The sequence below is a fragment of the Loxodonta africana genome, chromosome 22 (genome assembly GCF_030014295.1).
Source record: "Loxodonta africana isolate mLoxAfr1 chromosome 22, mLoxAfr1.hap2, whole genome shotgun sequence".
NCBI lineage: Eukaryota > Metazoa > Chordata > Mammalia > Proboscidea > Elephantidae > Loxodonta > Loxodonta africana.
This window is the reverse complement of record NC_087363.1, coordinates 27094358-27156833: the sequence shown is the minus strand read 5'-3', so window position 1 is coordinate 27156833 and position 62476 is coordinate 27094358. Positions and strand designations below refer to the sequence as shown.

The 62476-nt window shown below is 46.1% G+C and overlaps 1 protein-coding gene across 3 annotated transcripts; it reads right to left on the bottom strand.

The window, feature by feature from the left end:
• Positions 1-8313: 8313 nt before the first annotated feature.
• On the bottom strand, positions 8314-50846 carry SLC6A20 (solute carrier family 6 member 20). 3 transcript variants are annotated; one of them, XM_010589868.3, is made up of 11 exons: positions 50717-50846; positions 33936-34076; positions 31855-31946; positions 28636-28863; positions 25067-25177; positions 22259-22500; positions 21217-21379; positions 16738-16942; positions 14594-14753; positions 10865-11030; positions 8314-8527 (listed from the first exon to the last, which is right to left on the bottom strand). In XM_010589868.3, exons 1-11 carry the CDS (start codon positions 50835-50837, stop codon positions 8381-8383), a joined length of 1776 nt encoding a protein of 591 aa, XP_010588170.1. In that variant the 5' UTR covers positions 50838-50846; the 3' UTR covers positions 8314-8380. The 3 variants fall into 3 exon arrangements, with proteins under 3 accessions (XP_010588170.1, XP_003409748.1, XP_064130746.1); XM_003409700.3 differs by lacking the exon at positions 25067-25177 and having other exon boundaries at positions 50717-50837; XM_064274676.1 differs by lacking the exon at positions 33936-34076 and having other exon boundaries at positions 50717-50837.
• Positions 50847-62476: the final 11630 nt, after the last annotated feature.

Here is a 62476-nt window from a genome sequence, read left to right as displayed (position 1 = left end):
TCAAATATACATGCTGCACAGAATTTTTGGTGGTATTACATCACTCTCCGTCCCCTACACACCGTATGCTTCAGTATCCTCAGTGAGTTAGTGGAGCATTGACTCTATTCGGCAGCAAAATGATCCTGCTTTTCCCTCCTGTTCCCAAATTTTTACTGTACAATTAAATATTTTTCTTTAGCATAGTTTCTCATTCTTTAAATAATATTTGATAGTAGCACTTAACAATATAGAGGCTATAGAGAAGATAACGAGGTAAATTTGATGTTTTTAGCTTCGACAGAAGTAAATAGTGTATTGGAAGTAAAAGAATATGTCGGCAGTTTTCTGTGAGAATTCAGAGAAAAGGAGTGATTATTTCTGACTAAGTCATCAGGGAAGGCTTCCTGGAGTTGGTGGCCGTTGCTTGGCATATGATAGGTATGGAATGGAACTTGAAATCTGAAGACTGAGTTGGAATCCTGGCTTTACAACCTAGTAATGGTCTCATCTTGGCAAATCTATCACATCTTGGGGTCAATCAGTTCTTGATTGGAACTACATGTTTGCATTCACGAGCCTTGCCCCTAGACCTGGGGTTCTGCTTGAGCAAGTCTGAGGTGAGGCCTAGCACACACACGTTTCCCTACTCTTACCTAAGGAAGAGAGCCGCTGAGGAACTCCTTGAAATGGTTTCTCTTATTTGTGAAAAGGAGATAGCTATTCATACCTCAGAGTTTGTAGGCTTTAAATAAGGTAACATGAAACAGTTCTCTAGAATGTGGGCATCGGCTCAGTTTCTACACAGAACAGAGGTGAGTGTCAGACTCCCGGACGTCTTTATTTCATGGCCAACAGGGGCCGTCAAGGCAGTGGAGAGGAGTCTAATAGTAGAACATAAAGTAGGGGCTCCCAAGGAGGCAGTGTCAGACCCCCCGGGGGCTGTAGAAGCCCCTTCTGGAAGATTCTATTGGAGAGACCAGATCATCTCCACATTTTCTGGTTGTTTACTATTTATTGTATGAGGTGCTGCTACAAGCATTCTTCAAAGCATTTCTCCATGGTGTTACCCATGGTGGAACTGTAAGCCTGAAATAGACATGATAACATGAAATTGATTTCTAAATTGGTTGTGCCCGTTTAAATTCCTCCCAGTTCCACGTTACCACCAATGCTTGGTATTGTCAGACTTCTGGTTTTTGACCCAGTAGGTATAAAATAGTATCTCATTCTGGTCTTCATTTGATTACTGTCATAATCACTAATGAGGCTGAGCATCTTTTCCTAGTCTTCTCCCAGCCCGCCTATTCTGGTTCTATGCCTGCTGAGGTCTTTTCCCTGTCTCTGTCAGATTGTTTGTCCTTACGGATTTCTTGAAATTCACCATATTCTGGAGACTAATTCTTTGGTGGTTAGCTGTACTACAAATGTTTTCTCCTAGCTCGTGGCTTGTCTTTTCATTTTCTTTGTGATGACTTTTGGTGGAAGAAATGTATACTTTCAATGGCGTTAAATTTACAGATATTTTTAATGATTTTTACAATAAATGATTAGCACTTCTGGTGCCTGTGTAAGATCATATGACTCAGCTCCAGGGGGCACTTTTTCACATTGCTTTTCCCTTAAAAAAAAAAAAAAAAAAAACCCATTGCTGTCGAGTTGATTTCGACTCATAGCGACCCCATAGGACAGAGTAGAACTGCCCCATACGGTTTCCAAGGAGCGCCTGGTAGATTCGAACTGCCGACCTTTTGGTTAGTAGCAGTAGGTCTTAACCACTATGCTACCAGGGTTTCCAGTGCTTTTCCCTTATAGGTCTTTATTCCATCCGAGATTGACTTTGGGGTGTGAACTGAGGGAAGGGTCTGTCTCAATCAAGCCCATTTACTATTCTAGCTGTACAAGGCTGAAGTGTCATCCGTTAAAGCATGGGTCAAAGCATAAAATCAATACTGATTATGCAGTGGAAACAAGTCATCCTCAAAATAGCAAGGCTGTAAGTCCTTGAAAGGTTGCCTGCATCTCTGCTAATGGCATCTTCGTTCTGGGACCCTGAGTGATGGAACTGCGTCTGTGTGGAACGCTGCCAGCTGCCTTTGCAGAGGGACAAAGGAAAAAATGTCCACTTAAAAGTGACACGGTCTCTTCTGCTCACATTCCATTGGCCAAAGCAAGTCACATGGCCAAACCTGAAGTTATTGGGGCAGGGGACAGACTCCTCTCCTTGGGAGGAGGCGGGCCGGGGTTGCAGCATGTGGTACAGTGTGACATGGAGTCCATTGTTACCTTTGCCCGCATGGCCTACCAGTTGCCGAGAGCTTGACTGTCCTCCCTCCTGATGTGCAGTGTCATCACTGTCATCCACCAAGTTCCCCTCTGTCGATCTGTTTGGGGACTTTCCGTTCTGTCCCACTGGCTTGTTGGTTTTCACTGCTGAGAGCTATTCCTCATGAAGCCACGTCTTACAGGAAGGCCTGGCTCTGGCATGAGCGTTGGGCTCCCCTCTCCGCAGTCTGTTAGGCAAAGAGCCTGATGTAGCGCATTTGCCTGAGTGTTTTATATAGTAAATGGAGTTCTCCTGTGTATTCATAGTTGTTTTTTGAAAACAGGGATCTGTGGTGAGAAAGGTTTGGAAAGACAGGACTAAACAAAGGTAAAGAGTTGTCTAAACTGCGGGAGTTGTCAGGCTTTAAAAAGTGACTGAGAGGGAGTGTATGCGAAGCAGCTGCACCCAAACGTTTTGGCCCATGGAACCTTTTATTCATAGAGCACCTCATTGGACCAGTCTTCTGTGGAATACATTTTGGGTCACGCAACCAGAAGCATGGGGGTGAGCACTTCAGCCTCAAAATTGGAAGACATGGACCTTACTTTATTTGCACTTCAGTTGAGTGTTGAATCTGATGGTCTCTTAACTGTAAATTCTATGGTTGTCATCTACACGGTGCTTCCCTAAGATCCATGCACAGACGTGTACGCACACACACCTGCTGAGAGGCCCAGGTAGATCTGCAGGTGGGGAGCTCTTCCTTGGTGTCCAGCTCTCGTCCTTCCCAGCCTCCAGCCTCATTCCTCTGTGCTGGACACCCGTATGCAGAGGCTCCATGAATGTGACTTCACTGGGAGGGGCCAACTAGGAGCTGTGCCAGGTTTAATTATTACAATCAATGCCCTGGTCCCAGGCGAACTGGTTATATGGTCTGTTTATTCTTAGCACTTCCTTTTGTAGATTATTTTGAACATGAATTTGTTTCTGCCAAAGCCCTGGGTATTCATCTTTCTACGTTCACCATTTTCAGTGATGTATGCCTATTGCCCGTTTATTATTGTAGCTGTACAAGGGTAAAGTGTCCCCCATTAAGGTACTGTGTTACATTTTATGTCCTAAATTAAGCTCCTGTTAGTGTTGGGTACAAATGTGGACTCTGGCATTTAAGTAGAAAGTGCGGGCTGTGAGTCATATTTAGAATTCAAGAAGCTCTCCTCTGAACTCTGGAACCACACATCCTCCTGGATTTTGTTCAGCTGTATTCACTGCTCCAACCCCCCACTGACATCTGGTCTCAACTTCTCCCTTGTTCCAGTTATTTCTAGAAAGTAATCTCACAATGCTTACCTGATATTTCCACGTGATTTACAGACATCTCAAATCCAACATGGTCAAACAGAGCTCATGATTTACACCCTCCAGACTGGTTCCATTCCTAGCCTTTCCATCTCAGAAAATGCCGCCAGCAGTCACCCAGGACTTCCATTCCTCACCTCCCTCCAATCATGCATCCAATCCACCAAGTCTTGGCAACTCTCAAAAATACAACTCAAACCTCCTTTCCATATTCATGTCCAAATTCATCTCTTTCATAGACTTACTAAAGTAGTTCCTGGAGTGATTTTTCCAGCTTCCACTCCCTTGCCCCTCTCCAATCCATTATCCATAGCAGCCCATGATCTTTTAAGTGTAAATCACATCATGTCATGCCCACACTAAACCCTCAGAACCCAAGCTCCTTCCCATGGCCTGTTGTAAGGCCCTGCACACTCTTCCAAGCTCCCCTCCAATCCCCCTTCTCCCATTCCAACCAGACTTCCTTTCTGTGCTTTCCTACCTCAGGCCTTTTGCACTTGCCGTCACCCCTGCCGATACAGACCTTCCAGGAATTCCAATGACGAGTGCATTGAGAAAGAAATAACGTATTGCATTGGACAAATCTGCAAATGACCTCTTTAAAGTGTTGAAAAGCAAAGATGTCATTTTGAGGACTAAGGTATGCCCGACCCAAGTCATGGTATTTTCAGTTGCCTCGTATGCATGCAAAAGCTGGACAGTGAATAAGGAAGATCTAAGAAGAATTGATGCATTAGAATTACGGTGTTGACAAAGAATATTGAATATACCGTGGACTGCCAGATGAACGAACAGGTCTGTCTTGGAAGAAGTATAGCCAGGGTGCTCCTTGGGAGCAAAGATGGCGAGACTTTATCTCAGGTACTTTGGACATGTTATCAGGAGGGACCAGTCCCTGGAGAAGGACACCGTGCTTGGTAGAGGGTCAGGAAAAGAGAGGAAGACCCTCGATGAGATGGATGGACACAGTGGCTGCAACAATGGGCTCAAATATACCAACGATTGTGAGAATGGCACAGAACTGGGCAGTGTTTTGTTCTGTTGTACATAGAGTTGTTACGAGTGAGAACCAACTCGACAGGACTTAACAACAGTTCATTCTTCAACTTTCAGTTCACAAAGCACCTCCTTGACTACACAAAGTATTGTCCTCCTTATGTCATCACATTGGCCTATTTATCTCCTTCTTAGAAATGATCAGTCTGTAATCATCTCATTTATTCGTTGTTATTGTCTGTATCCCCTTCCAGAATGTCAGTGCCACAAAAGCTAGAGACCATATCTGTCCTGCTCATTGTTATCCCTGGTGCCTACCCAGGGACTAGATTGTGATACACAACTTGGGTGACTTTCAAAAAGGCTGATACTGTGCAGGTGGGTGATAGTGAGAGGGAAAAATGATGCACATATGAAAGACTGGTCAAGCAATTCTGGGCAAGAATTTCGTATTCGTAGATGCACTTTGTGCTTTACAAAACCAAAAAACCAAACCCATTGCCGTCAAGTCGATTACGACTCATAGCAACCCTAAAGGACAGACTATAGCTGCTTAATAGGGTTTCCAAGGAGCACCTGGTGGATTTGAACTGCCAGCCTTTTGGTTAGCAGCTATAGCCTTTAACCACTATGCCACCAGGGCTTTTCTTTGCAAAGCGGTGTCCAAATCTGTATTTTTTTCTTCCTCCCCTGACTGGCTTAGGGTGGAAAGTCATGGGTGAGTTAGTTAGTTCTCTGCCCCAGCTTTTCTATCTGTAAAGGGTCAGTAGCCATACATTTGTTATTCCATGTAAAGTAACTCATACAAAAGAAGTCTAGTGTCATCATTTGCACTTTCTTTCCCTTAGGCGGGGTTCTAAGGTGACGCCCAAACCTTTTGTGGGTACACATGGGGATGCTGACTGAGAGACGGGCAGAGCGCCCAGGACACTCTCAGAGGGCTGGAAAAATCCTCAGCAATCCACAGGAGCTCATATTGTCTTAAAATCAAAAACCAAACTCGCTGCCATTTAGTTGACTCCTGCTCATAGCGACCCTACAGCACAGAGTAGAACTGCCCATAGGGTTTCCAAGACTGTAATCTTTACAGGCCACGTCTGTCTCCCATGGAGTTCAAACAGCTAACCTTTCGGTTAGTAGCCCAGTGTTTAACCGCTGTGCTACCAGGGCCCCTTCTATAATTCTGTCTTAAATTCAGCAAATTAGCATCTTTTTTTTTTTTTCTTATGGAATCTAACCCTTGCGAATCTCAACCCTGTGGGCTCTCTGGTGTGACACTTTCCATACCCTGGGTTGGTGTGGTTTCTCTAGTTACATGAGGTAAACACAGAGAAAGATGTTTGGAAAAGATGACTAGATGGATTCTCCCCTTTATTTTCCTCTTTTTTCAGAATTAACGTGTATGTTTACATAATGAGAGCAAACATTGGGTTAACAGGAAGTTCTTAAAACCGTAACCTGTAAATGACAACAAAATGAAAACCCCCCCCAAATTTTCTTTGTTTAGGGTTATATTTATGATAACAGTTGTTTAAAAACAAACAAATATTGCTGTACTTGAGTTTTTAGAGCTAAGCCAAGGGTCTTTAAGTTTCCTGCATAAATACAAAGCTTTCTAGAGCCCACATCTGTCCATAACATGATGGCTACAGTTAAAAACATTTTTATCTTGAGCATATTATTCAATAATAGTGGTACTTCTGTCCCCCCTTGGTTAGCAAAGATGACTCTGCAGAAATGACTCTTCTGTACAATTGGAAATGATCAAAAATGCTTAAAAACTGTTAAAAAGTCATTTTTGATGTCAATAGCCCTATATATACCACACATTTCCCTTTCTTAATTCGGGCATTGCTTCTCAATTTCGTCTGCACATAAAAATTACTGAGGCCTGGGTCTCACCCCCAGAGTCTGATGGCCTGATGTGGGGGGCAAGGCCTGGGCATCGGGTGTTAAATGATACCAGGTGGCTCTAATGGACACTCGAGGTCGAGAGCCACTGCAGTAGAGAAACTTTGAAAAAAGGAACAATTTAGGACAGGAGACACCTTTTCACTCCTAAGGATACCTGGTGCTCAGGGCTGAGCCACCGTGACTGGGGACCAACCTCAGGGAGGGTGTGGCCCCATGCTGTAAGACGGTGAACCGTGATCGTGATCGCTGGAGGAGAGGAGGGACTGATCCGTGGAGATTCAGAAACCGACTCTGTGCTGTGTATTTGCTACTGAGCATGTCCACTCTTCAAACCTGATAGCTGAGATTTTTTTGACACTAATGAACCATATGATAAGAAATCAGAGGGCTGAAGATTTGGGGTAAAAATTGCTGATTCCTACACTGTATCTGCGAGTGATCTTTTTATAATGACATCAGGTGAGGCTGGAAGTGCAGAACGGCAGCTTTTAAGATAGCGGAGGCCCTTTCTAATGCTTACTTCTGCTGTTGGGAAATTTGTAGCATGAAAAACAAGTTTAAAAAAAAAAGACATCTCTGGTTCAACATCTCAAACAACTCAAAGAAACGTTCCAGAATATTCCATGATTGCAATGAAGCACAGAATATTAAAGCTGGAAGGGGACCTCTCATTTATTGGGGACAAATTCTCATGGTAGACTGATGCTATGTCATAAAGAAGATGGTGTTCAGTGACAAGATGCTCTCTTTGAATTACATACATTTTAGAAAACTTTCTTATGTACAGATAAAGTTGATTATAGGTGATGTTGGTGGTCTTTCCTGTGAAGAGTTGGCCATCATGTTCAAATATAGCATTAAGTCAGTGGAAATGTTAGGTTCGTCTTCATCCTCACAGTGGCTTCTGACCTTTTTTCTAAGCAATAAGACAGCCTGGGAGCCCTGGTGGCACAGTGGTTAAGAACTCAGCTGCTAACCAAAAGGTGGGCAGTTCAAATCCACCAGCCACTCCTTGGAAACCTTATGGGGCAGTTCTCTGTCCTATAGGGTAGCTATGAGTCAGAACCAACTCTATAACAATGAGTTTTATTAAGACACCCCAGGTCATGTGACCGCACCAAAGGAGGATTGGGGCTGCAAACCATAGTTTGGGCAGTTTTTGTAGGAAGGCCTGGCCCTGGATCCCTGTAAGAGACCTCAGATTAGAGAAAGGCGACTCCCTTTAGGGTCCCCGTCTCTTTATGGCCAGTCAATCTTATTAGTATTCAATGGGTGGAGGGAGAACACAGAAATTGTATATTCACCATGACTAAAACAGAGAATTAATTTCACACCACAGAAATTGTATATTCACCATGACTAAAACAGAGAATTAATTTCACACCACTGACATTCAAATATGTCATCTCAGGCACTTAATTCCTCAAACTGATGTAAAACGATTGCCCTCTATTATTTTAGGTTTGTTTCAACAACAAAACAATAATAAATGCTTAGATTTGATTCCATAAAAATTATAGTCAAATTTCAACTCACAGTGTGCCTTAATTCTAGAACTTTCCTAGAATCAAGAAAGCAATAATCTCCAAGACTGGCTTGACAAACCTGCCTTCCCTGATGACAAGGGGGCGGCACAGTGCAGCCCTGGGAGAGAAGGTAGGGAGGACAGGGCCACATCTCGGTGATGTGTGGGTGCTCTGAAGGGGGTCTTTTTCCTCCTGTTCCTAATTCTTCTTTAAAGACGCAGGAAGTTGATGGACTGCGGACTTCTGGCTTCAGTTTTTTAAAAAGCAGCCAAGGAGGTGCCTCTGTAGTTAGTAGCTGTGACAGTGAGCGGCTGACAATGGTCTCCGGGGAGTCCAGTTCTCAGGCCAAGGGGGCTGTGTCTCCCCGCTGGTGGCGCATGACAAAAGTCCCCAGGGCCACCAGGGGGATGCACATGGTAGAAGAGGCCACGAGCAGCCCAATGAAGACCAGCACATACGTAGGGTAGTCCTTGGTCACGAGCTGGCCCTGAAAGGAGAATTCAGGGTCAACAGATGAATCCTTCCAAGCCGAACGTTCTGAGAGCCCTGGCTCCCTCTAGGCTTCAGGCTCCCCAGCATGGTGGAGAGGCACTAGGGGGTGGGCAGAGAGCTCGTGGGGCTGGGAGTCAGTGTACCTAGGGCTGCCCCCTGGCTCTGCAGGCTACTAGCAAGTACGGTGAGTGGGCTGCCTGACTCCCCTCATCTTTTCCTTTTCCCTAGACTAGGAATAATAGAACCTGCTTCAACCTGTGTGTGTAGAGCTATTGTTTGGAGCTATGGCCACCAGGGCTGCAACCAATAAACAGTAACCACAATGAATAATCTAGGGGCTTATATTTGAGGCTACCAATCCAAAAAACCAAAAACCAAACCAGGTGCCATCGAGTCGATTCCAACTCATGGCAACCCCATGTGTGTCAGAGTAGAACTGTGCTCCACAGGGTTTTCAAGGCTGTAACCTTTCAGAAGCAGATTGTCAGGCCTTTCTTCCAAGGGGCCTCTGGGTGGACCTGAACTGCCAACTTTTCCTTTTAGTTAGAAGTCAAGTGCATAACCATTTGCACTACCCAGGGACTCCTAGAGGCCACTGTTCAGGGTACCTCAATGTAGGGGGCACCCCCAAACTCTGATCACCATCACTACCATCTAGTGCTATTTTCAACCTAAAACTCACTATAAAGGTGCCATGGTGGTGCAGTGCTTAAGTGCTCCGCTGCTAACTGGAAGGTCGGCAGTTTGAACACGCCAGCTGCTCCTCGGAGAAAGTCTTCTCCGTAAAGATTACAGCCTCGGAAAGCCTAGGGGGCAGCTCTGTTCTGTCTTGTGGAAATGATCTATTCTGTGCTGTCCAATGCAGTAGCCACCAGACACATGTAGCTACCGGGCACTTGAAATGTGGCCAGTGGGATACAGGAACTGAATTTTAAAATTTTATTTAATTTTAACTAATTTAAGTTTAAATAGCCACATGTGGCTAGTGGCTACCATATTGGACAGTATAGCCCTAAACTTAAAAGAAGCCTTGGTGGACCTTTGGATTTAGCTGGTGGAATGGTGAGTCTTTTCCTAAATGCAAATACATTCAGATTGATGATAAACCTCAAATGAGGCCACCAAGCCATTAAATGCTGGCCTGGCTAAGTGCCGCCTTGTCAGGAAGGAACCCCAGAACAGCTACACCCAATGGGAGGAGGTGCTTGCCGTAAACCCAAGTGTGATTTATAAACCCAGAAGCCACTCAAAGTGTGGTGTGTGAACCTGCCCACAGCTGTCTCTATCTGCAATCACGCAAGTACAGAAACTGTGATGATGCCTGTAGGAATTATTTTAGCAAGCTGACAGTTATCTTGCATCTGTTGAATCTAATTTAAAAAAAAAAAATGGAGCTTGTATTTTGTATATCTTCTTTTTCAACTTATTTTCCAAGTAATTCGTTTTTACTGCATTTTATAAAAGTATCAGTCTGCTAGGGATTAGAGGAAAACAAAACAAAACAAAAACTGGTCTTTCACCATGATGCTGCTGCTTGATCCAAACCTGTGTCAGCTCCATGCATGTGTGGAGTGGTGTAAGCTGGCCCATGGGGGCCTGGACACCCCTCTGCGCATACCTCACACACTATTAGATGAAAGAACAGCATCTTTTACCCACAGGAAAAGAAATCCAAATTGGTCAGTAGGTATTACTCTTCTCAAAAAATAAATTTTCTCTTGAACAGGCCAGGCTGACACTCAGACCAAAGGCACAGATACGGCTGTCCTGGTTGTTATATGCTGAAATACTGCCCTTCTGGCTGGTGAACAGCCGCTGCCCAGCTCCCCGTGTGAGCCGTTCTGTCCCAGCCATGCCGGGGGCCAGCCCAGACCCTCCCAGGATCCAGCAACTCAAGCACCCAGGACCTTGCTCTACCCGGGCCTCAGCAGGGTCCCTTCCAGGGATCAGGGGTCAGGGGCCATGCCCTCCAGCTTGACTGGCCTTTCCTAAGGAACGTTAGGTGGAAGGAGGTCAGAGGGCCTGCTGGCCAAGGAAATAGACAGGAAATTGCACCTTTACAGGGAGACTGTTCCTCGGTTCCCAAGAAAAAGTCCACCAGGGAGCTTCGATGAGGACACTCACTCACGGTGGCACGTGTTTAGAAACTCAAAGCCCACTCTGCTATCCAGGGCTAAGTGTTCTTAAGTACCTCAGTGATGTTTCCATGCTGGGGCAAATAACCTAGTCAAATCACTGGAAGCAAGTGTTTCTTTGGTTTCAGAAAACTAAAGACCTGTGCTCGTGAGCAGCTCTGGGGGCCCAGCCCAGCCCTACAGGGCAGGGAAGATACCTGAGAGGCATCCCAGGCTTGGTACTGCAGGGTCCCCATGAGGAAGTAGTCACTCAGGTAGAAGATAAAGAGGCTGACGATGAGCAGTGGGCTCACGCCGGCCCACATGACCTTCCAGTACCAGTTCAGACTGCGGCCGGTCATGGACTGAAGGTCACTTTCAAATCTATTTGAAAACAGGGGAGAGAAAGTCTGATTATCCATGCTGCTGGACCCTATGGGTCTCAAAGATTCTGTTCTGGGCACCACTGATGTTTGTGCAGGGCCACTGGGCCCTTTCTAGTACCTTCTGGGGAGAGTAGTGTTGGGGGTGAGCAGGGAAGAAGGGCCAAGGCCACTACAGAGGGGCAGCAAAGCAACCACCCCACAGATACGGGGACATTAGAAGATACCTTCCAGGTGTCAGCCTTCTGGTGAAGGCTCCTTGTTGCAGAGCAGAAGGGCAATTCTCAGGAACGGCGGGAACAGAGAGCAAGAAGGATGTCTGTCAAGCCAAGTCTCAATGACAGGGCGGCTTTGCCTCACACCGCCTCTTCCTGCTGCCCTTTGCCAACAGTGACTCTACTGCCCATTAGAAATGTCCCCAGGGCAAAATCTCTTTTGTTCCTTGAATCTGGAGCAGGTTCGCTGAGTGCTATGGATTGAATTGTGCCCCCTGATGTCCTATACCTATAGATGTGACCCTGTTTGTGAATAAGGATTTTCTTTTGTCATTTTAATGAGGCCATACCATGGTAGGGTGGGTTCTAAACCTAATCACTTCTGAGTGATTAGATCAGAATAGAAACAGAGACACACACTGGGGTATAAGACAGACACCATGTGTGAGGACCTGTTTACAAGCAAAGGAAAGCCAAGCATTACCAGTCACCAGAAAGTGGGAGAGTGCCCACAGAAGGAATCAGTATGGCCGACACTCTGATTTAGACTGTGAGAAAATACATTTCTGTTCTTTAAAGCTACTCACTTGTGGTGTTTGTGTTACTGCAGCACTAGGTAACCAAGACAGTGAGGCAGAGGGAAAGCCAAACCCTGGGTAAAAAGGACTTTGGCCTGCAGGAGCTGACCCAGAGACAAGCTGAGCGGTGCTTCAAACACTCACCTAGTCCACCATCTTGATTTCTGCCATGTCCACAGGCTACCTCTGTTTTCTTTAAATTGACTCTTCCCTAACTTTAGCAACAGTGTCTGTTTCATTGTGAATTTGATAGGCTAATCATGCCTTTTTCTAACACAAATAAATATGAAAGTTATTTTCAGCACTTTGGGGAATGGTGATCAGCCCAGTCTCCCCACTGCGAGGGAAAGGGGGGGACCACAGTCGGACTGTGAAGTGACTTGCCCGAGGACACCCAGCTAGCCGGGGCAGGACTAGCCAGAAACCTGGGTGGGTCTCCTGCTTCCTGCCCAGGACCTTTAAAATTGATCCCCACAGTGAAAAAGGCAGCCACGCAGGAGGGGCTGAGTGGGGTGGGGTGTGGCTGTCACCAGTTGCAACCACAGCCACCTGTTCCTTGTACCTGTTTCATGTCCTGAGTATCTATGCCTTGAGTGTAAGACTTTGTTTAGAAACCATTACCTGCCCCCGAGATGCTGCTGACCTAGCCTGACTCTAGGTCGTGAATACTCAGGTATATAACATGAACAGCTGGGACTTTCAAAACTGCACAGGTCAAAGGTGTTGGGGGGTCCTTTGTCCCTTTACCCCTACCACAACCCCCACTTTTCCTGCATAGAGACAGGTGGGACTAGCTGGCTGCAGAGGCAGCAGGATGCTGTCAACAAGGGGTCACTAGATGGCGCTGTGCCCTAAGCAAGCAGGACTGTGCACCCGCCACTCAGGCTGCTTACAAAGTCTCCAGGGCCCCTCTTGTTTCTCCCTCTTCCTATCACTTACCACTCCCTTTTGATGGAACTATGCCCCTTCTCTCCAGTGGGCCCCCGTTCCTATCTGTCCCTAACCGTTTCTCTTTACCCCAAAACATCCACTCCCTCAGGTGACCAACCTCTTTCTCCCTCTAGACTGGCATTCCCTAGGGGACCAACTCATCCCAGTTTGTCTGAGACTATCCCTATTTTAGCACTGAAAGTTTCACATCGCGGACAACCCCTCAATCCCAGGCAAACGGGGACAGTTCACAGGAACACTAGTGTCTTTGAGATGTTAACAGCTGGGGGGACAACAAAGCATTTCTTGATCAGATAAGTTTTGGAAATACGAACCATAGCCCCCTTCTCTGAGATTCACAGTGCTCTTCAGGGCTCTGAGGGTTCTACACAAAGAAGTCTATCCGGCTTTGTTTGACTTGCAATGTTCTAAAATTTTTGAACATGGAAATCCCTCAGCATTGGCGTGGGACCCAGCGCTCCCTGGGACATGGCGAGGACACTGCTGTAGGGGCTGCCTGTCTCCCAGAGTGTCTGCCACACCCTCCCCCCTGCAAATGAGCCTGGGAGTCAGAAGAGACTGGGAAAGGAAAACAACTTGACACAGCCCCTGACTCAGTGCTGGAAGGTAGGTTCTTGTTCAGTGGCTCCGGGGTGGGGCCTGAGAGTCGTCATTTCTAACAAGCTTCCTGGTGGAGCCCATGCTGCTGGTCTGGGGACCCGCTTGGTGGAGAAAGGCTACTGTTGTTGTTAGGTGCTGTCAAGTCGATTCCAACTCAGTGACCCCAAGTGACAGCATAGAACTGCCCCATAGGATTTCCTAGGTTTTAATCTTTATGGAAGCAGATCGCCAGGTCTTTTTCCCACAGAGCCGCTGGCTGGGTTCAAACCACCAACTTTTCACTTAACAGATGAGTGCTTAACTACTGTGCCACCAGGACTCTTTGCGAGGCTACTAGTGGTTCTCAAAGTGTGGTCCCCAGACCCGCAGCATCAGCATCACCCGGACCCCACCCCAGGCCTCCGGAATCAGAACTTTCGGGAGCGAGCCCAGCAGTCTGTGTTTTGACACACTCCCCGGCGGTTCTGATGCAGCTTCTGAAAGCTGCTCCAGGCCTGAGCTCTCAGGCGGAGCTGCACCTTCCATCACCTGGGGTGGGGGCAGGGAGATTTCCAGCATTCCAGCTGAGCTGGGCACCGGGGTGCAGAACTGATGACGTTCTGAATTTGCCAAATTTTTTAGGGCATAAATTATCAGCTGGACTTTGGTCAGGGTTCTTGAAAAATGCCGATGTGCTGAGGTTCGGAATATCTAGTGCCTGGAGGCGTACTTCCCCATCTCCAGTAAGCTGCTGGGGTCCAGCAGCCCCTACTGACCAACATCCCACAATAAAAAGTAAAAATATGGGAAATAGCAGATATTGGTTGAAGGCAAAGTGAGGGTAGAAGTGAGACAGAAAATTAGGTGAAATCTGGAGCAAAGTAAAAAACTTTCAGAACAACCAACCAACCAACCAGTTGCCATGGAGTCAATTTGACTCACGGCGACCCCATGTGTGTCAGAGTAGAACTCTGCTCCGCAGGGTTTTCAATGGCTGGTTTTTTGGAAGTAGATCACCAGGTCTTTCTTCCAAGGCACCTCCGGGTAGACTGAATACCGACATTTTGGTCAGTAGCTGAGCACATTAATTGTATCCCCCAGGGACTCTTTCAAAACCAACGTCAAGTTTAAAGAAAACAGTGTGAAGCGCACATTGGGAAATGGTTATTTTCCTTGTGGGGCATGGCCTTTGCGGATTAGGTTTCCTCCCAGCAGTTGCCCAGGGAGATGGGGCACCTCACCTCCTCAGCCCGTACACGTAGCAGATGGCAATCGTCTCCACCAGGACGATGAGCAGCAGGGACAGGGTGGCTGCGTAGTCATTGAATATGTCAAACCAGTAGTTCCCAGAGTCCATGGTGAACACCAAGCCGACGGCGCAGCTGATGAGGCACAACAGACCTGTGGGTCACAAGACCACCTGCTCACCTGCCCAAAGTGCCTTTGCCCTGCAGGGCCCCTGCAGTGGACAGCTGCAGGCAGACCCCCCAGCTCCTGCCTGCTCATCTAGTTTTCTGTGGGACAGCAGGAGCCATAGACCGTCAGGAGGATGTTGGCCGACTGGACCATCCACATGGGTTGGAACAGCTGTCATGGTTTTGTTTCTCGGAATGTGTATGCGGGGGGTGTGTGTGTGGTAGGAGGAGGGCAAAGGTGTCCCAAAGAGTGTCAGCCAGTGTCACTGATGCTGATTCACGGAGCTGTCCTGCAGGGGGACGTTGAGCTCAATGGGAAATCAAAAGTTGTGGGCATTGCTACAGGGGAATCTCACTCAGGTGGCTGGGTTTGGTGATGATATCTATCCTGACTGCTCAGTCCCCATGCTCATGGGAGGTAAAGCGAAGGCAGAAACTTAAGCTGTGGGGCACCCCGTCAGTATTTCTAAAGAGGACTCGTATCCACCAGAAGGGAGTGGCGTGGGAGGAGAAAAAACTAATGTCTGCCCAGCTCCTATTATGCACTGGGCACGTGGCATGCATTGGGTCCTTGAGCCTCTGGGGCAGATATCAGACACCCCTCTTCACAGATGGAGAAGCTGAGGCTCAGAGATGTTAAGTAACTCATGCCCAAGGCCCCATGGCAGGTAAGTCGTGAGTGAGGACTCAGACACAGGCCTTTTTGCTTCCAGAACCTGAGTTCTTGTCCCAGTTCCCTTGAAGCTGCCTCCTTTGGACACCCCATAAAGTGTTTGACTCTAAGGGTCCCACTTGCCCTTTCCACTGCCATACCAAATACTACCAGCATACTACCGCCTTAAGAAGGAAAGGGCTAAGGAGGATACCTAAGGAGAAGGAGTTATGCGCTGGCCAGGGAGCTAAAGGCACAACAATGTCGGCTACGGAGACCAGGTCTGAGGAGGAATGCTAAGTGTTAGAGAGCTCTGATGAAGAGTGGGCAGCTCTAACAGGGGTGGTCAGGACTTCAAGGGCAAAGGGGTAGGAGCTTGGTTTGGTTCAGACTGAGAGGAGGTCCTGAATATGGAAGAATGGTGTCATCAGTGGAAACCCTGTTGGTGTAGTGGTTAAGTGCTACAGCTGCTAACCAAAAGGTTGGCAGTTGAAATCCAGCAGGAGCTCCTTGGAAACTCTATGGGGCAGTTCTGCTCTGTCCTACAGGGTCGCTATAAGTTGGAATTGACTTGGTGGCAATAGGGGTGTCATCAAAGGCAGAGGGTTGGGTACATGGTAAATTGTGGTACGTGATCTCACAACAGATTAGTACTCAGGCAAGAAAAGGTGCAGGCTATTTCTACTTGCAACCACGTGGATAAGCATCACAGACAGATTATGAGTGAAGAAAACAGACACAAAGAATGCATAGTGTATAATTTCATTTACGTGAAGTTCAAGAACAGAAAAAACTAATCCAAAACGGTAGAAGTCAGAATAGAGGTTTCCTCTGGGGGGCATATTGACTGGAGAGGGGAGTGAAGGAGCTCGCTGGGGTGCAGGAAACGTTCTATATCTTGACCTACTTGGTGGTTAATTGGGTGGTTTCATATGCAAAATTAATTGAGCTGTGCCCTTAAGAAACGTGCATTTTACAACTGCTTTACCTCAATTAAAACAAACACAGACAAAAACAAGTTCCCTTCTAGCCTGGAAAGCTTTGTGCTATGGTGGGGAGTTTGTTCGTTTCCCAAGGTTGGGACAGCCATTTTACTTCCTCACGATGTGGAGAGCCAAATGCATGGGGTAAATCACATCCACCCAGTCCCTGAATTGCCCAAGATGAGGAAAAGACACTGGCAGGAAGGCTATGAGGTTGTTGACGACCCCTTGCCACCTCAACAAGCACAGCATTCCTGAGGAATCTTATCCATTCACTTGCCCTCCACCCCATCTCAGCCCTCCCTGCCCCCACTTCCTACGGCTGACCTGCCGACCTGAGATGGCCTCCTTGGGCAGGTGGCTGGAGATGACCTTGCTGTCAGTCAGAGGGGTGAGGATGGCCGCCGTGTTCCCTAGCATGCTCCCAATGCCCAGCATCAGCAGCATGAAGAAGTAGAGCACCGACCACAGCTGGGACACCTCCATGTTTTTAATGGCCTCGGTGTAGACGATGAAAGCCAGGCCAGTGCCCTGGACTGCCTGCCCGTGGGGAGAAGACACCAGTTACACACCAAGGGACTTACACTCTGCTTAAACACACTCAATGATGAGCAATGCTGGGGACCTTGGAACTGGACTCCCATTTCTGTGGCCATGAGAAACCACATTTTGAGGTTTGATTTTCCATCATCAAATCAGCCCCCTCAGGCTCAGTGGGGCTGAAGAGAAATGTGAGCTGTCAGGAGTTCATATTTACAGAGTAGGCAGAGGACTTTCTGTCAGCTTGGAATGCTGAGTCCCTCTCTTCCACCCCAACTCATATAAATGCTGAATAAAATATAATAAAACAGTGTTTGGATAAATTTCTGCTTCCAATATCATGACTGACTATGTATTTTAAGACCTTGGTGGCTGGAAGCTGAAGTGGGATGGTGGGGCCAGAGCAGCAGGAGCCAGGATTGCGGGGAGCTGACTTGGCCAGCAGGCAACCAGGAGGGGCAGGGTTACTTGTGGCTGTAGTTCTTTGGTAATGCTGAGGGGATATTAAACTGTGGAACAGTGGTGACGTGGGGAACTCCTGTTTAAAGATAAATTCCCTGAGGCAGTCAAAAGGAATCATGGTTTCGGGGTGCCTCCTGGCTATGAGCAGAAGCAGAAGCAAACTGTCTCTGGGGGAAAACGTCCCTAATTTAGGACTCCCAGAGATTAAGATCAACAATAAACTCAGAAACAGATATACAAACCCACATGAAGACAAGCAACTATGAATCAGCTGAAATAAGAAATAACAGATTTAGAACACTTCTCCCCGAGGGTTGGGTTGCCATATACAGACTATAGGATAGCTCAGTGGCATACCAGTGGGGGACAGTAGAAATAGTCTACCCCAGGTGCAAACAATAAGTGGTGGGGGGGATGCATCACCTGCAGAGAACATAAAAAATAAAATAAAATAAAAAGCCTACCAAAAATTGATCTTTTTATTATTATCATGAGCTTGCAATTCTATACAGTGTCAGTGAAAATACACCTACCACTAGAGCAGAGTGGTATCACTCTCCTGAAAACAGCCACTAATGAAACAGCTATGTATGGAGTATTTAAAGAAACAACAAATAAAATACAAAGATAAACATATAACACTAAAGTATTGGAATGAACAAGTAAATTTTAAAAAAATGTGTCTAAAAATAAAAATATATATAATTATTGAATTAAAAGGCTCAATTAGTGGTTAAATACAAGATTAGATGCAGCTGAAGAGAGAATTAATGAACTGGAAGACACCCCAGGAATCAATTCATAATGAAACAAGTAAAGATAAGAAGATGGGAAAATGAAAGAAGGGTTAAGAGACATATAGAACAGGATAAGAAGGTCTAACATTGGTCTAACTGAGATTCTAGAAGGAAAAAAAAGAGAAGAGAGGCAATAATAAATAGATAATGGCAATAAATTTTTCCAAAATTGATCAAAAACATGAATCCATAGACACAATAAACCCAACATCACCAAAATAGGATAAATAAAAATGCATTCATGCCTAGATTGCAGAAGCCAAAGACAAAAAGAAAATCATCAGAGAAAGAACTGGTCATTACAAACGAATGAAAGACTAACATTACAACAGCAACAATGGAAGCCAGATACACAAGATAAATATCTTCAAAGTGTTGAGAGGAAATAACTATAGATCTGGAATTTTCTACAGAGGGGAAAACACTTTTAAAAAAGGGGGTTAAATACAGACTTTTACATACAAACAGAACCTGAGAAAATCCGTCACCCAGAAACCTGCTCTAAAAGAATTCATAAAGAATGTATCTTAAGGGGAAAGGGGAGCAGAAGCCAGCTGGGATATAAGAAGGAATGGTGAAGAAATAAAATGCCAAACATATAAGTAAGTACAAACACTACTTGTATAAAATAATAATGGTGTCCAATTTATGGGTTAAAAAAGACAGAACTGGAAAAAGTGGCATTTAAAGCAGGAGGGATAATATTAAAGTATTCTAAAGTCCTTATATATTTTGGAAAAGAATTCAAGATATTGTTTAACTCTAGACTTTGAACTATAAAAATTTCAAACAAGTATAAGGTAGAATTAAAAAAAATGACAGAAAAAAGTCTAAATAAATCAATAATCACATAATTCTTATACATATAGTCAAGCTCAAAGTTAAGTGAGAGAAACTCCCAAGTGCCAAAAACAAAGAGGAAACTTGAAGTGAGAGCTTTGAACAGGAGCCAAGGGGGCTTATGTATCATCTGAACTGGATCTAGGCCTGAGGCTGAGGGTTAGGGGCTAAGGATCTGATGCCACAGGCTGGTGGCTGGATGAAGAAGGGAGCTAGGGCTGAACAAGCTACATAAAACCAGGAGATAGAAAGGGGTGCCTCACCCAAGAAATGACCTAGAATGGCTCCATCCTTGAAAAAGAGTACAACTCCTCCCCACCACCCCCCCCCCCCGCCAAACAAAACAAAACAAAAAAATTCCAAGGAAGTTACTGGCAACTAAACCATGGGTGGAAAGAGCCACGGGTCTTCACTATTCTCTATTCTTAAGCACTCTTTAGACACATTCTCTAGAAGTATTCTCTGGAAGTATTTCCATTAATTACAAAAATTAGGCAAATATGCTCACTATCACCTCCACTTCCATTGTGCTGGAAGTCCTAGCCAATGCAATATGATAAGAAAAAGGAATTAGATAAAAGGATTGGAAAGAAAAAATGCAAAATTGCTATTATCTACAGATGATAAGATTGTTTACACAGAAAACAGGCAACTCTACAGACAAACATGAAAAATAAGAGAATTCATCAAAGATGATAGATACAAGGTCAACTTACAAAAACCCTTCGCTTTCTTTTGCAACAGAAACAGTAATAGAAATAAAGACATCATTCACAATAGCAACAAAACAAAAAGGTGCCTAGATATAAACCTAATAAAAGATGTGACAAAAATTCATGGAGAAAACTAATTGAAGGATGAAAGAAGACCTGAGTAGATGCTGAGATAAAGTATGTTCCTGAATCAAAAGTTACATTCATAAAGATATTACTTCTCCCCAAATTAAACTATAAAATCTATACTATTTTTTAAAAAATACCCAAAGGGATATTTTCCAACACAGCTGATCTTAAAGTTCACGTGGAAAAAAATAAAAAAAGGTCCCAGCAGAGCAAAGATAATTTTGAAAAAATATAAAGAAAGGTATTTTTTGTAGCAAAAATTTGAAAACAAGCTAAATATCTAATACGAAGGGAATGGGTAAATGCATTGCAGTATATGTGTGTGATGGAATAAAATGAAGCACTTGAATGAATGAGATTCCATATGTATCGTTATGGGCAGATCTCAAAAATAAAATGTTGAATAAGTAAAGTAACTCTCAGGACCACTTATGTCCACTTAATAGTAACACAACATTAGTATTATTTAGGGATACATATATGGGTCCGTGGATGGTGCAAGAGGTTTACGCTTGACTACTAACCTAAAGGTTGGTGGTTCAAACCTACCCAGTGGTGTTGCAGAAGAAAATACTGGCTATCTGCTTCTGTAAAGATTGCAGCCAAGAAAACCCTATGGAGCAGCTCCATTCTGTAACACATGGGGTCACCAGCGTTGGAATGGACTTGTCTCAGTGGGCTTGTTTGTTTGTTGTTTATGGGTAATAAAAATGTTAAAATGAATGTTCTTGATTCTGGTGAACAGAGAATAGCTTGGGGTGGGTAACGAAGGGGACTTCAAGTTTGTCCCTATAGCTTTTTTTCCCCCCATTTTTATATATACTAAAAAGCTGAACTCCAAATGACAAAGTGTTTATAATTGTTTATTCTGATGGTAGATTTATGGGTGTTTGTTATCTTGTCTGTACTTTCCTATATTTTTTAAACTAAAAAGAGAAAAGAAAAAGGAAGAAAGGAGATAGAGACCCCAAAGGAACTTTATAATAGCTAGGATTCTTATTCAGCACCTGAGAAGTGTGATGGTCAAGATTCTCTTCCCTAAGAATGGACAGGGGAAATGATTTAGTTTGCTAACCAAAAGGTCAGCAGTTCGAATCCACCAGCTGCTTTTTGAGAACTCTTATGGGGGCAGTTTTAGTCTGTCCTATAAGGTCGCTATGAGTTGGAAGTGACTTGACGGCAATGGGCTTTTTTTTTTTTTTTTTTTCTCCCATGGACAGCACATTTCCACCAAGCCCCATACTCCGCCTCCACTCCACTTTCTTACTGGCGGCCTTCAAAGGAGTTGGATTTGTTATGAAGCTGTGGCGTGCTGCTTCCACAGGGCACTTACTGTGTTTAGCTCCGATTCCAAGCTGCAGTTTTTAATTTGTGGGAACACCTCGCTGTATTTGCTCGGGTAGGTGGATGCTAGGTAGGTCTTCACTTGTTCCAAGTTGCTGGCTGTCAAAAAGCCATCTTCAAGGTCAAAAGAATTGGTCAGCAGCAGAATCACCCTGCGGAGCAGACCATCAGATTGGCCTTCACTGACTAGAAAAGCCACAGTCTCCAACTCTTTCAGAAGCCTGGGGCTCTGAGTGGGGCTGCCCATCCCCTCGGCCTCTTCTTTTCTCACTAAATGAGGTCACAGCGGACTCCTCTCCCCTTCAACAAGGGGGATCTGTTGACTGGTGACCCTTTTAAAAGGGCAGGGTGATTCTGAATGACTGATGAAGCTTCAGATAAGATCAGCGATGACAATAGAACCAAACCCACACAGCTAGGCCATCTTTACCTCTGGGCCAGAGCCGTCCAGTAGCGCTTTCTGTGATAACGGACATACTCTATATCTGTGCGGCCCAATATGGCAGCCACTAGCCATATGTGGAGATTGAGCAGTTGCAATGTGGCTAGTGTGACTGAGGAGCTGAATTTTCAGTTTTATCTGATTTAAATTTAAGTTTATAAACGGTTACTCCTTGCTAGTGACCACTATATTGGACAGCGTACCTTCTGGATAATGTTTCTTATATACGTGGTAAAGGACTGCAAAAAGTGAATTCCGTGATCTGTACGGCTCAGCTAGAGAGCTCTTGGCTACTTCTGAGGTGGGAATGGTGGGGCAGACGAAACTAAATTTTGTTGACTGCTCTATTGTGATAAGTGCTTTGAACGAGCTAAGCCGTCCCTCATTCCTATAAGGCAGACATTAGCTTGCTCAAGGCCCCCCAACTACTTGGGGAGGGGTGCAAATCTGAACCCTGGATTAAGGACTCCAAAGCTGGTGCCCTTAACTTCTTGGCATCCACCTCTTCCCAGCTGCCCCTTCAGCTCAGTGCTTTGGGGCCCTGCTTCCCCACTTAAGGCCGGAATTCAGTGGGGCTGCCCAGGCTTACTTTCTTAAGCAGTTCTCGTAGTTGAAGGTGGCCTTGAAGCCATAGATGGAGAAGGTGACGATGCTGGCAAATATGGAGGTGAAGCTGTTGATGAGGGACACGATGATGGCATGCCTCTGGCAGTTGTTAGAGGGCTCGTTGTAGCTGGCAAAGGCAATCAGGCTGCCGAACCCCAGGCCCAGCGAGAAGAAGATCTGGGTGGCTGCATTGATCCAGGCCCTGGGGTTGGCCAACTGCTCCAACTAGAGGGTCAGCAGGGGACAGAGCTGATGAACCCTGGGTGAGAATCTCAAACTCTTGGACCAGCAAGGGAGGGAGGCCCAGAGAAGGGAAGGAACTTGCCTACAGGCTCCCACCAGTTACAAGCAGGCCTGGGGCTGGGTCCCAGCTTTCCTAGCCCCCATAGTGGTGTCACCGGGTGAGTGCAGGGGGGGCGGATCCCACCAGGTAACACCACAGAGGGGGTGACAACAAAATGATTGTCTATAAACTTTTTGTGCAGAAATTATTTTTCATAAAAAATATCCCTGTAGTTAAACAACAAAAACATTTTTTGTAAGCCCAGTTTACATGTATTAACATACCTACAAGGCTGAAACTCTAAGCTAACTTACTCTTTGAACTTTTTACTGGGCTCCAGTCGGAGCCATCATTATTACCCAATCACAGTGCCGCTTCGAATCCTGTCCACATGAGCTATAAGCACGCATTGTTGTTTTTGTTGATGCCGTGTTTTTATAGTTGCTGATTTCATCAAATTTTCTGGTGCTTTAGCTATAATACTGTGGTAATTAGGATTTGTGAACCTATATAAATACCTTTTTTGAGAATGAAGTAGTAATTAGAGGAAAAGAAGGAGTGATATACGGAATTACGATTTGTCAGTAACATTAAAAAAAAAAACCAAAAAAAACATTACTAAGGATTCTGTATGGTCTGGTAGGGAACGAGGTCCACGGTGGGGTGGGGGGGTGGGGGTGGTGACACCATGAGTTACTGCACTGGGTGGCACCAGCCCTAGTGATGCCACTGAGCCCTGGGCCTGAGTCTCATCCATTTCCCAGCAGATAAAACATTTGGGCATCCTTCATGTCATCCATAGCAGCTTACACATAGGAAGTGCACAGAGGAAAATCATAGGATAAAATCATTCAACAACGTATTGAGCCCCTGATTGGTGACCCAGGCACTGTGTGAGTCTGGGTACCCAGAGATGGAGGTGGCGTAGTCTGGAGACTTAGGCCTGGATTTGAATCTCAGAGCTAGCATTAGGGGATACTGGAAAATGTGGGGAACATTTTTGGGGGTGCTACATTTTGTTTCCAGGGTCAGACTTGCTAAATGAAGAATTTGTCCTGCCCCAAAAGTCAGTAGCGTCCCCTGCTGAGGAACACTGGCTATGGGGTGCTTGGAGAGGGGGTGGGCTGGGTAGGGACCATGGAACACCCTGCTGGAGTGTGGATTTGCCCCTGTAGGAAACGGGTGCCATGGATGTGTTGTGAGCAGAGGAGTGATGTTTATGGTAAATAACTTAGTTAACAGTCTGGAAGGTGGGGGGTATGGATTGAATTGTGTTCGCCAAAAAGATATGTTGAAATCCTAGCTCCTGTACCTGTGAAGGGTGCCCTGGTGGCACAGTGGTTAAGAACTATGGCTGCTAATCAAAAAGGTCAGCAGTTCAAATCTACCAGCTGCTCCTTGCAAACCCTACGGGAACTAGAGGGTTGCTATGAGTTAGAATCGACTTAACAGCAGTGGGTTTTTCTCGTTTGGTACCTGTGAATGTGGCCTTGTTTGGGAAAATAGGTCTTTCTTTGCAGATGTTATCGGTTAAGTTAAAGAGGCCATACAGGAGTCCAGTGGGTCCTAATCCCTTCTGACCGATGTTTTATAAAAGGTGAGAACAGAGTCTCACAGGGGGAAGATACTAGGAGAAGATACAAGACAAGAAATGTCAAGAAATGCCTGGGGCTACCGGCAGTTGGAAGATTCTTCCCCTAGGACAGACAGAGGGAGATCAGAGTCTTGCCTACGCCCTAAATTTGGACTTTGAGAATAGTGAGAAAATAAAATTTTGTTCTTTAAAGCCACCCTCTTTGTGATATTTTGTTATGGCAGCACTGGGTAACTAAGACAGTGGGTTTGGGGTAAGATGGGGCAGGAGGCTCCGGCAGCAATGAGTTGGGGGAGGAAATAGTGAGGAGCGGTGGACCTAAGACTTAATGCACCAGAATTCAGAGGGCCTAGGGACTGCTTCGCCCATTGCCATCGAGTCGATTCTGACTCATAGCACCCTACAGGACAGAGTAGAGCTGCCCCATACGGTTTCCAAGGAGCACCTGGTGGATTTGAACTGCCGACCTTTTGGTTAGCAGCCGTAGCTCTTAACCACTATGCTAAGGGGCTGCTTAAGAGGTCCGGGGGTTGGGCAAATGGTTTGCTCTTGGCTACTAACATAAAGGTTGGTGGTCCAAACCTACCTACTGGTACCATGGAAGAAAGTCCTGGCAGTCTGCTTCTGTAAAGATTATAGCCAAGGAAACCCTATGGAAGAATTCTACTCTGTCACACCTGAGGTTGCCATGAGTTGGAATTGACTTGATGGCAATTTTTTTTTGGGGGGTGGGGGGAGAGGGGCTGCCTGGCTGAGTAGGTGATCCAGGGCCCACAGGTAACCCACACCCCTCGCCACAATCTGGTGGGCTCACACCAACCTCCCTGGGTATATCCCACCTTCCGGTCACCCTCCATCTTGTCCCCTTTCCACCCATCCTTGAACACGGCAGGACACCTCTCTCCAGCCCGTACCTTGGGAGTGAACATGTACGCGAGGCCATTGGTGGCTCCGTGGAGCGTGAGGCCCCTTACCAGGTAGATGATGAGCACGCAGTATGGCAGCAATGCAGTGAAATACACCACCTGTGGGCACCAGAGGGTGGAGTCAGCCTCCTGGAGGTGTGGTGGCCCCTTCTTTCCCAGGACAGTTCACCATCCCCATAAACCACCACAGTGTCTCTGGAAATGGCATCGAGATTCTTGATTAGACACAGGTTCTGAGTTTGGGCTGGGGAAATGGGTTGAGGGGATGTGGTTGCCGACATCTCTAACCACCAGGCAATCTTGTATTCAGTACAGATGAGAGAAAAAGGTATTTGTTATGGATTGAATTGTGCCCCTCCTCCCCCTCAAATATGTGTTGAATTCCTGGCTCTTGCACTGGTAGATGTGATCCTGCTTGGAAACAGGGGTTTCCTGTTATATTAATGAGGTTCTGTCAGTGCAGGGTGGATCCTAAACCTAATCACTTCTGAATTATAAAAAGACCAGAACAGACACAGACACACACAAAGGGAGAGGACAGATGCCACATTAGGATCAACTACAAGCCGAGGAACACCAAGGAACACCCGAGGCTACAAACAAGAAAGGAATCAACAAGGCTTGGACCCTGATTTAGACTTTCGGCCTCCAGAACAGTGAGAAAATCAAATTTCCATTCTTTAAACCCACCCGCTGTGGTACTTGTGTCACAGCCGCACTAGCAAACAACAGTATTGTTGTCTCTGCCCTCCACCCTCCCTTTAACCTGACCTTATTTCCAAAGGGATCAGAGGCAGCCCACAAAAATATATCAATCATACTAATACTTTTAAATTGCTAGATAAAGAAAAGGAGCCCTGGTGGTGCTTGGCTGCTAACCAAAAGGTCAGCGGTTCCAACCCACCAGCCACTTCGCAGGAGAAAAATGTGGCAGTCTGCTCCCGTGAAGATTGCAAACTTGGAAGCTTTATGGGGCAGTTCTACTCTGTCTATAGGGTCACTATGAGTCAAAATCGACTCCATGGCAATGGGTATGTGTATTAGATAAAGAAATCAGCACAAAAGGAAAACATGGGCAATCTAGTAAGACGAGTTCAAAGAAAAAGGCAGCTATACACTATGTGTGTGAGATTCTCCCCAGTTTTTACAGGTGAGCCAAATTCAGCGCTGAGCTTCCTAATGGCCTAAGCAAAGCAGGAAACACAATTACTTATAAGATTTATATTGTATCTATACTGGGGAATCCAGCACAACTTGTCCAAGGCAGGGTAATAGAAGCTCCATAGACACATCCAAACTTTCTGAAGGACCGAATTACTGGGCTGAGGGCTGTGGGGACCATGGTCTCCAAGAGCATCTAACTCAATTGGCATAACATAGTTTATAAAGAAAATGCTCTACATTCTACTTTGGTGAGTAGCTTCTGGGGTCTTAAAAGCTTGTAAGTGGCCATCTAAGATACTCCACTGGTCTCACCCCATCTGGAGCAAGGGAGAATGAAGAAAACCAAAGACACAAGGGAAAAGATTAGTCCAAATGACTAATGGACCACAAGTACTACAGCCTCCACCAGACTGAGTCCAGTACAAGTAGGTGGTGCCCAGCTACCACCACTGACTGCTCTGAGAGGGATTACAGTAGAGGGTCTCAGACAGAGCTGGAGAAAAATGTAGAGCAAAATTCTAACTCACCAAAAACAGAAACAAACAAACCAGACTTACTGGTCTGACAGAGACTGGGGGAACCCTGAGAATATGGTCCCCGGACACCCTTGTAGCTCAGTAATGAAGTCACTCCTGAGGTTCATCCTTCAGCCAAAGACTAGACAGGCTTATAAAACAAAATGAGACTAAAGGGGCACACCAGTCCAGGGGCAAGGATGAGAAGGCTGGAGGGAACAGGAAAGCTGGTGATAGGGAACCGAAGGTCGAGAAGGGGAGGGTGTTGACATGTCATGGGGTTGGCAACCAATGTCAAAAAATAATACGTGTACTAATTGGTTAATGAGAAGCTAGTTTGATCTGTAACCCTTTATCTAAAGTAAAAAAATAAAAATTTATATTGTCTCTAAAAGGGTGGTAAAAAAGGGTGGTGGAGGGGGAAACAGAGGTATGGAAGAAGGCCAGCTCTTCCCATGACTAGGGCCTGGCGAAGCTTGTCCATGAGAGCTCGTAAAGGGAAAGTAGTGATGACAGTGTAGGGACCAAGGTCCCTGCCATAAATACCACAGGAAATTGAGTGATCTGATTTTTATGGCAATCCTCATGAAAGGCCTCACTTTAATGGACTTTAAAATTGCACATAAATGGAATTTTCTGTCAACCAGATCCTCTTTTCCTGTTGATAAGCATCACAAGTTCAATGATGTTTTATCTTTGGTTTTCAAGGTAGTTTTGGCAGTAGCCTCTCATATTCTGGGTAGTTCTAACTTTGAGAAAGCCTTAAAATAGAGATCTTCAAGTGCATATATTCAACCAACCATCCAGAATTGGAGTTTTTTCTGTAAACCAACTCATATATGCACCAGAGCCTCTTCTGTAAAACAAAGACCTAGTTTGTAAGACTATTTTTCTCGTGTAGGCAATTCCCTTGAGAGTGTGGTGCTTCCTGTGTGAATTACATGTGGTGACCTGTGTCCAAATGGGTGTGAACTGCATTCGATCCTTTGTTCCCACCAAGGCATGGCACCATCTTCCTGTGAATTTCCAAGGTGATCAGAGTCATGCTCTGTGCCCTGTTACCCTGGAGGCAGCAGGAGAAGGAGGGTGTGTCTTTTATCATGGTTTCTTAGCTGATGTCATCGTAACTGGGGAAGAGTAATAAATCCATCTGAGATTATAAGAAAATAAACCAGATGCAAGATGGAGATAGGTCTATGGAAAAAAGTAGGCATCTGGCCAATGATCTGAATGAACTCAAGAGAGAACTGGAGGAGGGGTAACCAACCTGCATAACCAGTAGGCACAGAAGATGCTTAGGGTAAACGCTGGAATCTCCCTCTCCCCCAGATGAACAAACTCTAGAATTCTCCTCCCCTTCAGATAAGCAAGTTTTCCAGAAGGCTTTCTGGGGTTACCACTAGGGTGGCTCACTTCTCCCCCAACAGGGAAGCTAGTGGGGTTGCTGCACATGTGATCAAGCCTTTTGGGAGAACCCATTTCTGACCATTCTACAAAATTTTTGGAGGGAAAGCAAAGGAGATTCCAAAAGAAGAGCCAGGAAATGCACATAGTCTTTGTCAGGATTGTTGTTGTTACCTGCTGTTGATACAGCCCCTGACTCATGGCGGCCCCGTGCACAATGGAATGAAATGGTGCCCAGTGTACCCCAGCACAGCTTCTGCCCCTTAACTGCAGAGGGAAACCTCTCAGCATTGCCCAGGGCTGGACCAAGACAACCTCTAGGCATCGCTCAGGGCTGGGCCAGAGCAACCTCTTAGCGCTGCCGAGCCTGGACCAGGACAACCTCTTGGCTTTGCCCAGGGCTGTGCCAGAGCAACCTCTTGGCATTTCCTGGGGCTGGGCTGGAGCAGGAGCCCTTGCTGCTTTGCTGCCCACCTTGCCGGTTGACTCGGTGCCCCTCAGGATGCATAGATATACCATGAGCCAGGCCAGGATGAGGCACAGTGCTGGCTCCCACTGTACACCCCCATTCTCCTGGATGGACGGCGAGATATTGAGGGTTTTCCTGTACCAGAAGTACTGCGTGGAGGTGGCCTTCTCACATTCCTCATCGTAGCCTGTGTGGTTACTGTTCAGTGGGCAGACAGACCACGGCAGGGGGTCCTTTGGGATCAAAACAAGCATTATACAGAGAAGATGACAGCTGAGGCCAAAGGTCAGGGGTAGGGGTGACAAGGCGGTGGCCCTGATAAGAACCTCTGGCAGAGAAGGGCCCCAGTCCCCAAAGGGCAGATGGCCAAGGCACCTGAAGGTGGACAGGGAATTGAAGAGTTTGTTGGGGGCACAGCTCAGGGTTGGGGCTAGGAGAGAGGTGGCGTAGGGGGTGTTGGAAGAGGAGACTCTACATTCATCACAATCTCACACATGTTTGTTTGAAGCCTACTGCACTCAACTGTGGGGGCTGAGAGACTGTATACAAATGGACGATGGCCTGACCATCTATGACCATAGAACTCGGACCCAACACTTTTGAAGCAACCAATGCAGGAAGCCAAGCCACAACCTCTGCAGCAATCAGCCCAGAATGGTCAGGACTTGGTCAGTGACCACCAGCTTCCCTATTTTTTGTCCCCACTTCCAACTCAGGACCAGAGAAAGCCAAATATGCTCCCTAAATCAATCATATAGGATGCTCCGCCTCTAGTCAGTCCACCTTCAGCTTCCCTTGCCAACTGCCTCTAACCAGGGCACACCTGAGGCCTTCCCTTTTGTCCACTCTGAAGCTCTCCCACTTCCCTGTCTCCCTTTGAGTCTTAGCCAAAAGCAAGTGATGGTAGCCGACTCCCTTGTTATAGCAACCTCTGAATAAATAACCTCTGCTTGTTCCTACGTGGATGGTCTGTGTGTATTTCCACAAGTCCCTGGCAAGTCTTGGGGTGAGAGACTCGGGTCCTGGCCTCACTGACTGGTGATGGAGACAGACATTCCCGACCATGAATGCTGGGTTTGGAAGCTGAAGGGGATGAGGCTCAGCACCCCTGCGGTCGTCTTGCCAGCATGAGACAGAAAGAACCTGGTACTAATGACTTCCTTTGAGTTTGAATCAAGCTACACCCGAAGCACTTAGAGTCCGGGACGTTCAAGGGCAGAGGCAGTAAGACCCTCCTCTGTCTAAGCCAGCTGGAACTGGGTTCTCTGTGACTTATTACCACAGGGGCCTACATGGGGCATATCCAGTGAATATGACCCAAGGCCTAGTGCCAAACAGAAGTACTGAACTGAAGAGGGGGGAGGGAAAAGTAAATCTGGCTAGGGGGCTAGGGGTCCCATGCCTGTTCTGCTAGGACCAGCCTCACATTGTTTAGATTTGTATGTATCTGGGTTCTGTAAGGAGCCCTGGTGACGTAGCAGTTAAGAACTGCAGCTGCTAACCAAAAAAGGTCGGCAGTTCAAATCCACCAGCTGCTGCTTGGAAACCCTATGGGGCAGTTCTACTCTGTCCTTATCAGGTCACTATGAGTCAGAATGGACTTGACAGCAACGGGTTTGGCTTTTTTTGGGGGGGGGAGGGGTTCTGTAACCTCAGATTTAATTATTCAGAAAACAAACGAACAAACAAAACTCCACTGAAAGAAACAAGTCTGACTACCCAGTGTTGGCATCCACTGCTCCTTGATCTGGGTTGCCTGGGACTGGCTTTGAACATGGAATACCGTGGACACGATGGTGTGTGACCTCTCGGCCTAGGCCTGAAGAGCCCTTGTAGGTGCCTGCTCCACTCTCTTAGAAACCAGCTATCATGTAAAGACCTTTTGGCTCAGTCCCTGAATGACAACAAAGAGAGGCTATGTGGGGGACAGCCATGGTCCCCTGCTGGCAGCCAGCACCAAATCCCAGTCAGGTGAGGAAGGTCCTCTTGGACTTTTAGCCCCAGTTGAGCTGCCCCAGCAGACACCACGTGCAGCAGAGACGAGCTTTCCCCGCTGAGCCCTGCCCAAATTCCCAACCCACGGAACTGTGAGCAACAAAATGGTCATTATTTGAAGCCATGGTTTGTTATAAAGCAGATATCAGAAACACTGGGATTTCAATTCTCTCAGTCCACGTGGCTGGGTAGCTTTCCTCTCTCCACCCTACCTCTCAGGGGCTGGTGGGTTCTAGAAGCCACATGCACTAAGATCAACACCACACCTGACCTGGGAGCTCTTTGTGCTCAGCAGGGCTTAGCACACTCCAACAGGAATGGCAAATACGGGCCTGTGTGCAGACACACACTACCCCAAGACCATGAGCGATAATCACTGATCCACGAGTCATCTACAACATCGTTCACACTGGTCCCAAACTCAGCCCCTGCAGAATCCTCCTCAACACAGCACCAGCATCCTCTACTAAGCAGCTGGAGAAGAAACTGGCAGGAAATAAACTTGGAGGCCTCTGTTGTCTTTGGAAGAAGAAGAGGCTTGGACGTCTGATGGGCCTGAGTGCAAATCCCACCTCACCACTCAAAACATGCTCACTTTGACCACACAGCTGGACTCTCTGTGACTCAGCTTCCTCATCTCTAAAATGGGAATAATAACGTTGCTCTCATAGGATTGAGGTTCTCTTAGGAGAACTTTGGGGTCTACAGGAAAAAGGGGGGCTCAACCTGGAGACAGTCAGAAACCTGGAAAGATAAGTGACAGCGGCAGGAGGGGGAGGAGGAGGGGAAGGGAGAGGAAGAGGAGGAAGGGAAGGAAGGTGGTTACTATCTTGCTGGGTTGGTGAAATCCCTTTCTGTCAGTTCTTTTCACAGGTTTTCCCCCAGCCTACTACACAGTGGTTCTTAAGATTTTGGGGGTCACATCCTTCAGAGAGAACCTGATAAAAGATGTGGACCTGCTTCCCGGAAATGTGCATGCACTCACAGGTGCACAATCTGGCTTACAATTCCAGGGGGCCCATGGACCCCAGAACTAGGAGCTCTCTGCTCAGTTTGGGGTGACTGGCTTCTTCTCATTCTCACCACTTCCTGCCCCTCCTCACACTGTCCCCCTCAACCTCCACTGCCTTCCCCAGGTAGGCGGCCCCTCCCTGCCCAGCCCTGGTGGGCAGCCCTGCTCTCCTTTCCTTCTTGCTTCTGCTCCTGCCCTGGCAGGGGCTCCCGCTTACCTGGAAGGAGTGGAAGAGGTACCAGAAGCCCCAAGCATTGATGACGTTGTAGTACATGGAGAGGAAGAAGGAGACCACCACGCTAGCAACGCCTGTGAGGGAGCAGAGGGCCGGCCCTGAGGACTGCCCCTCCCCCTCTCTGCTGGCATGAGGTGGCAGGGCCCCGTCCAGTGCACCCTCCCAGGACATGCCTGCTGGGACTGCCCCGGCTTTCTGACCTGCAAAATCTGTAAGAAACTTCACCAGGTTTTTGTGATCTTGAAAACAACCACCTGTGAGCACCTGTGAGCACCTTGTAAGGGTGGTTTCTCTTTCCCCAACCTCTTTGCCCTCATCTGGAACATGAAGCTGAGGACTTTTTGAACCGAGTGCTAGGTGCTGTGCTAAGTACTTTACATGCCTTTGGTCCTCACGACAATGTTGTGAAGCGGGTATTATTCTCCCCCTTTTACAGAGGAGAAAACTGAGGCAGAGTCATTAACTTGCCTGAGACCACTCAGGTAGCAAGTGGCAGAACTCAGATTCTGCCTAGTGTGAGAAGCACTTTGTCACTGCCAAGTGCTGCCCCAATGCCAGATCTTAGAGTTACTCCCTCCTTGGCTCACCTGAAGTTGAGCTACTTGGGCCAAACCCTGCCCAGTGGTGGCACAGAGCCAGGTGTGAGGAGGTGTGTCAGGAGTGAAGGGGACAGGGACTGCCCTGACCTCTGGTCAGGACTGCATGGAACCCAGGGTGGGGCTGGGGCTGAGGGAGAGTTGGCAGTGCACACCCACCCACACCCACCCTCCAGAGCCAATGTGTGCCCCATCTCAGTCCCACACTCTGGGACATCTCATTAGTATTTTGGAATTGGTTATGGCAGGGGTACTCCCAAGACCCGTTGCCATTGAGTCAATTCCAACTCATAGCGACCCTATAGGGCAGAGTAGAACTGCATCATAGAGTTTCCAAGGAGCATCTGGTGGATTCAAACTACTGACCTTTTGGTTAGCAGCCATAGTACTTAGCCACTACACCACCAGGGTTTCCATTCACGTGACAGATACCGGCAAATGCTACAAGCCAGGGCTTTTTTTTCTCCCCCTTCCTCCTACACTGGCCGTTAAACATTGACCAGCACCCCACTGGCTGGCACCAATCCCTGGTATCTTTCCTATTGCACAGCAAATGCTGCCTCTGAGAAGCCCCCTGTGATTGCTTACTTGGACAGATTGTAAAACCACACGCCTCCGTGTTTAACACTCATAACCATTGGAGATGAGGCAGCTGTTAGAGTTTGGAGATGATAAGTGAGGCCAAGTGTGAGGACACGTTTCTTGGGCAGCTGAGACTGGGTCATGTACAGGTTTGTGCCTCCTGGTTCCAGAAACGTTGCTTTCCTGCTTGACTCCCTTTCTAGGGGTGGAAGGGGTGGGACTGTGGCCCTTGCTGGTCAAAGTTCCTCCTGTTTGCAGAGGCAGCCCTGGACTGTGAGGGCTGTTCAGGGCAGTTAACCATCTCCTGAGGTGCCCGGGGACACTGGCACAGTAACTCAGGACAGGCAGGCTACGAAGCAGCACCCTCTTGCTATCGGAGCTTTCACAGACTGGCGATATTAGTGGCGCCCCACAGCCTCACAGCGGTCCTATGGAGATTAAGTGAATTCGTGCATGTATATATGGTATAAGCTCACGCCTGGCATGTAGTAAGTGCCCACTCAGAGAGAGATGACATTGTTGTTGCTGACAAGCAGGAAGCAGTTATGTGAATTTCCAGAATAGTTGGCCCTGAGTTACAGCTCCTTTGTTGGGTAGCTATTTGCCTTTTACAGATGAGGAAACAGGCCCAGAGGAGAGAGGTGATCTGGTGTCAGTTCTCCAGGGGGTGACCATCCTCCCTCCCTCACTGACAGCCAGTCCCTCTCACACCACATTCTACCGTCTTGGCCCTCTGTCCACCCCAGCCATGCACTCTCTCCTGGGCCCCCTGCTGACCTTTGTTCCAGAAGCTTTTTCGAGGGATTCCCACCCACACCCCTGTGCTGCCCAAGATAGAGTACCTGGGTCCCCAGGTGGGAGAGGACTGGAGAGGGCCCCACGTACCGACACCACTGAGGTAGGGGCTGATGGTCCTCCAGGCACCAATGCTGCCCTGCCGCATGCGCTGCCCCACCGCCAGTTCCAGGTACAGGAGCGGCATTCCCTCCACAATGAGCATGATGATGTAGGGGACCAGGAAGCTACCTGTGAGTGTCCAGAGCCAAGAGCCATGTCATCGCTGAAGAGCTTCACTCTGCCACCCTCCCATTCTCTGTGCAAACGTCCTTCCATCCATCCTCTCTTCCATTCCTCAGGCTTTCCACTTGTCCATTCATCCACCTACCTTTCTACCCATCCATCCTCCCATCTTTCCACTCAGTCCTTCTGGTTGCATGATTTCCCATCATCACACATACCCACCCTTCTGTATTTCCTCTCATTCGTCTGTCTACCATTATCCATTTATCTTCCCACCCATCAATCCAATCATCCATCCTTCTACCCTTTTATCTTTCCACTCAGCCATCCATCAGTTTATTGGTCCATCTACCCACCCATGAATGATATTGTCTTGTTAAAATATTTAAACACTTCCACCCTGGGTGGTAAATCACCACTGCCCCAAGTCCTTTGAGTGCCTCCTCCAGCCCCTCTGCCAGAAACTTCCATTCCATCTTATATTTCAGCAACTAATGGCTGATCAGAGCCAGGACCATCAAGTTGTCAAGTATTTAGGCTATCACCCTGGCATTCATCCATCCAGCTGTCCATCTCCATACACTTCCCTTGGGCTTTCTGCACAGCCTTCATGCTGCCCCATGAGGAGGTGGTCTATTAGCAACCATTTTACTGAGCACTTAGAGCCAGGTCCTGAGCTGGGTGTGGGATGGGAGGTTAGCATCCCTGCTGGCTGCCCTTAAGGGATCATCTCAGCAGAGGAATTCCAGCTGCCTCCTAATTGCCCAGGGTCACAGAATATACCTTTAGGCCTGATGTCTTCATAGATGAGTCAGGGGCTTGGTGTATGTATGCGGGGAAGCAAAGGGGTCCCCAATGGACAGGACTCTGGGCTCCCACCTCCTGTTACAGATCACCTCTATTTGTATCAGTTTTACATAGCCTTCTTCAGCCTAAACTTCCATTTTAATAAAGTATAACGTGACTAATAAAAATTTCAAACCCACTGGCTTCCAAGGAGCCATGTGCAGGCAAGCACGCGAGTGTGAATGGAGCTATGGAAACCCTCACCACCGTCACACATATGGACAGAGGTGGGGCAGCCTGTGGCAAGGCCACCCACCCACATTGGCCCCCAGCAGATGGCTGACCTGCTGCTTCTCCTGTGGGTCCTGCCCCTTCCTTCTCCTGCCAGCCTCTTAGCTATCCCTCCCTCACCTCCCAGCTCCTTGGCAGTAGACCTGAAAAAGTTCCAGTGGGAGAAGAGGGCAGGTCTTCTGATTAAAATAAAACCCTGACACTATAGCTTCAGGGATTAAGGACTGGTTACAGAAGGTATTGGGAATCCCTGTGTGGTGTAAATGGTTAATGCACTTGGCTGCTAACCAAAAGGTTGGAGGTTTGAGTCCATCCAGAGATGCCTTGGAAGAAAGACTTGGTGATCTATTTCTGAAAAATCAGCCATTTTGAAAACTCTATGGAGCACAGTTCTACTCTGAAACAAATGGGGTCGCCATGAGTTTGAGTCAATTTCACAGCAACTGTTACTTATTTTTTACAGAAGTAATTGGCTCTGTGGGTGTTAAGGTCAACAATGAAATACATATGCTCACATAAATATATAATATTTTTTAAGTGCATCCACTGTGCATATAGGCTGTCTTATAACCCACTTTTCTCACCCAGCTGTATCTCAGTAACATTCCCTCCACTATACAATGTCCTTTACATCACCCTTCAAATGGCTGTATAGCATTCCACTATGAAAATAAACCCAGAATTAATTTAATCAATCCTCAGACACTGTTATGGATTGAATTGTGTCCTCTGCAAAATGTATGTCAACTTGGCTAGGCCATGATTCCCAGTATTCTGTGATTGTCCACCATTTTGTCATCTGATGTGATCTTCCTATATGTTGTAAATCCTACCTCTATGATGTTAATGAGGCAGGATTCAATCTACAAGTTTATGTTGTATTTTAAGTCAATCTCTTTTGAGATATAAGACACAGAAGCGAGCAGAGAGACAGGGGACCTCATACCACCAAAAAAGCAGCGCCAGGAGCAGAGCATGTCCTTTGGACCTAAGGTTCTTGTGCTGAGAAGCTCCTAGACCAAGGGAAAACTGATGACAAGGACCTTCCCCCAGAGCCAACACAGAGAGAAAGCCTTCCTCTGGAGCTGATAGGCTGAATTTGGATTTCTAGCCTACTAGACTGTGAGAGGATAAATTTCTCTTTGTTAAAGCCATCTACTTGTGGTATTTCTGTTATAGCAGCACTAGGTAACTAAGACAGACACAGACTGTTTCCAGTTTTCTGCCATCAGAAACAAAGCTCTAGGACAAAACCTGGTCCACTCGGTTGGTTACTTCTTTGGGATAGAAATTCCAGAAGTAGGATTGCTGAGACAAAGACCAAGCAAAGTCTCTGTGGCCGCAACACGGACAGAAAGGGTGTTTCCACGATACCAGGCCTCAGTATTCCTTATAAATCTCTGTGAGACATGAAGAAGGCTAGCTGGATGGTGTTTTAATTGTACAACATTTTGATTGATTGACTGACCTCTTATGCATCTTCAGTGAGTAGGGCTTCATCCTCCCAGCTTCATCCTTCCTGGCTCATGTGTGGGCCTAGAACAAAATCCTGCTTTCTCATTTCTGGATTCTGCTTTGACTACAAGGCCGTGCTCCTTGTTGCAACACTTTACCAGGTTCCTCTTGATATCAAAGAAGTCCAAGAGACCATCAGGGGCTCTCATTCATGAAATATACGACAATGAAGGTGGTGCCGGCACAACCTGCCTTGGGCAACATTCAAGCCCTTGGTGGTTATAAGGTAATCTCATTTCCACCCAAGGCGTTAAACGATAACCATAAGAGGGTTGGCAAGGTCCATGGAAGGCTTGTCTCATTGACCAGGCCTGCCTGACTGCCCACTGCCCAGAGAAGAGTGGAAATCCTAGGGCCTGGTGCCCAGGTGGCACAGCATGGGGAACTTTAGCCCTGCCCATCAATAATTTCCATTACACACCCCCATCCCACCCCATCCCCAGTCATGCATCCAAATAAACACACATCCAGGTGAATTTGCTCTGCAATCATCTTTTCAACAAATTTAACATCCGTATGCAAAAAAGTGAACCTCAGCCCATACCTCACATTTTATATATGTATGTATGTGTATATATATGTATATATATATATATATATATATATATATATATATATATATATATATATATAAAGTGGATCACAGACCGAAATGTATAATTTAAAACTATAAAATTTCTAAAAGAAAACACATGTCTGTCAGTTTGTCATACTGTGGGGGCTTGCGTGTTGCTGTGATGCTGGAAGCTATGCCACCGGTATTCAGATACCAGCAGGGTCACCCATGGAGCACAGGTTTCAGCTGAGCTTCCAGACTAAGACAGACTAGGAGGAAGGACCTGGCAGTCTACTCCTGAAAAGCATTAGCCAGTGAAAACCTTATGAACAGCAGCGGAACATTGTCTGATATAGTGCTGGAAGATGAGCTCCCCAAGTTGGAAGGCACTCAAAAGATGACTGGGGAAGAGCTGCCTCCTCAAAGTGAGTCGATCTTAATGATGTGGATGGAGTAAAGCTTTTGGGACCTTCATTTGCTGATGTGGCACGACTCAAAATGAGAAGAAACAGCTGCAAATATCCATTAATAATCGGAACCAAGAATGTACGAAGTATGAATCTAGGAAAATTGGAAATCGTCAAAAATGAAATGGAACACATAAACATCGATATCCTAGGCATTAATGAGCTGAAATGGACTGGTATTGGCCATTCTGAATTGGACAATCATATAGTCTACCATGCTGCGAATGACAACTCAAAGAGGAATGGTGTTGCATTCATCGTCAAAAAGAACGTTTCAAGATCTACCCTGAAGTACAACACTGTCAGTGATAGGATAATATCCATACGCCTATAGACTAAACAAGGAAGACCAGCTAATATGACTATTATTGAAATTTATGCACCAATCACTAGGGCCAAAGATGAAGAAATAGAAGATTTTTATCAGCTGCTGCAGTCTGAAACTGATCAAACACGCAATCAAGACGCATTGATATTTACCGGCGTTTGGGATGTGAAAGTTGGAAACAAAGAAGAAGGATCAGTAGTTGGAAAATATGGCCTTGGTGATAGAAACAATGCTGGAGATCGAATGATAGAATTTTGCAAGACCAACAACTTCTTCATTGCAAATACCTTCTTTCACCAACGTAAACAGCGACTATACACACGGACCTCGCCAGGTGGAACACAAAAAATCAAATTGACTACATCTGTGGAAAGAAACGATGGAAAAGCTCAATATCATCAGTTAGAACAAGGCCAGGGCCCAACTGTGGAACAGACCATCAATTGCTCATATGCAAGTTCAAGCTGAAACTGAAGAAAATCAGAACAAGTCCATGAGAGCCAAAATATGACCTTGAGTATATCCCACCTGAATTTAGAGACCATCTCAAGAATAGATTTGATGCATTGAACACTAGTGACCGAAGACCAGACGAGTTGTGGAATGACATCAAGGACATCATCCATGAAGAAAGCAAGAGGTCACTGAAAAGACAGGAAAGAAAGAAAAGACCAAGGTGGATGTGAGAGGAGACTCTGAAACTTGCTCTTGAGCATCGAGCCCCTAAAGCAAAAGGAAGAATTCATGAAGTAAAAGAACTGAAGGTTTCAAAGGGCCTCTCGAGAAGACAAAATAAAGTATTATAATGACATGTGCAAAGAGCTGCAGACAGAAAACCAAAAGGGAAGAACACACTCAGCGTTTCTCAAGCTGAAAGAACTGAAGAAAAAATTCAAGCCTCGAGTTGCAATAGTGAAGGATTCCATGGGGAAAATATTAAATGATGCAGGAAGCATCAAAAGAAGATGGAAGGAATACACAGAGTCATTATACCAAAAAGAATTAGTCGATGTTCAAACATTTCAAGAGGTGGCATATGATCAGGAACCGATGGTACTGAAGGAAGAAGTCCAAGCCGCTCTGAAGGCATTGGCGAAAAGCAAGGCTCCAGGAATCAATGGAATATCAACTGAGATGTTTCATCAAACAGATGCAGCACTGGAGGTGCTCACTCGTCTATGCCAAGAAATATGGAAGACAGCTTCCTGGCCAACTCACTGGAAGAGATCCATATTTATGCTTATTCCCAAGAAAGGTGATCCAACTGAATGTGGAAATTATAGAACAATATCATTAATATCACACGCAAGCAAAATTCTGCTGAAGATCATTCAAAAATGGCTGCAGCAGTATATTGACAGGAAACTGCCAGAAATTCGGGCTGGTTTCAGAAGAGGATGTGGAACCAGGGATATCATTACTGATGTCAGATGGATCCTGGCTGAAAGCAGAGAATACCAGAAGGATGTTTACCTGTGTTTTATTGATTATGCAAGGGCATTTGGCTGTGTGGATCATAACAAACTATGGATAACACTGGGAAGAATGGGAATTCCAGGACACTTAATTGTGCTCATGAGGAACCTTTTCATAGATCAAGAGGCAGTTGTTCGGACAGAACAAGGGGGTACTGATTGGTTTAAAGTCAGGAAAGGTGTGCGTCAGGGTTGTATTCTTTCACCATACCTATTTAATCTGTATGCTGAACAAACAATATGAGAAGCTGGACTATATGAAGAAGAACAGGGCATCAAGATTGGAGGAAGACTCATTAACAACCTGCATTATGCAGATGACACAACCTTGCTTGCTGAGAAGTGAAAAGGCCTTGAAGCACTTACTAATGAAGGTCAAAGACCACAGTCTTCAGTATGGATTGCACCTCAACATAAAGAAAACAAAAATCCTTACAACTGGACAAGTGAACAACATCATGATAAATGGAGAAAAGACTGAAGTTGTCAAGGATTTCATTTTACTTGGATCCACAATCAACAGAGATGGAAGCAGCAGTCAAGAAATCAAAAGACGCATTACATTGGGCAAATCTGCTGCAAAGGACCTCTTCAAAGTGTTGAAGAGCAAAGATGTCACCCTGAAGACTAAGGTGCACCTGACCCAAGCCATGGTATTTTCAATTGCATCATATGCATGTGAAAGTTGGACAATGAATAAGGAAGACCGAAGAAGAGTTGACGCCTTTGAATTGTGGTGTTGGCGAAGAATATTGAATATACCATGGACAACCAAAAGAATGAACAAATCTGTCTTAGAAGAAGTACAACCAGAATGCTCCTTAGAAGCAAGGATGGCGAGACTGGGTCTTACATACTTTGGACATGTTGTCAGGAAGGATCAGTCCCTGGAGAAGGACATCATGCTTGGCAGAGTACAGACAGGGTCAGCGGAAAAGAGGAAGACCCTCAACAAGGTGGATTGACACAGTGGCTGCAATAATGAGCTCAAGTATGAGAATGATTGTAAGGATGGCCCAGGACTGGGCAGCGTTTCGTTCTGTTGTGCATAGGGTCGCTATGAGTCGGAAGCGACTCGACGGCACCTAACAACAACAACAACATAAATATATATATATATATATATATATATGGATCACAGACCTAAATGTGTAATTCAAAACTATAAAATTTCTAAAAGAAAACATAAAACCTTTATGAACCTTAGGTTAGGCAAACATTTCTTAGATTCAAAATCAAAAGCACCATCCATAGAAGAAAATATTGATAAATTTGAACTTCATCAAAAACTTCTGCTTTGTGAAAGATATTATTAAGAGAATAAAAAGACAAAGGAAAGACATATTTGCGAAACACATATTTGACAAAGACTTTGCATCTGACAAAGACTTTGTATCTAGAGTATGTAAAGGACTCTCAAAATTCAATAATAAGAAAGCAAAGAATATATCCAAAAACGAGCAAAAGACTAGAACAGAAATTTCACCAGTGAAGATACGTGGATGGCAAATAAGCACAAGAAAAGATGCTCAATGTCAGTGGTTACTAACCAAAACCAAACCCATTGGTGTTGAGCCGATTCTGACTCATAGCAACCCTATTGGACAGAGTAGGACTGCCCCATAGAGTTTCAAGGAGCACCTGGTGGATTCGAACTGCTGACCTTTTAGTTAGTAGCTGTAGCACTTAACCACTATGCCACCAGGGTTTCCCAATGGTTATTAGGAAAATGGAAATTCAAACCACAATGAGAAGCCACTATACATCTATTGTTGCTCTTGGGTGCCGTGGAGTCGATTCAGACTCACAGCAATCCCGTGTGACAGAGCGGACCTGCTGTATAGGGTTTTCTAGGCTGTAATCTTTACAGGAGCAGATCAGCAGCTCTTTCTCCTGTGGAGTGGCGAACTGCCAACCTCTCAGTTAACTTCTGAGTGCTTAACCATTTGCACCAGCAGATGTCCTTACACATCTATTAGAAGGATTAAATAAAAAATACTGATAATATTGAGTGCTGGGGAGGATGCAGAAGAACTCCCATACATTGCTGGTGGGAGTGTAAAATGTTACAGTCACCTTGGAAGACAGTTTGGAAGTTTCTTATAAAGCTAAGCATATACTTATCATATGACCCAGCAATTATAGTCCTAGGTATTTTATTCTAGAGAAATGAAAGCTTGATGTTCACACCAAAACCTAGGTATGAATGTTTATAGCAGCTCTATTCATAGTTGCCCCAAACTGGAAACAACCAAATTACCCTTCAGTGGGTGAACAGATAAACCGTGGTACATCCATAGCATGAAATATCACTCAGCCAATAAAAAGGAACAAACTACTGATATGATACTTACAACAACATGGATGGATCTCAAAGGCATTATACTAAGTGCAAGAAGCCATGTGCAAAAGTCTACACAACTATATGACATTCTGGAAAAGGCAAAACTATAGGGATGGGTTGCCCTGTGATTACCAGGGGATTGGGAGTGGGGAGGGGCTGACTATAAGGGCAAGAGAGATTTCCATTGTGGTGGTGGTAACATAATGGTATGCATTTGTCAAAATTTATAGAACTTCACACACAAAAAAGGTGAACTTTATGTAAATACCTACAGAAGAATCGATGCATTTGAATTATGGTGCTGGTGAAGAATATTGAATATACCATGGGCTGTCAGAAGAACAAACAAATCTGTCTTGGAAGAAGTATAGCCGGAAAGCTCATTAAAGTGAGGATAGTGAGACCTCATCTCACTTACCTTGGACATGCTATCAGGAGGGACAAGTTCCTGGAAAAGGACATCATACTTAGTAAATTAGAGGGTCAGCAAAAAAAGGGAAGACGGTCAACAAGATGGTTTGACACAGTGGCTAAAACAATGGGCTCAAACATAGCAATGATTGTGACGATGGCTCAGGACCAGGCGGTGTTTTGTTCTGTTGTGCATGGGATTGCTACGAGTCAGAAAGAACTCGATGGCACCTAACAACAACAACAAATACATCTCAGTAAAAGAAAACTTTGTTTCGCAATCAGTTAAAAAACAAGTCCACTAATGTCTTACATGCCAGTTTGTTGAGTAGTGTCTGCGTTCTTAAAAACTTGCAAGAAGCGATCTAAGATACAACTACTGGTCTCCCTCTACTTGTTCAGAGCCAAAGAGAAAAAATGAAACCAAAGAATCAAAGAAGAAACTAGTCTACACAAGCAATGACATCACCTACCTTGAGACCAGAAGAACTAGATGGTGCCTGGCTACCACTACCAATCGTTCTGACCAGGGACCCAATAGATAGTTCCAGATAGAATGAGAGAAAAAATATAGAACAAAACTCAAATTCCTAAAAAAAAAAAGAAAAAAGCCAGACTTACTGGCCTGGTAGAAACTAAATGAACCCGTGAGACTATCGTCCTGAGATACTCTTTAAACTTGAAACTTAAACCACTCCCAGAGGTCACCTTTCAGCCAAACGACAGGTTGGCCCATAAAATAAATATCACCCATGAGTACTGTGCTCATCAAAATAATCGATTAGATGAAATCAAATGGTTAACATTTATCCTAGACGAATGACGAGAAGGCTTAGGGGACAGGAAAGCTAGATTAATGAAAACATAACAACCAAAATGGAAATAACAAGAATGCTGATTGATATATTATGAAGAATGTAACCAATGTCACTGAACAATGTGTGTAGAAATTGTTAAATGAGACCCTAATTTCACGTGTAAACTTACACCAAAAACACAATTAAAACAACAACAACAAAAAACAACATGTTCACTAACCCACTCCCTTCCAACTGAACTGCTCTCCACACCCTTTTTATATAAAAATTCCGACTATGGCACTGTGTGAGGAGACCCTAGCATCAGGGAGAGATATAGTCCTAACAAAGGGTACGCTTGTTCCATATGTCCTGATGGGTCTATTGTGGTACATTAAATATGGCCCCAAATTCTTTACTGCAGCTTCCACCCAGGGAAGGAGTCTATTTCCTCACCCCTTTTCTGGGCTGGATTTGTGACTTTTTTTGACCAAACAGCATGTGGCAAAAAAGGGTGCCATATGAGCTCTGGAGCCTAGGCCTTAAGCGACTTGTAGCTTCTGCTTTCTTCCTCTTGGAGTGCTGTCCTGAGACGACCGTGTAAGGAAGCCCGCCTAGCCTACTGGAGGATGAGAGGCCATGTGGAGGAGAACCAAGGTGCTCCAGCCAACTGCCAGCACCAACTCCCAGACGTGAGGGCAGCCATCTTGGATCTCCCAGCCCAGCCGCCCTGGATACATGCAGCCACACGAGTGAGTCCAGGTGAACCGAGCAGAGGAACTGCCCAGCTGACCCACAGACTTATGAGAAATAACACATTTTTGTGGTTTTAAGTCATTACTTAATTTACCTCTCAGTACTTCAATGTACTAAAAACAGGACATTTTCTTACAGTAAAAAAAAAAAAGTTGCCATCAAGTCGATTCTAATTCATGGCGATCTCCTCTGTGTCAGAGTAGAACTGTGCTCTGTGCTCTGTAGGGTTTTTAATGACCAATTTTTCAGAGGCCTATCTTCTGAGGAGCCTCCCGGTGGACTTGAACCACCAACCTGTCGATAGCAGCTGAGCACGTTAACCATTTGCACCACTCAGGAACTCTCTCACAGTACAATTAGCAAAAACAGGAAATTAACATGGATACAGTACTATTATTTAATTTACAGGACTTATTCAGATTTTACCAGTTCTCCCACTAATGCCCCTCGCCTGGACTCAGATGCAGTTCACAGTCGCACATCGCATCTAGTCGTCCTCTCTCTTGAATCTCCTTTTCTCTGGGGCGGCTCCTTAGTCCTTCTGTGCTTTTTGTGATCTCGACACTTTGGAAGAATAGCGGGCAGTTACTTTGCAGACTGTCCCTCATACTGGGTCTTGGCAGGCACACCACCAAAGGGACCTCGTGTTCTTCTCAGCGGACACATGATGTGCTTTGTGACATTCTGGTTATGTTAGCTTTGATCGCTTGGTTAAGGTGGCGTCTTCTAGTCTCTCTGCTGAATGTTTCTATTTTTCCTTTTGAAATTATTAAGGATCTTATAGGGAGCTACTCTGAGAGCGGACAGCAATCCGATTTCTCGTCATACTTTTCCCACTAGTTTTAGTATGCATCGACGATTCTTGTCCGGAACAATTATTATTGTGGTTGTTGCTGAATGATGATTCTCTAATTCCATCATTCCTTCTAAGTCCTGAAGCTTTAGGGTAGTTCGTCAAGTAGAAACAGATCTAAAAAAAAAAAAGTTGTCACCAAGTCACAGCCAACTCGTGGTGACCCCGGTGCGGGTTAGAGTAGAACCGTGCTCCACAGGGTTTTCAGCGGCTGATTTTTCAGAAGTAGATCACCAGGCCTTTCTTCCAAGGTGCCTCTGGATGAAAACAAACCTCCAACCTTTTGGTTAGCATCCGAGTGGATTCACCGTTTGCATCCCCCAGGGACTCCAGAAATAGATATCCAGCCCCGTGTGACTGTCCCTGCCAGTAAAATTCTGTGTCACCCTGAGTGGTGAGAAGTTTACAGTCACAGAATTGTTCAGAAGGCATAAATCCAACTGTCAGCCTGGTTAATCCGTCCTCATCACCCCCTCCTGGGCATCGGCCAGCTCGTCCCCACCACACTCCCCTCCATGTCCGGCTTTCTTGCCTCCACCCTGGCTTCTCAACAGCTTGTTCTCAGATCCTGTGGCTCTCCACCTCCCCGCCCCCTACCCTCCCACCTGGTCAAAACCCTCTTTTGGCCCCTCTTATTTATTTATTTTTTTTACACCTAGAAAAAACTCCACACTCCCCTGGGCCTCGAGGCTTGCAGCAGAGGGCTCTTGCTCTCCTCTCCGAGCTGTTGGCCTTCCCCTCCACTGCAGCCTTGCCTCCGTCCTGCTAGCCTGGCTCAGGCCCTAGCCCTCACTGTCCCCTCTGCCTGAAATGCACTCTCCCCTCATTCAGTTCTCCACCAAACATGGCCTCCTCACAGTGGTTTCACTGTCTGCCCTCACTAAAACTGCCCCCACGTCAGAGTCACCCTCTAACTTTTTGCCCTGCTTGCCTTTTCTTCAGAGCAGGTGTCTGTGTGAAATTCTGGAACTATTTAATTTGCCTACTTGGCCATTGTTTGTCTTCCCTAGCAGGTAAGCTGTTGTTCCCTGCTGTGCTCACAGCAGTGCTGGGCAGAGAGTGGGAGCACAGAGGATAGTTTGGAGGGAGGGAGGGACGGTGGGAGGGAGGGTTGGAGAGGAGGAGGGAGGGAGGCAGGCAGAAAAGGGAAGGAGGTAGGGAGGAAGGGAAGAAGGAAAGGAGGAACGAAGAAAGGAAGGGAGGGAGGAAGGGAGGGAGGGAGGGAGGAAGGAAGGAAGGAAGGAAGGGAGGGATGAAGGAAGGAAGGAATCCTTCTGGTCTTATTGTACCTTCCATATACATCACCCTCCCAGATCACCCAAAACTAAGTTGGGGTCCCTGTCTCTGGTGTCACAGCCCCAGCTGTGCATCACACCAAAAGGAGGTGCTGCGTGGTAGAGCTAGTTTTAGTCTAGAGGTCAGGGAGGGCTACATGGAAGAGGTGGCCTTTAATTTAGGAAGAGTAGGTCTCCTGGATGGGAGCATGGGTGCGCCTGGCAGAGGCAAGACAGTACACAGAATGGGGTATACTCAGGGGAGGGCAGAGGTGGCGAGGAGGCTGGACCAGCAGGGACCAGGGATCCTCACGGGTGGGCATCACAATCACAGAGGCCCCTTCCTAGGCCTCCCTTCAATATCAAGGTAAGCTGCGGCTGAATGTCACATCAGAATCATGTGGGGAACTACCCCCGTGCCATGGTAATTCTGATTTGGGGGTCCTGAGAGAAGGCTGGGACATCCTGTCTTGCCTTTATCAAATTAAACACAGAGGCTACACTAAGTCCTGGCCTGGACACAGGATTGGCTCAAGCCCCAGCTGCTCCTCCAGAAGCCACCTTGGGTGAGTCCCTTTTCTTCTCTGAACTTGAGTTTCCTGCCTACGATACAGATGGAGGTGACACGACACCCTAGGAGTGTTGTGAAGACTAAACCAAGACAATGCTTCACATTACACCTGGCACATGCTAGGGGCCCACTTCTGCTTCCAGGCTTAATTCAGTGTAGAAGCTCTAGGGTGAGCAGCAAACGTGGCTTCTCAAGGGGCTCCCTGGCCACAGTCTTTTCTGGCTGCGGGAACCCAATATCTTTTGAGCTTACTTTGAAAAGAACATGGAGTCGATATTTTACAGCTTCTGAAACTCAGGTTCCTGTCCCAGGAGTACTGTACAAACACCATGAGCCAGAGAGTGAAAACACACACACACACACACACACACACACACACACACTTCACAAGTGAACAGCAGTAGTGCCGTTCATCTGTCCCTCCATGGGCTAACCTGATGTGGATCAGTCTCAGGCTGGGTGCTGGCCTAAAGACCTGTAGTGCCCACAGCACCTGGCTCCAGGGGTGTGCTGGGATTGGCTCAGACCAACTCACAAGAGACAATTGTGCACATCTTTCCCCAAACCCTAATTCAACGCCATTATGTTGGTAGTCTGAAATCAGCCATGATGGGAGTATTTACACCACAGGAACTGGCAAATACTACAAATTAGGTCCCTTTCCCAAAGCCAGTTGTTAAGCATTTATCAGCACACCACTGCCAGACTTCTAGCAGCTGGTTGGCCTGGGAGGCACAAGAGCTACCCTGGCCCTTCCTCTAAGCCAGTAGCTCTCAAAGTGTGGTCCACGGATCAGCAGCTTCAGCATCACCTGGGAGCTTGTCAGAAATGCAGAACCTTCCCCCCACCCCTCCACAGGCTTCTGAATCAGAATCTCTGGAGGTGGGGTTCAGCAACCTGTAGTTTATCAAGATCCTTATAAAATAGATAATATTTTATTAGGTAGATGAAAATTTGAGATGCAGTGCTCTAAGTAATTCTGACTTAGCAGGGTAAAAGGGGCCCAAAGAGCTGTCTTCCTGTCTGAGAGCGTCATATTCTCACCTCATGATCAAATGGCCTCTGGTTTCTCCTTTTTTATCCTTCAAATTATCCTACAGAGAAAATTTAAGATGAAAAAAGTTCCGTATTCCAACCAGCCACACAACTGTTCCATTTCTCCACTTGGGTCCACTGTTTGAGCACATGTTTATATAAAAATAAAGCTCTGGTGTATTTATTTTTTTTACACGTTAGGATTTAGCACATTCGCTCCTAATTTCTTCCTGAACGCCCGCCACCTTAGTCTCTCACGTGGCTGTCCAAGACTAGCTAACTTTGTCCAAAAGAGACTGTGTGAAGTTCCTTCATCCGGCCTTTCTTTTTTCCCAGAGCAGGCGGCCAGTGCGGCACTGAGTTGTTCGGTACTTGGCATGTAATCTTCAGAATTAACATTCCTCGCCTGGCCAGGAGACCAGGAAGGAAACAAGCCTCCCCAGTCAGGGGCAGAGCTCCTGGAAAGAAGCACAGGCTCCTGATTTGTTTTATTCTGAGAATTATTTTGGCAGAGCCAGAGCTCTGCGGTTTATAAACAAGCTCTTTGTTTGCTGTGGGGTGGGGGGTGGGGATGGGTCACAGCCCTGTTTAGAAGGAAGTTGTACACCCCTTTGGAGCCATACATGATGTTGTTGGTTTACCCTTTTAACTTCAGGTAAAGAATGGGTTTGTAAACTGCCTGGATTTCAGACAACATAAATCACTTATTAATAGGTGACCCCACTGGGCAGGAAAAAGCTTTGGAAAATCACTGGCATCCCTGCCCCATTCGCTCTGTAGCTTTTCATAACAGACCTGGCTCATTCATTCAGCCCACGTGGGGTGCATCCCCTGACCCTGCCACTTCATAGAGATTGGGCTAGTGGGGAGACAGAGGGACTCCAGAGCCACGTGCAGGTCTTCTAAGTGCTCATTTGGCCTGATAGGGAGCGGGAGAGGCAGGGAGAGCAGGCAGGAGAAGGCAACATGGGGCCTGGCCTTGGAGGCCTGGAGTGGAAGCTCTCCAACGCTTAGAACACATCCCGGGTGGAGGAACTGTCTTGTGCAAAAGCGTGGAAGTTGAGAATTAGGCATTCACAGAGAGTTGTTCGGAACAGCTGAAGTGGGAGAAAACAGAAGGTGAGTGGCAGGAAATGAGGTAGAAATATGGGCAAGTGTCAGATGGTCAAAGGCCTTGTGGGCCAGGATAAGCTGTCTGGTCTTTACTGTGCAGACACTTATGCCTGAGAAGGTACTGTCCACCCTTCCTCTATCCGCCCGCCCCCAGCATCCATCTTTTCATCCACCCACCCCCCGATCCATCCTCTACTCATCGTCCATCCACCTATCTATCCAGCAGTCCATCCATTCATCTATCTCTCAATCCATCTGTCCAGCCAGCCAGCCAGCCTATGTATACTCTGTACCAGGCACAAGAGTTCTTTTTCCTGGGATCTGAGGGTCTTCAGGCTGCCCTAGCAACAGCTCAATATGTATTCTATTTCAGAACTACTCAGCCCCACCCACGTCCACCTGCAGACCACACCGATACTGGTATCATTATAAACAAGGACTTAAGTAATCACGTGACAGCTGGCCCGATGTTTGGGAAATGTGCACCCAGGATGTCATGGCTACGTGTGCTGAGAACAGAAGGAAGTGGACACCTCATTCAGACAAATAATTCTTTCAGAATTCAGCTATGAAGCTGTTAGAGCAGATGGCAGCATGTGCCCAGCATATAATTATGGTGTATTTATGTACTTCAAATTAAAAAAAGGATTAGAGAATTTAAAATTCACTATTTCAAAAAACGCTGTGGGTTCACCTCTGTCAAGTTGTTTTTGGGTTGTTGGGGGGTGAGGAGAGAAGGGAGAGGTGTTTTTGGTCTTGATATTCTTAAATGGGTAACGTTTTGTAAATACATTCTGCATTGTCCCTTATGGTAAAAAAAAAAAAAAGCATTCATGGCTGAGTATAGAAGACACACACACCCAGAATACAAGGTAGCAGACAAAAATCACCCAGAGATAACTGCTGTTAACATGTGGGTGCATTTCCTCCCATTCTTTTTTTCTCTGCATATTTTAAAACATAATTCAGATCACCCATTTTACACAGCTTTGAATCCAACTTCTCCTCCCTTCACTTAATACATAATAATACAAGAAAATACTCATATCCAATTTTCTGAAAACACCATTTGGATGGCTGCCAAGAGTCCTATTGCCTGCATGTACCATAACTTATTGAACCAACCTCCCTACAGTTGAGGGTTTAGGTTGTTTCCAGTGTTTTGCTGTTATTGAAAGACAGTGGCTCTCTTCCTATTTTCTACCTTCTGCCTGAATCTCTAATTATTTTCTTTAGAATTCTAGAAATGGAACAACTGAGAAAAAAAATTTTTTTTTAGTGCTGAGACTCAAATCCATATTGCCACATTGCCTTCCGAAAGAGTACTTGGTCTTCATGGGCTCTTAGCATGTCGTAGGTGTTCCTGGCTGTTGTGACTTTAAGGGAGCCGCGTGTGAGGTGTTGGCTGTTTCCTGAGCAGGTAGTGATGCCTCCAAGGAAAAATTTGTAAAAAGCAGGCAGTGATTTAACTTCCCTGACTTCTGTGGTTCCGAACCCAAGCCAAACCTTTTATACAAATTTTAAAGAAATGGCTCAAGATCCTTTAACCTGTGTTTTTCAAACCGTGCCGCGAGAGCGTTTAAGATTCAGTTCTGCAAGTCGTTTATTTCTGTTGAACAAGAGAGCTTCCTATCCACTTTTTACACCTTAACGTTAAGACTTACTAGGAGTCAGACCATCTCCACCTCAGGGGAAGCAATGTCCCCCGCGCCTTTGGATGCTCACAAAGTGGCAGCTTGGCCAACAAGAGTGTGGGTAGGGGTCTTGGCTGTCCCTGGGATGTGGTGGGGGCTGCAGAGAGCTCCAGACCAGGACTTTGGATTAGCGCCCCCGATCCGAAATGCGATGTCCTGGGTGTGGAACCTGGTTCTGTAACTGTGGGCAAATCACTTAGGCTCTCTGAGCCTCAGTTCACTCGTCTGTAAAATGGGACCCACCCCAGCGCGCACCTCTGGGCGCGTCAGGACTGGCACCCCGCACGGAAAGCGCCCGGCAACCTTCCTGGCCCGGGAAGGCGCAGCCCTAGGGCTGGTGCCGGCGCCCGCGCCCGCGCCGCCGGGGCGCCCGCACTCACCTCCGCCGTACATCTGGCACAGGTAAGGGAAGCGCCACACATTGCCCAGGCCCACGGAGTACGAGATGCAGGCGAACACGAACTGCAGCGGGTTGGCCCAGAGCGGCCGCGTTTTCTCCATGGCCCCGGAACTCCGCGTGCTCGGGCGCCGGGCACGGTATGTCGGTGCGCGCTTGCCAGGCTCGCCGTCCCGCCCCGGCTTGGCCTGGGGGTGGCCCCGCGCCGCCGCCGCAGCCGTCGCGGTTCCTCGCTTTTTAATTGCTAATCTTATTAACGGCGCGCCCATTGGAGGGGCGAGACGGGTAAATGGATGACGGCCAGCCCCACCCCGCCTGGCCGCCTCGGCCAGGAAGGCGACCGGGGTCGCGGGGCTCTCGGCAGCGCGCGGGACCCCTCCTGCTCGACGTAGGGCCTTTGTGCCGTCTGCGGAGCTCGTTGAAGTGGCTACTTTCCCTCATCCATTTAACCATCATTTATTGAGGGACCACTGTGTGCTAGTCTGGGTACACTGCTATGAACAACACAAACATCCCCACTCTCCTGGGGCTGATATCCTGGTAGAGGGAGATGGACAATAAACGCTTAATTGGATTGGCTGAAATGCTCCACTTTCCACCCTATTTGACCTACAAAAAGGGCAATTTCACCACCAAACGCATGGAGGACAAGGCAAAGCAAAGGGATTTGGGGGTGCGGGGTGGGGCAGGTGGGTTGAGTGGTCGGTGATGTCTTCCCAGAGGGGGGGACCTGACATTTGCCCAGACACCTGAGATGAGGGAAATCCCGTCCTCCAGGCAGAAGAGCCAACAGAAGAGCCACAGACAGGTTGTTTCCCTCCTTCCACTCAAGAGTTAGGCCCTGAGGGGCTCTGGAGCTCCTGGTGGGCCAGGAATCAGGTTTTGAACTAGCCCTCTGGGTAATTCTAACGCCCAGGGGCAATCTATAAGTTGCAACCCCCCCCCCCCGCCCCATTTCAAGATGAATAGACCTTAGTAGCAGAACCTGTCAGTAGAAATGCCTTCCTCTCTCTTGTCTGGAGGCCTCAGTCAGGGACCTTTCATATTTGTGGCGGCCCAGAATGTCATTCCGCATCTCATCTGGCCCCCCTTGGACGTGCAACAGGGGCAAGTGCTCCCCCTCAGCCCGCCCCCCTCATGCCTCTGTCTGGGGGGCCAGAGATTCTCATTTATTAGGCCTAGGATGGGGGCCTAAGAACACTAATATTTCTGCCAGCCCTTGTGCAAGGTGGTTGAAGGTGTTCTCTGGCCTCCTCAAAGCCTGGTGCTTTGGAGTAATGCCGGATTTGGCCTTCAATCCCAGCTTCACCACTGACTTAGCTGTGTGACTTTGGGCCAGTCACTTAGCCTCTCTGAGCCTCAGTTTCCTCATCTGTCATGTGAACAAATGTGCTTCCCTCAAAGGGCTCACTTGAGAATTGACAGCTTAACCTAGTACCTGGCACATAGCAAGTACTCGGTAAATAAGTGCCCAATGAGCTGAATGAATAAATGAATGAATGAGTTATTAATGATATGCTTTGAACAGGGCCTGGCAAGTACTAAGTTACAAAATTGCTTGTTAAATTATGTAAATAAAAACTAAAAAGGGATGAAAAGCAGAGTTGCTAGTGGAAATATTACTTGAGGCTGGTCGAGGAGAAAGGTGGATGGGGTGAGGAAGGTGGCGTTGTTGGCTGCTGTGCAGTTGGCTCCAACTCATGGTGATCTTTTGTATAACAAAACGAAACACTGCCTGGTCCTGCGCCATCCTCGCGATCACTGGTATGTTTGCTTGTTGCAGCTGTTGTGTAGTGCCTTCTAACCTAGGGGGCTCATATTTCAGTTCTATATCAGACAATATTCTTTTGTGATCATTTGGGTTTTCACGGGCTAAGTTTAGGAAGTAGGCCACCAAGCCTTTCTTCCTAGTCTGTCTTAGTCTGGAAGCTCCGCTGAAACCTGTCCACCGCGGATAACCTTCCTGGTATTTGAAATACTGGTGGCATAGCTTCCAGCATCATAGTAACGTGGAAGCCACCACGGTATGACAAATAGGTGGTGGGAAGGAGGTGTAGGCTCCCCCAAACATACTACCTGCTCTCATGCTTTCTGTCTCCAAAACACAAAGCAGAAGAAATGTTAGAGTGCAGGAGAGACTATTTACTTTGTAAACTTCAGATTCCAGATGATGTTTTTCCTACCCTCTCACCTTCTCCCCATAGGAACCCGCCATCTTGGTTTCCATCACCGTAAGTTAGTTTGGACTGCTTTGACCTTCATAAAACTGGAGCCATACAGTCTGCTCTTTCGTGTCTGAGTTCATTTACTTAGCGTTGTTGGTGGAATTCACTCATGTTGTAGGGTGAAGTTATGGATTTCTCCTTCTCACTGTTGTATAGTATCCTACAGTGTGACTATGCTCTGTTCTGCTAATGTTGGAGGAGCATGCTGTCCCCAGCGTGGGACTATTAGGAATGACGTGGTAGTGAACATTCTAGTACATGTCTGCTGGTGGGTGCGTGCACTCATGTCTAGGAATTGATGGGCTGTAGGGTAGACATTGCCAAACTATTTTCCAGAGTGGTAGTACAGTTATCCTTCCACTCCCATCCTCACCAACACTTGTTATTCTGTTTTTTACATTTTACCCAGTCTTGTGGGTGTGTAGTGATAATTCCCTATGGCTTCTAATTTATTTTCCTTGATGACTAATAATTCATGTACCTTTTAATGCAAATTGGGCCATCTGGATATCCTATTTCATGAAGATTCTGTTCCAGCCTTTTGCCAGTTTTTAATTGGGCTTCCCTTAATTTGCTGAGATGGTGCTGTTGTTGCTAGCTGCCTTCAAATCGGCCCCCAATCATGGGACTGCATGCACAATGGGAAGAAACGGTGCCCAGTCCTCCACCATTCCCACGATCAGTTATGAATCAGATCACTGTGATCCATAGGCTTATCACTGGCCAATTTTCGGAAGTAGATCACCAAGTCTTTCTTCCTTGTCAGTCTTAGTCTGGAAGCTCTGCGGAAACCTGTTCAGCATCATGGCGACCTGCAAGTCTGCCAAATTGAACCGGGGCCTCCCACACGAAAGGGGAGAATTCTACCACTGAACCACCACTACCAGAACATGCAAATAACCGATGTGTATTCCGGATACGGGCCCTTTGTCAGGTTTTTGTATTGCAAATTTCTCTCAGCCTGTGGATTGCCTTTTTATCACTAGTGTCTTCTGGTGAATCAAAAAAAAAAACCAAAAAAAACAAATCCATTGCTGTCAAGTCTATTTTGACTCATAGCAACCCTGTACGATACAGTAGAACTGCCCCACATGGTTTCCGAGGAGCAGCTGGGTGGATTTGAACTGCTAACATTTTGGTTAGCAGCCGAGCTCTTAACCACTGCGCCACCAGTAGGGTATTCCGACGAATAGAAGTTCTTAATTTTAGCAACGTCCGATTTATCCATCTTTTATTTTAGTGTTCTTCTTTAACGTTTTTTGGAAACTCTATGGGACGGTTCTGTTACTGGAGAATGGTCTCGGTTCTTGTCTTTGGTGTGGGAAAGAATTCAAACGCTGAGACAGATAGTGCCAAGCGAGCAGAGGCTTATTAGTAAGCAGAGAGTTAGCAGTAAAAGCACACTTGACTAGGAAGAGAAAGAATCTGAGTGCCCCATAGTCGTTTTTTTAGGGTTTTATACCCTTTTTGTCTCTTTATCTGTCTCTGTTAACATTTAAAAGCCAGGACAAGACCCCCTGTGAAGACTATTTCCTTGGCTTAAAGTTTAATTACTAAGTTAGGGATCTTATCAAGTTAGGGGCTTAAGGACTTTATCAAATCAAAGGCCCCTGTAAAGATCATTTCCTTGGCTTAAAGTTTAACGATTTAGGGACCATCTTATTGAGGAATGTCACCACCCCCTGTCTCTTCCTTTGTAGGAATTGTCTTACTGAGGAATGTCACCACCTCCTGCCTCTTCCTCTTCCTGCAAGCTCTCCCCCTCCCCCTTACAGTTCTACTCTGTCCTATAGGGTCGCTATGAGTTGTAATCGACTCGACTGCAACAGGTGTCGTTTTTTTTTGTTTAGCGTTTTTTAGGTCCTCTTTAAGGAATCTCTCCCTTGTCAACTCCAAGGTCTTGAAGATGTTACTGAGAATTTAAATTCATGGCAAGGTAAGTCTCATTGATTCAAACAAGGGGCAGCCTTTTTAATGTTGGAGGCATGTTGCTCCCTTCAGCTATCTGCTTGACTTGTTTCTGTTCTCATAAGTGAGTTTTCCATAGAGGGTACCTGGTTATGCTGTGACTTCCAGGAAGTGGGCACCTCAGGAAGATGCCCGGCACAGTACTCTGTCACCTGGAAGCCTGATAACCTTAGGAGTTTGGTACTTTGACATGGGCAACGGATTGCCTCCACCAATCATGTTGTAAGATGACCCAGGGGCCCTCCACTGTGTGAGGCCCTGGGTGGGGCTGCGGGCAAAACAAAGAACTACTCAGATAACCCCAGAACAGGACAAAGTACATGCAATGGGGCAGACCCTCAGGGCTCCCAGCGAGGTCACCATGCCCTTCTGAAACACACTCAGTGGTTCTAGTCTGACTAGACCAACTGTGCTGCTGGGGCTGCTGGAGTGGAAAGGACAGGCCTGGGAAGGGTGGGTGGGCTTCCACAGGGAGCAGGAAAGCAGAGGGTGGAGCCTGGGGTTGGGCTAACAAATGTTTAACAACCGGCTCTTTGAAGAAAAAGCTCTGATCTGTAGCATTTGCCAATTTCTGTGATGTAAATAAGAGGAGTCCTGGTGACCTAGTGGTTAAGCACGCTGCTGCTAACTGAAAGGTTGGTGGTTCGAATCCACCAGCCGCTCTGAGGGAGAAAGATGTGACAGTCGACTTCTGTAAAGATTTACAGTCTTGGACACCTTATGGAGCCGTTCTACTCTGTCCTGTAGGGTCACTATGAGTCAGAATTCACTGTGAGGTGGAATTCACTATGAGTTGGAATGAACAGCAATGGATTTGGGTGGATTTGAGACCACCCAGAGGCCTCTCTGAAGAAAGGCCTGGCGATCTACTTCTGAAAAATCAGCCATTGAAAACCCTATGGAGCACAGTTCAACTCTGACACACACAAGGTCTCCATGAGTCGGAATCAATGCAACTGCAACTGGTTATGATGTAAATACTCCCACCGTGGCCAACTCAAAGCTACCAACGTGATGTGACTGGATAAGGAGTTGGAAGAGACACTCAGTGGCATGCCATTATACAGTATTTCCACCATACAAATACGACAGACATAACACACCTCAAGAACACAGACGATAGTAATGTCGGAAGTGATGAGGTCTGAGTATTTATTACCTCTGGTTTTTACTAATTTCTTTAATTGTAAGTTTATATAACTTAATTTTTAATAATGTCTGTGTTTGATAGCTGGCTCACAAAATCCCTGAAACTTTACAAGTTGGCTGGCTCTCAGGAACCTAGCACATCACAGGGCAGGTTGCAGGTGGGGTAGCAACTCCTGAGTGGCAGAGGCAAGGGGGCCAGGTCAGTTCTCAGCAGGGTGCAGTGCTCAAGTGGAGCAGAGTGTTCAGCCGAGCTAAGCCCCACGGTGAGTGCTCCATGCAGCGGGCTTCCTCTGCTTGGATAGAAGGGCCCCTCCAGTGGACTGGCCTGTCCCATCAGGACACAATGCTCAGCAGGATAGAAGGCCAGCATTCCTGAATTACCTGATTTCTGAAAGCGGTGGAGAAAGAGGGGAGTTCCCTGACTCCGTTGCATGGGTGTGGGCCATGGCCCATGCCAGGACTCCAGATTCTTAACTCACCAATTATGAAGGCCACACAACTTTCCATAATTTGCTCACCCTGGTGATTCCATTGCTACATAACAGTGGCTCCCTCTTCCCCACAAAATAAAGTCCAAACTTCTCAGCCTGGCTTGTAAAGCCCTGAGGAATTTGACCCTTGCTCACCTAGGCTCCAGGAGAAGCCAGACTTTTCAACTGCCAGAAAATGCTGTGCATTTTTATGCTTCCAGGGAGCTCCCTTCACTAGAAGCACCCTCTCCTTTCTTGACCCAGGAAAATCCTACCTGTTCTTCTTGACCCAGATGAAATATGACCCTTTTAAAGAAAGCCTGGCACCGCCATGCCCAGCCAGAAGACATTGCTCCCTCTTCCTTGTCCCTAAGCCTTGTGCAGAGACCTAGTGTCTAAGGCTTACTGTAAGGAGCCCTGGTGGCACAGATGGTTAAGCACTTAGCTGCTAATCAAAAGGTCATTGGTTCGAGCCCACTACTTGCTCTGCTGGAGAAAGACCCGGCCATCTGCTTCTGTAGAGATTACAGCCAAGAAAACCCTATGGGGCAGCAGTACTCTGTCACGTGGGTTCACTGTGAGTGGAAATTGACTTGATGGCACCTATGAACAATAGTAAAGCTTAAAGATCTGTGTTGTGTTGTGTTGTGACGGAGAGTGCAAGGCTGTCTCCCCCCTGGGCTATGGCTGGCAGCACGTCTTATTCATCCTTTCTTCCCCAGTGCCAGGCACATGATGGATCTCAATAAATGTTAGTTGAATCAATGAAAAACCTGCTGCAGAATCTGAGCACTTAAGCCTAAACTTATCCTTATGGTCCCAGCGTCGGAGGGCTGCATTGCAGAACATGTCTTCAGCACATTCAAAGCTTTACTGCACACCTACTGTGTGCCAGGAGTCTGCTAGGCAAAACCTCAGGACAGGACTCTCCTCCCCTCCTGCTGCCCCAGGCACTGCTCACATTCTGTAGGGGAGCAGGGAGGCACGTGGTGAAATAACAGTGTGGGAGCAATGCCCCCACAGGTGAGTCTGCAGAGGAGGTGCTGGGGGCAATCGGCCCAACTCAGGTGGCAGGGGGAGCAGGTCTTCCCAGGAACCCAGGTGTGCATGTGTATCTGATGTGTGTGTGTCTGTGTGTGTTGTGGGTGTGTGTATATGTATGCGTATGTGTATGTGTGTAATGCATGTGTATCTGATGTGTGTGTGTCTGTGTGTGTTGTGGGTGTGTGTATATGTATGTGTGTAATGCGTGTGTATGTGATATGTGTTGTGTGATGTGTATATGTGATATATCTATGTATATCATGTGAGTATTGTTTGTACATATGTGATATGTGTGTATGTGTATGTGATATGTGGATTTGTGTACATGGATGTGTGGCTGTGATGGGTGTACATGTATATATGTATGTGGTATGTGTGTAGTGTATGTGGTATGTGCTTTGTGTATGTGGATATGCGTATGTGATGGGTGTACGTATGTATATGTACAGATAGTCCCCAGTTTACGAGACGGTTCCGTTCTGACAACTCTATTGTAAGTCATTTCTGACTTAAGTAGAACACCTTTTTTTAAAGCTTTCATAGCCTGCCATACCACAGGGTTTTGAACAGTAAGTCATAACATTGAACATCTGCAAGTGAACATCTGAGAATGGTAACATCAGCCATTACGTGCTGCCACGCTCTATGTAGTATGTATTATTAACGATAAGATGTACAAAAGAAAAAAAGACGGTCGTAAGAGCAGTCCGTCGTTAATGTGAATGGGTTGTAAATCGGGGACTGCATGTATGTGATGTGTGTGTAGTTGTGCGTATGCATGTGGGGTGTGTGTGTTGCTGAGGACGGGGAATTGTCCTGTCACTTTTCCTTCAGACCTAGGATCCCTCTTGGCTGCTGGTGAAACTTGTGGCCTCAGAACCCTGGAATCTCATAGTTGAAAAGACCCCAAAGTAGGGACCCTTAAACATCAGTGTGCCCATGTATCCCCTGGGGGTCTTGTCAAAGTGCAGGTTCTGATTCAGTGGGCCCAAGTTGAGTCCTGAGATTCTGCATTTTGAAGAAGCTCCCAGGTGGCGCCAATGCTGCTGGCCCAAGGCCCTATATCCCCAGATCAGACCAGCTAACACTTCCTGTGCTCCAGGCATGCTTGCATACTTGTAAACCACCATTTTTGCCATATTTGTGAACCACAGGGACTATCAGTTATTTTTTCTTTAATTTACTTTTTCACTTAAATACATTTAAAAATGAAACTTTGTATCACTGCCCTAAATGTAAAGCTAGTGTTTTTCTTAATGCATTTTAAGATTAATTAATAAAGATTAAAATTACAAAAAATCTCTCTCTATGGTGCCGCCTCAAACCACCATATGTACTCCCAGGGGTATGTGTACCATAGGGGGCATCACAGGGTTTGCCCACAAACTGTGCCCACAGAGCCCCAAAATTCCCGGGATGTGTCTGTGGGATTGTGTCCAGGCTTGGGAAGGAGTGGTAGGAACCCAGCCAGAGTAACCCCACAGTGATCTGTCTTTGTGTATTGTCTTTCTATGTAGAATTTTATTTGACAAAAGAGTTAACGTCTCAAAACGGTAGCAGAAACCTACGGCTCCATCTTACACATTTGATTTAGAGGAGAGGCTCTCAAGTTGTGATCCCCAGTATGGCAAACGCTGGCCACATGTGGTTATTTAGCTAATTAATTACAGTGAAATAAAATGTAAAATTTAGTTCCTTGGCTGCACTAGCTGGGAGCACGGGAACCCCATGTGACTAGTGGCTACTGTACTGGCCAGTGCAGAGAGATAGAGAACATTTCCACCAACCCAGAAAGTCCCATTGGATGGTCCTGACTAGTGGTGTATGGAAGGAGGGACTCAGTGGTAACTCCTGCCAGGGAGCTTTGCCTCTTCTGGGCCTGAGCTGTGGGCAGCTGTTTGAGATAAAGCAATGTCCTGCGCACCCACCCTATTCCCTTGTTCCCAGAAGAGAAAATATGAAACCTTCCTTCTCTCCTCCACCTCACACAATGGTGACCAGGGCATCTTGGGCTGTCCCCTCATCACGGTACCTCATCCTCCCACAAGGAGGCTGGATGTGCCCTAGATGGCTCTGTCCCTTGAACCCACTCCAGCTGCATGATGGGAAACTCCTGCCCCCACTCCTTCTGCTACCTTTCTAGTCTCCTGGGCCCCGGACTCTGCTCTCTGTCCCACTGGGGCCCCATCTCTGACCCTCCCTGTTTTCCCAGTGCTTCCCTGCTGGCCTGGGCCTCATCACCAGCCATTTCCATGTATTTCTCACCCAACCACCTTTGCCCTCTGATCCTTTTGCTGTTTCTTAGCCCTGTGCCTCCCAAACTTGGGGATCCCTGAGGTCCCAGACTGCAGTCAGGACGTTCTAGATAAATCTCAAAAAGCTGTAATTGCATCTGCTGCAAACATAGGTTATTAGACCTGTGCAGGATCTTGCTGCTGCTTACTCCTTTGAAATACATCTCTGGTTGAGGTCCTGCCTTTGTGGTCCTTGGTCGGGGCTCTAGATCTTCTCAATATGCTTCAAATCTTTCTGCCTATCTCCTTCATTCCATGGATGTCTTAACAAAGGTCCTGAGAACCCCAAAGACCTGAAGGTAACTCTTTCAGGCTGGGCTGCTGCCTGGAATTCTCTCCCCCTTCCAGTCTTCCTAAGCGTGGGATCACACTCTCTCCTGGGGCTTTGACATCCCTGCTCTACTACCATTTCTGATAGCTTTTCCTTTACATACCCCTTTCCTTTTGCCTAAAAACATTCTCAGATTCTCTTAGCAGCTTTTAAAACCTTCTAGATCTGTTTACCACCTATCGTTATCCAAATGTATGAGCCACAGTCCTTGCCTCAGTTCCTCATCACACCACTCACTCCCTTACCTCTTGTAAGGGAGTACTGTGGCACCTAGACCTAAATTATAATAAATCCACTCTGTCAAATATAACTGGAAGCATGTAATGGGACCTATCCATTCTTTTTTCCTCTGTTACAATGGAGAAGGTAGGAGAGGGGCCCTCTACCTAGCTAAGCCCCTTTCCAAGGCCAGGACTATGTTTGCCCTCATTTTCCTCTGTGTCCTTAAGTAACCAGGCTGATATTAGGTATACAGTCATTTTTAAATAAAGACTAGATGTCATAATCTAAAGATATCAATATTGCTAGTGAATGGGAACATTTAGAAAATAATATTAATGAGTAGAAAAACACATATTCACTCTATTTCTTTTCTTTTTTTTTTTTTACTTTTTATAATAAACATAATACACATACAGAAAATTGAAGAAAAAAATCTAAAGCATAACAAATTTCATATAACTCAGGTCAAGAAAGGGAACATTGCCAGGACCCTAGAATTCCCTTCTACCTATCTGCCTCATGACCTTTGAATTCTGGACTTTTCCCTGCACAGGTAAGCACTATGTTGACAGTCCCTTCCCTGCTTTTTTATATGGTTTTGCCACCTAAGCATGAATTGCTAACATTATAGTTTTATCTGTATTTGAACTTTATATTACGGAATAATATAGTGGCTGTTCTTTGATATCTGACTTCTTTTGCCTCATATTGTTTTTTAAGTTTCATTCAAGTTGCTGTGTGTAGCCGTAGTTGATTTTTTTGCTAACCTCTTGCATTTACTATATGATTATAAACACAATTTACTTAACTGTTTTACTGTTGATGGGCATTTGGATTATTTCCAGTATTTGGCTATTATGAAGAATGCTGCTAGAAACATTCTGGTACATGTATTCTGGTACCCATGTGCAAACATTTCTATAGGTGGAATTGCTGGAAAATTATATGTACATATCTTCAATTTGGTATGTGATTCCTAAAGTGGTAGTATGAATTCACACGTATTTGCCAATACATCCATAGCAGCATGAGAATTCTAGTTGCGTTACATTCTTGCATTGTCTGAAGAAAGTAAGAAAGGAGAAAAAAAGAATTATAAAAAAAAAAAAAAATCAGGACAAATAGAAAGCACACACTAAGAAGAAATAATGTTATCAGTAATTATAATTAAAGCAAATGGATTAAATGGGTCAGGTGAAAGACAGAGACTATTAGGCTGGAATAAGAAATTCACATACATAGTTACATGGCATTTACAAGAGACATACCAAAACATTAAGACCACAGAAAAATATATAGTGAAATGATGAAGAGGATGTACCAGGAAAACGTTATCCAAAAGAAAAATAAGGATAGCTGTATTTCGTCAGACAAAATAATATTCTAAGGAAAAAAAGTTTTATTAGTGATAGAGAGGACATCTATCACCAGAAAGGTACAACATTTTCTCACTTGAGTGTACTTAATAAAATAGCTTCCAAAAACAACAAGCAAAAATTGATAGAACTACAAGGATGAATTGACATACCTACCATCATGATGAAGATTTATGCATTCCTCTTTTTATTAATGGTAAATGAAGCAGAAAATAAAAAGTAAAGAAAACAATTAAAAATGATAATCTTAGATTATTAGATTAAAAATCAAATCAAACTTCTAGAAATGATAAGTACAGTTATTGCAATTAAATACACAATGGATAGGTTTATAAGTAGATTAGACACAGCTGAAGATAGAAGTAATGAATTCAGAAATATTTCAAAGGAAAGTATCCAGAACATTGCAAAGAGAAATAAAGAGGTGAAAAAGAATTAAGAAATAGAAGGTGTGTAGGGCAATGAAGTCTAACACCTAGAGTCCTAGGCAAAATGCAAGTAAAATTTTGCTGAAGATAATTCAAAGCAGTTGCAGCAGTCCATCGACAAGAGTTTTGCCAGAAATTTAAGCTGGATTCAGAAGAGGATGTGGGCCAAGGGATGTCAGATGGACCTTGACTTAAAGCAACGAATACCAGAAAGATGCTGACCTGTATTTTATTGA

Bases quoted from the DNA above. Each gene is read 5' to 3' on its own strand.
- SLC6A20 (XM_010589868.3), bottom strand. From the start codon at position 50,837: ATGGAGAAAACGCGGCCGCTCTGGGCCAACCCGCTGCAGTTCGTGTTC. The intron at 31,947-33,935 runs GTACGTGGGGCC...GCTCCCTCACAG, and splicing joins CCCCTACCTCAGTGGTGTCG to GCGTTGCTAGCGTGGTGGTC. The intron at 25,178-28,635 runs GTGGGCAGCAAA...TGGTGCCCACAG, and splicing joins GCACCGAGTCAACCGGCAAG to GTGGTGTATTTCACTGCATT.